This window comes from Vicugna pacos, unplaced genomic scaffold, assembly GCF_048564905.1.
Source record: "Vicugna pacos unplaced genomic scaffold, VicPac4 scaffold_138, whole genome shotgun sequence".
NCBI classification, from domain to species: Eukaryota; Metazoa; Chordata; class Mammalia; order Artiodactyla; family Camelidae; genus Vicugna; species Vicugna pacos.
Window position 1 is genome coordinate 1 of NW_027328818.1, and position 72,089 is coordinate 72,089.

The 72,089-nt window shown below is 45.4% G+C and overlaps 1 long non-coding RNA gene across 1 annotated transcript; it reads right to left on the reverse strand.

Moving 5' to 3' along the window:
• Nucleotides 1-6,387: 6,387 nt before the first annotated feature.
• Nucleotides 6,388-41,636, reverse strand: LOC140695100 (uncharacterized). Its single transcript, XR_012070789.1, has 10 exons — nucleotides 41,364-41,636; nucleotides 17,926-17,984; nucleotides 17,576-17,728; nucleotides 16,916-17,039; nucleotides 15,374-15,486; nucleotides 13,265-13,476; nucleotides 12,283-12,342; nucleotides 12,027-12,184; nucleotides 11,628-11,748; nucleotides 6,388-6,528 (listed from the first exon to the last, which is right to left on the reverse strand). It is a non-coding gene; the product is annotated as an uncharacterized lncRNA (long non-coding RNA).
• Between the last annotated feature and the right edge of the window lie 30,453 nt (nucleotides 41,637-72,089).

The following is a 72,089-nucleotide window of genomic DNA, read 5'->3' on the forward strand; positions in this document are numbered from 1 at the left end:
ATTATATTTTAGTGGATATTAAATTCTAGTTTTGTTAATTGAGGTCCATATTTACTAAGACACTTCCCAGATCATTCCTTGCTGTTATGTCACATTACTGTACGGTTTAATTGAATTATGAAAAGGATACTCTAGGTTTGTTTCTGAAGCTCAGAAATCTATCCTTGGGTAAAGTTCCAATGCCCCATGACCAGCAGCCAGAGGATTATACATACTGCAACAGGCATGACTTAAAGAACTGTCTCCAACCTGAATGGAAGGACCCTTTTTCAGGTACTCTTTACCAGACCATACACACCAAAGCTGAAGGAAACGGAGTCTCGGATTCATTTCCTATCTGAAACATCCCCTGCAGTGCACTGGCCTATTGAGTGCTGCTCACCTTAAAACAATGCCCAAATGGAGAAAAAGCTACCAGACCAGGATGAGAAGAAGACGACATCTGAGCTAGACAGCTGACCCAAGACACCGGACCAGGACTGTATACCAATTACTTTGATAATTTCTCCAACCTTTGATTATGATCTACCCCACTTGTTAAGTTTATGATAAATTACCTATGTCTAGTACTTCTGTGTTACCTTGGTGGGTTTCCCTACTCCAAGGCTCTAATTAGATAGCCCTCAGAAACGTTATTCTAAAAAGAATTTATAGTTCTGTTTAGGCCACTGTTGATCTTACAAGGTGGGAGATTTCAACTGGCCAATTAATACCTGCTCTGACCCTGACCATAAATATGAACTTTCTCATAGGATCAAACTCAGAAACACAAGCAAAATTTTAACCCAAAAATACAACTTCTCGACTATTAAATTCTTACTCGTGACTTTATTAACGTTACTAGCTGTATTACTTATATCATGTCTATTTTATAAAATTGTTGTCTGTTACATTTCCCAATGTGTAACTAGGCCCACAAGATTGATGATGGCTAAACATCTTGAAGAAACAGATAAAATTTATAACCCTGAATAAAATAAATATAATAGTGTGATTCTAGTTATGGGAATGAGCAAAGATGGGTAAACACTTTCTGTATCATAATAGACTAGTAAGACAGGTGATCCAGAGAACTTTTAGTATCAACAGGGCTTGACAAAAAAAAACTTACACCTTGAATGGCAACTTAGAAGATTCTTCACCTGAACTAGGAATGAGCCATCCTAGCACCGTGGGACAAAATTGGTCATGAAATTTCTCTCAAAATATTGGTCAAATTTAGGACCAAGTGGGAGCACTGTGAATGAAAATACTACAATGTGCATGAAAATACTGCAACCATGACAGTAAACAAAGAATGCTGAATCCGAGTCATCAGCGGCTGCTGCCAACCCCCAGCGAGTACATGCCTACAGCCCGGCCTCTCAGCCACTCACAGTGGTGCCCTCTGAGCAGACTCAGAGTAAGAAAGGACAGGATACTTGCCCTAGATAGCCAGGGGCTTGCCAAAGGAATGAATTCAATGACTCAAATGTTTGCTTCTCACCATACATAGAAAAGCAGTAAATACTTGAACTTGAGATATCTGGTTTTCTTTAGATAACAAGCAATATTTTATTGTTCCAATTACCTGGTCTTTGTTGTAAGCTTCTATATATCCTAGCTCCTCCCCTACCTCTTGGGAGCAGTCCCTCAGAGTGATCTGAGAGGCTGTCATCCCGGCTCGAGTCCTCCAGCCAAATAAAACAAAGCCCTTAACATATAGGCTGAACGTTTATTTCAATGACGTTCCAGAATAGACACAACTCATCAATTCTGTAATGGAACACACTGAATCAGGAACCAAAGCGTGTTTTAGTCCGGAAAATCTCCGGGTTCCTATTTCTTCCTGTCATTATACAATCCCTCTAGAACTCATTAATTTGCTGTCTGCTCCTCTGGCAACAAAACTCGTAGAAGACTCAACTCAGCAGAGCGCCCTGCTGGGGAGAACACCCCGCAGAAGCACTGCAGGCTGCCTGCCCTCCTGCACGCTCTGCTGACCCTTGGTGTCCTCCGTGGAGACCAGGCCAACAGAGCTGTTCCTAACAGCTACAAATTCGCACACGTTAAATGAATCATTTTATTTTATATGATATTTTACGTATATACACATCTCTGAAAACAGCTTTGCAGAAGCTCAAATCTTCAACATCAATCCCCAAAGGCAAATCCGGTCCCCAAGGGGAAACAAGACTTAAGACGACGCTAAGGCCTCCAAAGTCCTCTCAAGGACCGTCAACCAAACTGCCTGCAGGTCTGCAGCTGCAGGCTGTTACATGTCTGCTTTTAAAGCAACCCCTTCCTGCCCTCGGGTATTACAGTGTCCCTCTATGCCCTCCCGTCTCAGGGTAAAAGCAGCCGTTGCAGAACCTTGCAGGGAAGCACTGACAGGAGTCGACAAAGAGGATCAGAGCTAAGCTAATACTTCTGATGACACGACCTTGTCACTGTGTCACTTTACAGATGAAGATATATATAGAGAGAGGTGGGCTGATATTGCTCAAAGTCACACAGCTAATAAGTGGCAAAGTCTATAACTCTGCTCTTCCCTTCGGCGTGACGCCCCAGCTGGGATGCCCACAGGGTTGTCTCATGCCTGCCTGAACAATCCTCTCCTGTCACTCATAACCCACCACAGGGTCTGACCCTAGCCTGCCTTTTCAGCATCTATTTCCTCCAGTCTCTCAGGAACAAGGCCGTTTGGGCCACTGTATGACTTCCGGCTCCCGGAAACATCAGTGCTCATGCTGGTCTTGCCTGTGCATCCGGCCCGCTGCTCAGAGGCTCTTCCTCCCCTGCAGGAGTACGTTTCCACTCTCCGCAGGGACACCTCCTCAGGGGAGCCCTCTTCTCGCTCTCAGCACGGCAGGGCCACATCCCGAGCTGCCCCATTAGGACAGTGTGCGCCCAGGTCTGTTAATCAGACCAGCAGCATCAGAGCCAGGGATTATGCCCGGGCTACCCTGCAAAACTACTGCCCGCCACACAGCCCCCAGCCAGCAGGTCACCTGGAAGTCACAGCAAGTGCCCCACCCAATCCAGAAGCCTCTTCATTTGCCAGCATCGCTGATGACTGGTTTCCAAACTTTGGTCAGTTTCGCACAAAAAGCACCTTCAACTGTGAAGCAGAGGGTTTCGCTTCTGCTCCCCATCCTTACTGGTAATGTCAAGGAAAACAAAGAGGCCTTTTCTCAACACTTTTATAATGACACCCTCCCACCCACAATACTCATATGCTCAAGAGCTTTGGATCCACGTGATTTTCTTTCCCTTATGATAAGCGGCTCAAAACTCTGCGGGATTCCTTCTATTTAGAGGGTATTTGTACTCAGTTTATCGGCTTTAATCTGTTTTTGTCTCTCTTCAATATCCCTAGCAGTTGCCACCTCTTACTCCCTTCAGCAGCCTCCCTCCCAACATCTACTCTAGGAAATCAGCTGTGATGAGGGGCCCTGGGGCAGTCACAGACGATGCAACTAAGGCAAAGAGAGGGTCCATAATTTGCCCGAGAAGATCAGCTTCAACCCCCAACAATGTGTGTCACATCCCTGTGTTTAACTCTTATGCTAAGCAAGATAACTTTTTGTAGATTATGGTTATAAACAGATGAGGTATAAAAATACATACAAGGACACACATCTACTCTAAGATGCTCACTAACTCCACTATTTTGTTTCTACTTATTTCTATTAAAAAATATTAAGAACCTCTGCAGTCAGTATAGCAAAATGTTACTGGGCTTTAAATCCAGAATATAGAGGTGTTAAATGTGTCATTACTCATACTTATTTGTATGTTCACAATACAAAATTATTTGAAAGTCCCTCTCACCTCCCCCTACTCACTACTGGCTCTCACCTGAGCTCCCAGACCACACATCTAACAACCTTTCACTGTACCCACAGCTGAACTCATCAGATTTCCGCAGAACTCCCTCTGCAGCTTTCCCTCCTCAGAGCACAGAAGGACCATCATTTACCTCATTAATCCACCCAGAAACCTGGGCCTTACTCCATCCTGCATTCACAGCCAGCCTTCATCCTTTCCTTTTTACCATCTAAACATGCCTTCAATATGTTCGCTTTTAAACACTGACCGTCCCACCGCTCAAGTGGAAGCCACCAACACTGCCCACCTGGACTCACGAGTCTCCTAAGTGGCCCCACAGCCGCTCTCCCCTACTTGAGACAAATGGGACTGTGCCACTCCCGCGCTTTTTGGACTCTTTTAAGACCCACTCTTCTTAGAAGAAACTCCAAGTTCTTCACCAGGTGAAAGTCTTTGCCATGAAATTGTCACCTCAGGGAGGGCAGGACCCGCCCTCTCCCCTCGGCCCCGCCCTCTGGCAGAGCATCAGCTTGGGAGGACCTGCTGAGCTACACCAGCCTGTATTCTAAACCTGGTCTGAGTTCTTAGCAAACTGCTTCACTTATCCATACAATTCCAAGGTAAATTAGAAAGATTTTAGATGTTGAGCTAGACTATTGATTTTGGGATTTTGCACTAGCAACCTGCAAGGACATGTTCTAAAGATTCTGTCTTCTTAAAACCACACCCAGGTTAAAGGAGTATTTGTGGAATGTCTTCGGAGGAAAAGGGACTGTACTTTTACAGGCTTTATGATTTATAACATGAACAACCCGGACAGGGTCACAAATGGAACCGCCTCACAAGTGACAGAAGACAGGTGAGAGGCACAAAGCAACAGGTTGCAAAGATGGTAAGAGCAAACATGATTCTCCACCCCCCCAAAAATTTTTGAAACAACCAAAAATTCTGAATTTTAAAAGTAAAAGAGTATCATATAGAGAAATGAAATAAATAATGCTCTTCATCAGGGTTTCAAGATCTCACTCCAGAGTTTTTAGCAGGCCATACTGAATCCTAGCACAGAAAAATCAAATGGACTTGTAGTGAGAAAGTTCCAGGAAAACTGCAGTAATTCCTCCACTTGTGTAAGGACATACACTCACCTGCTGAAGGTGAATGTAAACCGCATTCTGGATAAATTCGAAAGCTTCCAGGCTCCGCTTCTGGATGCCAAGGACATGGACAGCTTGGAAGCATGCTTCTAACTCAGTCACCGGCTTTTTTACACTGCAGGGGAAACGGAGGCACCCAGTCAAGAGCAGAGATGTTCCTGTCGTGTCTCACAGGCCGTGCCTCGGGGATTCAGTGCCCTGCAGCAGCCCGGCCCCAGGCAAGGACCAGCAGCGTTTTCCACCCAAGCAGGAGGGGCACTGTGCTTGAGAAAGCCCATCTCCGATGGGGGCAAGAGGGGCTGGTGGGGTTCAGTGAACCTATAAATGCCCACAGAAATATGCCTGCATTCATTCAAGTGATGCAAACAACTGTAGCAGGCTATTTAACAAAATTTCAATTGTCAGTGGAAATTTTGCCATTCCTTTCCGCTTGTCCCCTGCACTCTGAGACAGGCTTAGGCTCTCTTACACCTGCAGCTCTGTGCAATAGTTGTGAAGTCATTTTACTTTACAGATACCACGGTTCTGCCCAGGGTGATATCCAGCCCAGAGAGGTGGCCCAGGCCAATTTAAAGCTATGTGGCTTGCGTGCGGGGGCAATTACAGGAGCTGGTTCTGGAGCCAGGCCCCTCCCCACCTCTGCTCCCCTCTCTCCCGAGGCCCCGCTGCCAAGCACTCAGGCTCCGTGATCTTAAGTCCTACTCTTCTACTCTACTCCAAACCCTTTTCCTTTTGTTTTTTTCCCTAATTATTCCCAGCTGGAGTGATTTTTCAATCTCAATATCTGAAAAAAATTCCTGCAGCCGAAAAAGAGGTCTCCAGAGGTCAATGCCCATATGCTGGTTCCTGAAGAGAGCCCCTGGCTACGGGGACCCTCACCAACACTCACGGGGCATCAGAGATGTTGCAGGGTCGGCCACCCCCTACAAGAGTTTGCTGTCACCCCAATGCCTGCACAGCATCCCTGCTCACAAAATATAGTTGGTACACTTATCGGTTATTAAGAAGCAAAAATACAAAATTGCTCGTATTTCTTACTAATATTATCTATGAAGCTGGAAACGGAATTGTAATAAAATGTACAGTTTTTACCCTATGTTAAATCTGTTCCTTTGAGTTTAAACCTGTGCCCTGTTTCCTAGGCTCAGACTTGGTAGCTCTGCACCATTTGAAAAAGAAAGTTGCCTTTAGCCTGAAATCTGCAGGAAAGCCTATTCTCCTGGCCCTGATCTTTAAAAATGTTAGCTCATCTGCACTTCTGTAGAGATGGCAAGTTGCATAATAGAGAATAGCCTTTGTTTTTTTGGAGGTTTTACAGGGGTACCATGATTTGATCCACATGGACAGCTGCAAGAACAGCGGATTCAAAGGACAAACAATTCATAAAGCAAGAAGTATGCAACAACCAACCACAACCCCCCCCTTTTTAGTATAAAAGGAGACTGAATTCTTACTTGGGGAAGATAGTTCTCCAGGACATCAGTCTGCCGTCTTCTGGGTCTGCCAGCATTGCAAGTGAAGTCACTATTCCTTGCTCCAACACCTCATCTCCCGGTTTATTGGCCTGTCATGTGGCGAGCAGAACGAGTTTGGACTCAGTAACAAAATGACTGCATTGGAGGTAGTATGTCTCCAATGTTTCCTCATTTCCAATATGTAACATGCACATCATTTATGATCTAGTGCAAATAATTCATCAAAGACAACCACAAAAAGAAACTATACTCACCTAGCTATCAACACTGAAGTCACAACCTGTCAATTTTATATGATGTTGAACAACACAATGGAAAAACCTAACATAGGGAGTTGATTCCACGGAAATAAAATTATTTCTACTCCTTCAATACTTTTTCTTTTCTTTTCTATTTTATTTTGTTTTGCTTATTGAAAGGAAAATAAAAGTCAAGTCATTTTATTTCACGTATTTTTGTTATAGCTACATTCTTTAAATACTACAAAGAGATTTAAACTGCAAAAAATTGTTCATATATTAGTATAAAGATATATACACAATCAATGGGGATTAGGAAAGGAATGGACATTTACTAAAAATCCACTGCTATCTTGTCTTTTACAAGCATATCCTGGAATATAAGCTGTATGATCCAGGGGGCTCCACCCCCATTCTCACTGTTGAGTCCCTTAGCAATCAACTACTAAGGCACCAGCATAGAACCATGTGATCAGTATTTTAGGAATAAATTAGGGAATTAGCACATTCAATTCTAAAACAAAAACCCTAAAATAAATACTGAACTTATTTACAGATAAAGAAAATTGGAACCAAAAAAGTAGTTATTTCCCCAAGGTCACAAAGCTAATAACTGGTAAAGACAAGATTTGAACTCATCTGCCTGATTCTAAAAACTAAGGTGGAAATCCCATTCGACTGGGGAGGGTCCAGCAGCAGAGCCTATCACCCTATCTTTGTTCAGATCTAGCCTTAGACAGCCTGAGACAGCACCCCATTCCTATGGAACTCGAGGGCAAATGATAACAATAAGGATTTTATATCCAGTAGTTTGTTAGGTCTCATTTATATAAAGTGTCAGCAGGTCAGCAGAAAAACTCTGGAAAATATGAGTGGGTCCAGAGCTTTCTGCTGATTAGTAACTCAGTCTCTCAGGACATAGTGACCTTCCCATGAGAGGCCTCATGGACATAAACTAAAGGCAGCTGAGCAATGAAAACTAACAAGAACCTGGAACTCAAGCAAGAAGGTTCCCTGCCATCCCCCACCCAGTTGCCTCTTCACCCGCGTGGACACGATGGCAGGAGACCCAGATTCTTGTCTAAGTTACATCATCATGGATTCTCATCCATAATAATGTATGACTCTATGCCGCCTTATGTCCATTAAAACTCAAATATGATAACACCAATATCTCAGCAGAATATCTATGTCTCCACTTCCTGTCTTCTAATAGGAGAATATTTTTATGGACAAAAAGCAGAAATCCAATTTAAAAAACCATGCACGAAGCCAGGTGAAATTCTGCTTAAGAGACTGCTCTCACGCTGAGTAAATGAAAACTCAGAAAAAGTGGCCCTTCTCCCTCAGCAAATGGGAGGTAGCCTGATGTGTGTGTGTGTGTGTGTGTGCACGTGTGTGTGTGTGTAAATCAAATACAATGAATTCTGGGATGTGTACAGTTTTTTTAAGTCACTGTCATTTCATGGGAATGAGCCACCATTTAAATAATTTGAATCTAGTGTTCTGAGAGAGTCTCAGGCTCTTGGTGGAGGAGGTGAAAGGGGAGAGTGAAGGAGGAAAGAGGTACATGAAGCAAAGAACTAAGAATACTGCCAGGGAAAGGAAAGACGTTAGTTTTGTTCTTCCTTGCACCACATACAAATTAGGGACTCGCTTTCTGCTGATGACTTATCGAGCACTGATTTGCAGGAGAAGAGGGGACAGCTCATTGCTCACTGAGCTTGTGACTGTACGTGGCATCTTATAGACACAAATCATTTACCCTGATCAAACACTCTAGCAGCAGGCTGTAATTCTTCTCTTTTGAGAGACAACAAAGCAGGAGTTCAAACAGGATGCATAACTTCACAAAAGTCAGAGGTCCAGTAAACTAAAGAGGATTAATTCAAACTCAGATCTGAATGCAGAGTCTGATCTTCCCACTCCCAGGACTGGAAAATCCTTAACACAGGCTCCCCAGCTCCCCTGCATTGTTCCTGGCACCAAGCATTTGCCATGGCAATGGTCACCATTTCTCACAGACACAGCACTCTGTGCAGCAAATGACCTTGATCAGACCTTGATCATCTACCTGCCACGCCCACCAGGCTTCACCATACAGGCAGGAAAGCTGGCTTTCAAGTGCATACAAAGCCATTCCTTGTCTAACCTGGGCTCTTCTGTGGTTTCTCCAGCCTAAAGGCAGCCATGAAACTGCTCACAGTTTGTACATGAGCCACACTACCTCTCTCCATCTGTCTCCCCACCTATACTACTTAGCTATGAACATTTTGAGAATCTTCGACACAAATTTTTAAAAACAAAAAAGAAAGGATTCTGGAACAACTACTTAATACTTACAATTTTAAATGACAAATTACAAAGTGAGTATTTACAAACCGAATCTTCCTTTCTAAATTTCAGTTTTAAGCGTTTAAAAATATAATAGCAAAAAATTTTCACTTACAAAATTGACAAAAACATAAACAATAATCTGGAATAAGTTAAAAAATAATGCCCATGTTCTAAATGGAGAAACTTCAGGGCTGTACTGAGGGGTAAAGTAAGAGGTGAGAATGTAGAGACATCAACAAATTGCATGGAGGAAAGCAGTTTTGTAAAGATGTAAGTTCTCATCAGAATAATTCAAAACTTACTGAAAACTCCCATGACAACTCCAATCTGATTTTTTTTAACTTGAACAAAATATTTTGGAATTCTTCAGGAATAATAAAATCATAATACTAGACAAGAAAATTTGGGATGGAAGAAAAGAATGAAAAAAATTCAGACTGCCAATTATTAAATAAATTTTTACAATATGTAAGTTATGGTGCTGGAGTAAGAAAGGCAGATTGACAGAAGGGAACCATGAGCTCAAAAAGAGACTCTAGTGTACACAAGTATTTTGTAAAGGTGGGATTTCAAATCAAAGAGAAAAGTATGACTTCAGTAATTGTCCTGAGACAATCAGACAATCACCTAGAAAGAATAAATACTATTCCTCTCATAAGGACCACAAGATAATTTACAGACAGTGATGTAAATATAAAAAAGTACTAATAACAGCAAATACAACACTTTGCTCTTATTAACTCAACTTACCCTTACATTAACAAGTACTATTATCATCTCCATCTTAGAGATTAAAAAAAACCTACAGAGGAGATTTATTCCAGTATAAGAAATTATTTTTAAGAATAATTTCAAAGATAAAACACATAAGGAATACATTTATTATCATAAGAATATTTTGAGACACTACCAAAATAAAAATCCTCCTAAACAAAATGAAAGGAAAGAAATGACAAGAAAAAGCTCTGTGATACATGTTGTTGAAGACAAGAAGTTAATGTTCATAACATACAAAGAGCTGTCACAAACCAACAAGAAGCTCCCCCACTTAAATGTGTGCAAAGGATAAAAGGAATCATTCATTTTAAAAAAGTCAAATGGCTAATGAGTGAAAAATGCTCAATACCTCACTGGTCATCAAATGCAAACTAAAACAATGAAAAAGCACTTTTGCTCATCATATTGGCAAATATTTTTAAAAGATATTCTATCTAGTGTCCATCTGTGGGAGAAGAAACCATGAGCGACATTTTCAGAGGACGACATGTCAATGGATATGTAAACTCTGAAAAACGTACATACACAATGACTCAACACCACTTCTAGGAATCGTTTCCTTTAGGAAAAAACAAATTAGGTCCAAAAAGATGTACCCATCAGGTCATTTACACAGCACTGTTTACAATGGTGGGAAGAAAAACTGAAGTGAAATCATATCCAGCAATAGAGAATTGGTTACATAAGTAATTGTGCATCTTTTCATTCCCCTATGGAAGGAATTTCTAGAGTTACTTGAATGGAGTCTGTGATGAATGTAAATGTCACATCCAGGGACTAAATTTCCAGAAGCCTTAACTAAGGGAATACTCATAAAAGATCACAGGAATGTCTGTACAAGAAGGATGCCAGTCAAATATCCTTTCTGACAGTGGAAAATGGAGAAAATTTAACTGTCCACCATCAAGACAATGATGCGGTAAATCACGACGAGCTGCGAGCAATGAGGGAGCCAGCGTTTCGCCGTGGTCCAGGGCCTTGTCCACAGCATTCTCTCACCAAAGGTGTGCGTGGGAAAGAGACCACACCCGCAAATCAGGAGACCCCTCCACTCTATCTGAAAGGACCGTGTGAGTCTGGAGTGGGAGGACGTCTATGATATACACCTGAGTGATTAAAGCGAGCTGCAGAAAAACATATAGTATGGTCTCATTTTTAAATAAAGCATATATACACACACGTATACATGGAATTCTCATATGTGTGTATATATGTATGTCATAGGCATAAAGGTCATGAAACATATATATCAAATTTTCAACAGTTTTTCCTCTTCGGAAATAAGGGGAAGGGAGGTAGGGCCTTCCTCTACCACCACAGTTCTCTTTTCAGTATTTCAGTTAAGTATACTTGGAATTTAAAAGTTTATTTAAGTCCGAAGTAAAATGGACAATGCCTCCACAAGACAGAATGCTATACTGGTCATCAAAAATCATGCCAGAGGAGATAGAATATTGTAGAAAAACATATAAAAAGCCGAATGGAAAATGGAGGTGTCCACACAGTAAACAGTCACAGAGTGCTCTCTGGTTTTTTATGACAGAGGTGATCCACACTGATGAAAATATACGTTAACGTGTTAATTATTATCTTTGAATAGCGGGACAAGGATAGCCTTTTTTGCCCCCTTTTTCAGAGTTATTATTTTAAATGCACATTCTTTTTCATCTGAAAAAAAGCATTTTTAGGTGTGTAGTACTATGCATTGGAGAATAATACAAGAATACTTAGAGAAACAAGTAACTAGGAGACAAAGCAGCAGCATCACACAATGTAGGACGGGCGATCCTGATTAACACCACGCAGTTACATAAGGACCCACAAAGTGAGAGCACCTGCTGTAACAGGGCGTGGCCCCCTTCTATTTGTCAGCAGTGTCTTCAGGGCTGAGGCAGTTCTGAGCACGGCCAGTGTCAGTGCTGGTGTCTGGATGGATGCCACTGGAGGTGAAGGCACCTGCAAGCCGAGAGGAAGAACAGAAATCATCCTCTGCCTTTTCTGTCTTGTTTCTTTGTTACTTTAAAAGAGAGCCATATATAAGATAAACCGTGTATCTCCCCAAATGAAATTTCAGTAATGAAACCGTTTTTAAAGACTTCACAGCTTATATTCTGCCTATAACTGTCTTTTCAACAAAGATCATATTTATTAAATGTTAATTAACTCAGTTAATTAACTCCCTGTTGAAACATTCTAGTAAAGAGCATGAACTGCAGTATGTAAAAGAACCACACCTGCAGTGACTAGCTCAGCTGTCTTGACGGCAGTGCAGTCAGCCCCCACCATCCCGTGGCCCTGAGCTCCTGATGCTGGTAAGAGATTACGCTGCCGCCTCAGATGGAGAGAAACGGTGAAAGCATTTCTTGAACCCTACAGCACTGACAAAACATAACTGACAAATCCCAGGCCCCTTTGAGGCTCTCATTTTCTGTTTCTGGCCAACCCCCATCAATGAGCAGAACCACCCAATCCCCGAGCCATGGGACTCACGTGGGAAGCAGTTTTGGAGAAATTTCCAGGTATAGAATGTAACCAACTATACATAGAACTCTGAAAAAAGAAAAGATGCCCTACTCTGATTTTGGAAGACACTCAAAATATTCTCCTAAGCCTTAGTAGCTGGAAAGGCTGGGCTTCTCCTAAGTCACTTATTTATTTCACAGCCAGTAAGCATCTCCCTCAAATCCTGCTTCCCTGTGTCTGCTGGGAGCTTGAAACACACTGCTGCTGTCGATCTTATAAGTCACATGGCAGAGGCATGTGTCTCACGCCTGCAACCCTCACACAGGCTCGCCTCCTAGCCTCACTGTCTGAACTGGGCCCCATTTTCTCACCTGTTTATTTGGTATCTGTTCTTCTGTAAGCTACCTGAAATGCGTTTTGGAACATGTCAGAAGAAGCAGTGGGTTGAGAAATGGACAGATTGAGAGGTGAGTGATGGGCAGACAGAGAGAGAGACTCCAAGAAAAGGGGAACAAATAAAATTTCCTATGCAAAACCCTCTTCTAATCAGGGAAGGAAACCACCACGGAAAAGTGTGAAGAGGCAGGTTGCTTAGGACTGTTTCCTGGATTCCATGAAAAGTAACACCAAGAGATGAGAGGGTAGAACTTTAAATAGTAAAAGAAAAAAAGCACGCATGCTTGAAAAATATATCTACAATATGTACTTTCTAAAGAATAGACTGAAATCAGCAGGACCCAATAACACTATACTTGGGTATTTACAGAAGTGAGAATCCCATCTCCAAACCACAAGGCATCCCTTCAGAGCACTGACAGTCTACATGGGGCGGTCATAAAGCCATCACCGCAAAAGCTATGCTACCCTGCACTTACGAGGAATGAGCAGCTGTGCTCAGGCTGCCCATGCGCATCATTTACACCCCACAGCACCTCTACGGGGGGGACGCCTAGCGAGCCCCGTCTCTGCAGGACAGAAAACCAGTTCTGGAGAGGCTAAGCCGACTTACCAGTTCTCCATCTCACAGGACTGGTCTCTCCAGAGCAGGACACGAACTCGGACCCACGATTGTAACCATGGTACTACAGTGCTTTGTGTGCTGTTTGTGTGTATAATACATTTGTTTCTATCATGAAAGGTTATTTAATAAATGATCGGTTGTCTTGTCTATCTCATTAGCTCACAATCAATCTTTATACTGTTGAATTGTACTCTTTTCCCCTGAAGAAAGGAACGGAAACAGCGGGGGTCAGAAAGAGGTGGGGCTCCATTCTTTATCTGGGATCTCATCTCATTGAAGTCCCCAAACAGGGAAAAGGAGCAAATGTTCTCTTTATCTTTTAAAGAGAGGGCTCCAGTGATGGTGACTTATTCAATTACAAAATCAAGGCTGGGGAAAGGGCACATGCAGCAACTAGAGCAGTATCAGCTGTAGGAAGGTCAAAAGTGCTCATGGGAGGGCTCAGGGGGCAGCCTCATTTAATTTCAATCAATAAAACAATAACAAACTCTAAAAATACTGGCCTACAATGGATTAGCTCTTTCTTGACATCTAGCAAGTTTCCACAGCCCACATGTAACATTATCGGGAACCAGTGAAAGGAAGAGTCCACAGACAAGGAAAATCAATGCCACAGGCAGGCTGAAACCCAGGCTGGAGTTTAGGAAGAGAAAGGGCATAGTTAAGAACTGGGGAAAGGCTGGGGAAAAAAATCATCACAAGGACTCTCAAGCATCATCCAACAATCATATAATCATTCATTCAAGAGAGAGTTACTGAGGTCGTATTCTGTGCAAGATTGTACAGCGGGTGAAGCAAGAGCGCAGCGTCCATGGTGGCAGCAAGTTGCGGGGCTCAAATACACTTCTGATCCCGGTACCTTGCACACTTGTCCTCAATATAAAGGCAAAGATAATTAAAGTAAAATAATACTCTGTAAACTCAAAGCATTGTTGAAAAAAAAAAGTTAAAGAAGACCTAAATACCAGGACAGACACTCCACACACATTCCCCTATCAAAAGAAAGTGCTCTTGGAATGGCAGTGCTCCCCAGAGCGATCCGTATATTCAACGTGGTCTCGATCACAATCCCAGCGGGCTCCTCTGCAGAAACTGACTATCTGCTGCTACAATTCATATGGGAATTCGAGGATCTCAGTAACCTATACGTACTTGAAAAAGAAAAATTTGAGAGGACTTATAATTCTCAATTTCAAACCTTACAACTGTATCTCCAGGTGAGATTAGAGGCCATTGTGAAGTTATTACTGTGTTAATCCTTATTTACTAAATTCTCTACAATGAATATTACTGTTACAATAAGAAAAATAAAAAGTAAGTTATCCTTTAAAACATGCACACCAATTCATTCATTGGGAAAAATTATTCTATCAATTAAGAGATAAATATCTATTGAAAAAGGACAACTTAAAAACAAGAGTGCATTTGCATTTTTCATAAATTGAAAACTGAAAAGCACAAAGACGTCAAGTTTCTAGGGAGACCAATGCAACATATTAATAGTTATTTTCAGAAATTCTAATTTAACAATGAAAACTCTGGAAAGGGAAAATCGTGACTGAGAGCCAACTGCAAACACATGGAGAGCAAAGGCCTAGAAATCACAGTTCCTTTAACTCTGCTCCTAACACAATAGGAGAGGAAATTCCTCACTGAGGGGACAGTGGAATCCCATGCATAAGACAGGATACACAGTACAAACTGCACTAGAATTGGGGGTGAATTTTTTAGAAGAATTCTAAAGTTACAAAATTGCTGAAAAACTTTTAAAACACTGACAGAAAGATTAAAACACACAGTCATATATATTATATAGAAACATATGTAGTCTGCTCCCATGTTGCATTTAAATACAAATATATTTGTTCATTTATGGGCACTTATGACTTTATCCCTGGTAGAATACTTCAACTAAAACAAATAATCAATATAACACTCCTTTGTCAAATCTACTTGATAAGTTACTCTGCTATGTAAACATAATGTGTCTAAGATAGATCTAAAATTAGTGAAAAAGAGCTTTGTATGGCTTCTTGAACTATTCTCAAAATTCAAAGCTTAATTTTAAAACAGATCTGAACAGTAATTCTATATTACCTTTTCCGTCGTGAAATGAACAACACAGTCTGTTGTCAAAATTCTGTCCTTACAATGATTCACGAGCACCGTATCCTCACAAAACTGCTGGACAGCAAGGCACTATCCAGACACTGTGACCCAACAAATGAAACACAATGAAGACAGTGACCCTATTTTGGAGGGCTTATAGTCTGTGTCAACACCAGGGTTTTATTTGATTGGTTTGATTGGTTGGCAAAATAAAATCAATCAAGTACTTTCTTCTTTGAGCATTCTATAAGTCATGACTCTGCTGTTAGTGTCATGAGCAGGAAAGAGTTAAGCATGACTTGATTAGATCAACTAGCAACAATCATCACTGGAGAGTGAGTAATAAAGAAGTTAACTGATAGCAATGCTTCTCCCTACATGAGACCTAAAATAAATCGACACTGATATCCGAAAAGAAAATGAGAATTTGAGGTCCCCAATAAGAAAAAAATCTAACAAGAAATCAAAAAAGTAAAGATTGTTTCATTAACGTTTCCTGGAAAGATTGGAGCATGGTGGTGTTGAGCTCAGATGCTAGGGAAAAACATGAGGGTCTGAATTCCCACAGCACTGGGTAGCTTTGACACTAATATGTCAGTCAAATTCTCTGCATCTCAGTCTCCGATGCATAGACTGGGGACAACAACCGCACCCATCTCCTAGAACGGTCCTAAGAATTAAGTTATTTTATATATACAAGTTTTAATAAAATACATCAGATATTAAATATTACCCCAAAAGCACAAGGAAAAATGAAAACAGAGATAAATTGGAGTTCATTAAACTTTAAAACTTTGCTTCAAAAAACACCATCCAGAAAGTGAAAAAACAACACTCAGGAGAAAATTTTTTCAAATCATTTATCTGATAAGGAATTTGTGTATCAAAAAAAAAAAATTCCACAGCTCAACAATAAAAAGGCAACTCAATTAAAAAATGAAAAAAGAATCTGAAAAGATATTTTTCAAGGAAAATATACAAATGGCCAATAAGCACAATGAAACGGTGTTCAATAACATTAGCTCTAAAGGAAATCAAGTCAAAACAACTAGGAGAAACCGCTTCACATTCACTACAATAGGTTAAAATCAAAAAAAGATTAACAAGCACTAATGAGGACACAGAGGAAGCGGAGCCCGCAGCCATTGCTGGTGAGGATGTAACACAGCGTGACCACTTTGGAAAACATCCTGGCACGTCCTCAGAGAGTTGAACATTTGGCTTCTGAATGATCCAGCAATTCTGCTTCCTGGGCACACAAGTAAGAGAACTGAAAACAAATGTTAACATAAAAACTCCTACAGGAATATTCACCATTACTTTTCGCCATTAATTTTCAGAGCCAAAAAACAGAAACAACCCAAATGTCTATCACGTGATGAATGGGTAAACAAAGGGGCCCAGCCATACAGTGAAATATTATTCAGCAATAGCAAAGCATAGAGTACTGACCCAGGCCACAACGTGGACAAACATTGAAAACGTTACTCAGTGTGAAAGAAGTCAGTCAAAATAGACGGTTCCACTTACATGAAGTGACTCGATTTGCATGAAATGTTCAGCACAGGCAAATCCACAGAGACAGAAGAGTGGCTCCCTGGGGCTTGGGGAGGATGGGGAAGTTGATAATGTCTGCTTATGCGTACTGGGTTTCCTGTTGGGGGGAAGAAAATATTCTAAGATTGACTGGGATGCACATTTCTGGGCATAGAGTAAAATCCGCTGTACATTTTAATGGGTGATTTGTATTAAAACTGTTAAGAACAAAAGCACCTCGGATTAGTACCTTCCATAGTAAATGCAAATTGCTAACATTTATTACAGGAAGAAGAAACTGCCCTCAGCATGAAAGCAGGAGATCAGCAAATATTAGTTAACCGAAATTGGACAAGAGCATTTCACTTGAAACTGTTGCTGAGTGTACAAGAAATATTCAGACATGACAAGGAAAATCAGTTTGACATCACGAAGAAGCATTCTGCTTCAAATGCAAATCAAGGATTCGGCAAGCCCAGCTGCTACAAATGACCAGAGAAGAAACCTGGTTCTTAAAACAAGCACCAGAGCCAACAAGGAAATGGTGGTGAGGAAAGCAGGCGGCCTAAAATCTGGAACAGTGTGCTACAAATAATTTCTCCACTGAAAATTCAAAAATAAAATGAAAGTGATGTAATGCTGTGTTGAACTCACGTGAATGGGCTTCCTGCAGTGCTTGACAGTTCTGTAACCCCGAATGACTCAGGAGAATCAGCATGGCTCCTGGGAGTCCCCAAGTAACTGCCCATCAGCACGCTGACCACCATCACATCTGCCAGGGTTGAATTGCAGAGAAGAGAGCAACCTCTGAAAGGCACAGGGAATGTTGACAAGGGAATAAAAGGCTGCGGTCAATCCTGGGACAGAGGCCCTGTGAGCAGAGGCCAGAAGGCTGCAGGTGAACTGGAGTGGCCCTGGGGCAGGAAGGGACCACAGGGGAGCATATCTCAATTATCTCCTCTCTCTCCCTCGGGTAGGAGGGATAAAGCCTGCATCCTTCTCACCTGGAACTGTGGGTTCTGGCTGGCGGAAGTCTTACCGACACGGAATGAATTTCTCAAGACTGCGGAAAAAGGAAAGAAAGCGAGAGGGATTAGGGAGCCAAATCCACGAGTCTCTCAAATGCTCCCATATTTATTGTGTATAATCAAAGTAAAAAGTCAATAACAGTTGTGAGATAGTAGGCAGGAACTTGGGGAAAGAAGGGATGAGACAGAGATTGTAGACTCCACCATGAGTACTAAGGCTTAGTTTACCTTTAGGGAAGTCATGGGCTGAGGGGAACAAGATACATTTTTTAGACATGTTCATTACAAAGCAGACCACCAGACCAGCCTGGTCCCTGTTTTGGGGATAATAGACTATCTAACACCACGCAGGCCTGGCGTTTATAGCTGAGGGCCTGGGTCATTGCTCTGCAATAAGCAGTGTGCTATCTATAACCTCAAATATGCAAGCAAGGCATTGTCTCTGCTTTTTATGGCAAGGAGACAGGAGTGAGGATGCACAGGTGTTTGCTTTAAAGCAGTTAATAAGCACATTTTTTTTCTTAAAGTTGACAGGCGGCTGCGATGTGTTACAACTTGTTAACTCAATCATGGGCTCCCACATGGAACCATTATGGAGGACATCCTAGGATGAAAAATCCTGGCTCTGGATCTTTTCCTGCCAGCTTCGGCCACTCCAGCAGGGTCTAGACACATCCCTGAATAACGATCCCACAGAACCACCTAAACTCTTAACTCCTGGTGCTTGAAACTTAATTTTAGCTCTACACAACTTAATGTAGAAAAGTTTCAGAAATAAAAGATATTATATTCTTTTTATATCTCATCATAAGACTGCTTTTTCTGATTGCTCTAAGCTGCTTCTACATGGTAAAGCACCTAATTCTGCAGGTGAATTCAGTACTTTCCTTTGGGCATAACTAGACAGTCTGGGCTGTCTGACTTCTATTAGTCAAATACCAATACACTTAATTGATTTCTTTGTTCATCAATTTCAGCCTGGAGGTGAGGGTCTATCACTATTTTCCTCAGCCCACCCTCTACTCTTTTCTCATCAGCATCTCAGGCCTCCTGAAAACAAAACAAAGCATTTGTTTCCCTTCATCTACACTTTCCACAAAGGCAACAGGAATCATCATGCCTAGAGAATGAATTCAACACAAATGTTAAAACAAAAATCTATAAACCTGAAGCAACTCCATCTCCGACTCATGATACACAATGACATGAGAGTAAGTGTGTCAGGTACAAAGCATGCGTGAGCCTGACCACCTCATTTCTATTCTTCAAAGGAAGGAAGGTTTTCGTATTTTTTATTATCATTCTTTGTCATTGTTTCTGATTAAGCCAAAAAATTTTTTATGAAATAATTAAGCACTGCAATAACAGATTTTCGCTGTATCAATTACAGAAGGAATTCAGAGGGGATAGGAAAACCCACCTCTGTAAAAAATGCAAAATTCCTTCCCCTGTTAAGAACACGAATACAAAATGCAACAGAGAATTCAAATTCTTGTGGAGAGGACAAAAGCTACAGAATCAAAGCAAAGTCATTATTATGACTCAATCCAAAATTCACTGGACAAACATGCTCAATGCATTCAAATAATTTTTAAGGCACACTGCAAACCATTCACTTAATTATCTACAGGCTAGAGGAAGAATTTCCCTCTATAACAGACAACATAAATCAATAGGTTGCCCCACCAAACAAGGAACAAACATCAGGTTTTTTGCAGTTCTGATAAATCAGCAAGTTTTAAAGATCAAAATCCAGAAATTTTAAACATTCATTCACACCAGAATGAATCAAGCACTTAAAAAAAATAAATAACCCAAAGAAACTAAACACATTGATCACGTACCTGGATCAATGAGAAATTCTTGTACAGCTGGAAAAAAAGAACAGTCTATAGACTTATACTTGAAAAATAAAACTACTTTTAAAGATAACTGCTAAAACACATTTCATCATTCATGTTGCCTTGAAAAATCTGAGGCACTTGTCTCTGATCAGAAAAGCAATTCTGAGTATTAGTATGTTACAATTCAGTGCCAGTTTGCTTTAGAAGAAAAAAGAAAAGCTGCTGTTTCTCATCTTGCACAAAGTTTAAAGAACCTCCCTGCCTCTATCTCCTCCCATTTTCTAAGCTCATGCTCCCCAACCCTTCTGAAACAATTATGAGAACCTCTTATTCCCACCAATATGCCAAATCACAAAAGAGTATCAATTTATTTGTGTAAATATATACCTACACCTTGAACTGGAGGAGAAAGATTTCAGAAGGCTATATGGAACTTATTGCTACATTCCTGAAATCACACACATACACGTTCACAGAGACACAGACATATACAAACTGAATTACTGGGCACTTCACAAGCTAAGGACTTACAACTTCTAGAAGATAACTTTGTAGTTAGTTTAAAATACAAAACGGTCAGCTTTTGAAAGCCTTGAACATTGCAAAATCATCCAAATATCAATGAGATCCAATTAGCCTTCTCTGTAGAATGTAATTCCCCATGATGGCAAAGCAGACCCTAAGAAGTAGTGGATCCAAGACTCGTGTTTTTCACTAGCTATGATCGTTTTAAAACACGTAAACAGATTTAGAAAGGTATGTCCCTATGACATTTATTCTTATTGAGATGGCATATGTATTCAATTGTCTATGCAGAAAATAGGACCCATGATGGTGTTTAAGAAATATTTTGTGTATTGAAATATTTATTTTTAAGTGCAGACAAGGAGGGTGGGTATTACTCCATTGTAGAGCACCTGTTGTGCACGCACATGTTCCTGGCTTCAATCCCCTGTACCTTCATGAAAATAAATAAATACAAGTGCTTACTTAAAAATAAGAATAAATTTATATAAAAAAATAAATGCAGACTAAAAACCACTGCAATCTAGGAGCCACAATTATAATAAAAAACAAGTGTTTCTATCAAATATTGACTATACGCCAATCACAGAGACTACCAAAAGTCACACCTGACAACCATCACGTGTGATTCTCAGCAATCCTACTAAGTAGACACGGATGAGAAACCCGGCTCTGCGGATGAGGAGACGGAGCTCGGAGGAGCCGGGGACAATGACCGTCCTGCTCCCCGTGACACCGCGTCAGCCCAGGGCAAGCGCTGACAGAGCTGCACTGAGGGGACACCCAGCTGCATGGAACCATGGGGGATTGGGGAGTCCTAGAAAATACTCAAAAGTGTTCAATGAAAAACCAGCTCAAATATGTTACTCTGTGCCCCATCCTCTAAACACAGAACATGTCTGGGACCTTTTTGATGCCTCCGTGTCCTTTCTGCCATCATCAGTTACGTGCCCTCTCAGCGCGACCAGTCATGAACTGGACCCCATACGAAGTGCACTCAGATGGAAGAGCTTTAAAAGCTGTTTTATGAAGTTTGTAAGACTCTGTCTATTCCTCACACAGGCGGTCATCCAGCACTACTCACCGGTGCGGATGTACCACCTGAAATCACACCTTTCTGCTTTTTAAAATCCCTTCATGTAATACAGACTTTTAAACAGCAAAGAAGCAGCTCAACCACAGACAGTGGACATCTTTTCACCAAACGGACTCAAACAGCCCATCGGACTACCTGGAAGCCCTTTTCTTCTATTAAACCCACTTCCAGGTACTTCATCTGATTGGTGGACTCGGCCTCTGAATGGCCTACTCAGAGACATCCCATCCTCACATCCGGGGGTGGGAGAGGACCCTGCTGCTGGGAGAAATCAGTGAGGAAGGTGGACATCCTCCAGCCATTTCTGCACGGGTAGAAATGCCACATGCTCAGAAATTATACCGTCAGCACCCCTCGGCTCCCATGGACTGGTTTCACATTTAGCAAACTTATGACACACTGATGCAAGAAAACCAGAAATTTAATTTATTAATGTAACAGGAGATGTGAAACTACAAACCAGATTGAAATATCAGAGTTCAACCATGAGTACAGATACTCCTCCACGGCCCAATCTCGGGCAGGCAGTCACATGGCAAGCGTGGACAGAAGCAGAGCAGGAAGGGTTTCTAGATTAACTCAATGGACTAAATTTCTGTTATAAGAACAGATCTACTGCCTGGAAAACAATTAATGCCAATCACGGGGCACACTCCATGGACAGTGGCTGAAACACGACTGTGAGTACCTGTATAACTCCACTTTCCCTGTCCTTTCTGGTCTAACTGATGCAGAGGTACAGAGATCCAGGGATGCAGATACCTGTAAACACCCAAAGCCCATCCCTGGGAGCCTGGAAACCAGATAGCCAGGATTTAAATCCCAGCTCTGCCACTTACTAGCTCTGTTACCTTGGCCAAATTACTTACCCTCTGTGTGCCTCAATTTCCACACTGTAAACTTGGGATAACAATCAAATCTTTCTTACTCACTTGTTGTGAAAATTGGAGGATTCATTTCTGTAAAACTCTCAGAAAAGAATGTAGCACATTTTTGGTGCCCAACAAATTTCAATTTAATAAGAAAGTGATTTACAAGTCTCCCATCTAATCATCTTCTGTGTTTCATTACTATTCTGAGTCCCAAAGGAAATCCTTATTTCCCCTCTTATAAACTCTTGAGGAGCACCCTTCTGTTTCAAGCCACCACCTGTTTAATCTGAGGTGGGATTCCCTCCTCCCCACTCCTCTGGTCCATGGGAGACTGCTTCTCCCTTCACACCCCTGACCACTGGCCCACGGCTAGCCCTCCTCACACTAACAGATTGAGGTGTGAGTCCGGGGAGACAAGCAGGGCATATGAAAGCTTTCCTTCCCCTCCAGTGTTGGCCACCCTTAGGAAGCAGCCGGGATGCTCAGTTCCATGGCAAGACAGTCCTGTGCATTATGGGTCAGAATCTCTCAAGGGAATGCTCGCTGTGGACCAGAGTTACCTGGGACTGCGTAAGTCTCTAATTCTGGGACACAGTGTCATGACACTCACTCTCCCACAGCCCTGAATTTCATGGAGAACGTGGCTTCATCAGTAATAAAGGAGACATTTATCGCCTGCCTGTTCTTCTTTGTCATCTCTCAGTTGGCTGCTGGACACAACATGTGTATAAGTATTGGGTCCCCTTAAGCCCCAACATATATGAAGTAACAAAAATTCTGTGGCTTAACATTGGTTCAGGGCGACTGTGTAACTGTCCTGACTCTGCTGATGCTAAATTATGTGTATAGGAACTATGGAACCTCCTCAAATATCTTTCATCATAAAACCAGCTTTTCTTATTTTCCTGTTTCTCAGTAATTGCCAAAGACTATCAAATGATGGCTTCACACCAAACAGCAGTTAAGATTATGAGCCCTCTTGTCATACATACTGTGCTAAACACTTTACATAATTTCTAATTCTCACAATTCTACAAAGCAGAAATGAGTGTCCCCATCTCACAGACGAGGGAAAAACTCAGAAAGAACTGACTCAGGATCATGTAGCTCAGTGGCAGCGCGTGCACGCAAACCCAAGTCAAAACACCACACCCCTTTGTATATGTACCAAATCTCCTACCACCCATTGACACACAGCGGTGGGGATAATACTTAGGGAACTCAGTACACTTTTCAGCTTTAAGGTGCTCCAGAGGCCGCTTCTAGCTCTTTTATAAAATCCCGGCTCACTGGTTTCTAACACTGCAAGAAAAGTCCGATGTTGCAACTGTTTGCACAGGAAGTCTGAAATGTTCACAGCGAGATGATAGAATAAAACTAAGACATAAGCAGAATAATATTTCCAGGTAGTCAGACATAATGGACATTGTGCTGCCCTGAAGCACTAAGCAAAGGAATCAAAAAAAAAAAAAAACTTTGTTTAACACTTCCTTTACAAACAGGAAAGTTAAGAATGTAAGAAGGTGTAACAGCGCCACCTATGGCTTAAAAGGCCTTCCTGGTTGCCTGGAAAGGTGCAACACAAAAATTGCCTGTGGATCAGAAACAAGAATCAGATAACTAAAAGCTTATGTAGCACATACTGCTCTCCTAGTCCTCATGTCTTGCACTGTAGCAAAAACCAACAGACCTGTACTAGGCCTATATTCAAAAAAGTCATGTCTGTATTTTTCCAACAGGAGGTAATCTAAGTATCTTGCAAAATACTTCTCAAAGAGCCAGGAAATCATAGAAGTGTATTGAAATACAAAAACATTTATTTACATATTAAAACAGCATGAGCTTTTTTCTATTAAAAAAGCTGACATGTCAAATCAATGTTTTGATATTTTAAAACCTATTAAGAGTGCAGAAAAATAAATCAAAATTTTCTTTAATCACAAAAGAGAGAAGCTTATTCCCTGAAAATGATCAATGTGGATTTTTCTAAACTTAATGCTTCTGGTCAGAGTCCTACGAATTTAAATGTCTGAGTGTATAGTTACACGGCAGCATGAACACTGAGTTGTAACAATACACATTCTGTGTAAATAATCTTCAAGGTCGTCTGCTTAAGTCAATTTAACTAGTCCCTGTCTCAATAGAATGATACAGATTTCATTAAAACTTCATACTGCACGCACACACACACACAAAACCCTGAATCCTTGTTACTTTAAGCCATATTCATATATATCCATATTGAATATGCATCAGAAACAAGCCACCCTCTTTAGTATTCACAGTTGATCCTTCTAAACTATCTGTCATTGTGACAGCACATTTTTACTAAGCAGCTCTTGGATGCTTTGTATACAAGGCGTCTACCTCTCACAGTCAGACATGGTAAACGGCATCACTCAAATTTCACAAATGAGGAAATATACTTAAGCCATGGAAACAACGTACATATTTATCATCAGGAAAGAAAAGAGTAAAGATTTTACTTTCAATATGCACTGACAAACTTTTCCTCCATACTAAGACTACATACATAAAACAAATTCAGTCATTGTAAATTATTCTGTCAATAAGCACCACTAGAGAAAAACAAGCAACATCATTAGCAATGATTGGACTTTCAAAGCCCACTCCTATTTTGCACTATAATCATTTTTAATGTTTTGTTTTTAGTGCTTACATAGCACTAATATAAAGAAAACATAAACTATTTAAGTCATTACCTGAGAATGCAACATTTGTGAAAATGTACAATTTTAATTTATGCCGCTCTGTCTCACATTCTCACTGGTGTCTCTCCTTTGAAGGCCTCATCAGGCTGAGATCGCCAAAATCGGTCATTTATGGACTCACAGGAGTTCGGGAAACCACTCAACGGGAGGCTGATCAGAGGAGAAATTGAGAATGCATCCTGTGCAGCCTGGGTTCCAGCACCGAGCTAGGCACCGCCAGCTGCGTTTGATTTGGGACAAGCTGCCCACCTCTCAATCCCTCAGCTGCAAAAAGGAGACATTGATACCTACCGTCAAACACCTGCTTTGAAGTAAAACATGAGAAAAACAGTTTAGCCTTTGGTAGGTGTCCACTCACAGCAAGCTTGGTCATTATGATGATGAGGATTACTTTTAATAAGTTAAGCTAGACCAAAAATTAGAAATCACCATAAAGGAGAAACATTTTAACTCAATAAGCATTTCCTTTTGAATGGATTGATAAAAGTTCTAATGATTTTTTTAATAAACCAAATTTTGTCCATTAATTTTAGATTTACCGGTTTATGGACAAGTCTCCAAAAAAAGAATTAGAGGCCTCTAACCTCTGAATACTAAGAAAGTAAAGTTTAAAAAAATTATGGGGGAGAGTATACCTCAGTTGAGAGAGTATGTGCTCAGCACGCATGAGGCCCTCAGTTCAGTCCCCAGTAACTCCATTTAAAAACTTTTATTTAAAAAAAAGGAGAATTAAAGGAAAAAGATGGAGGACTACAGAATTTTTTTAGAGAATCCACTCAGATTTAAGATGGGGAAAAAATATCCATTTCTCACAGGAAATCTTGAGAACTATGTAAACCGGATCTGAGTTGTCTAGTCTTTAACATTATTCATGAATTCATATTACCAAGTCTTAAAACTACCTGATAACCCACAGTGGTGATAGTGATCATAAAACCTGCCAATGCGGATCGAACTCTGGCTAGGACTGCTCTGTTCTGACATCTCTGCCCCTGAGGCCTCACCAGGCTGAGAGCACTAAATTTTGTCATTCATGAGCATCTCGTGTAAGTCTTCCATTTATGCTTCTCAGTCTCCTCTCACCAGCCCCTCTGAGGGAAGCACTGTTATCATCTTCCCCACACGCAGATAAGGTCACTGAGGTACAGAAACTAAACCTGCTCCAGGTCACATCGGCATTAAAGGACGTCTGTATTTCTGCTGTTTTGCGATTGACAAAGGAATCTGAGATATCAATACAAGATAGACTGTTAAATAATCAAGTCTGTCAGCTCTTCACCTCAAAGAGCAGATACTATAAATTCCTGATGTAGGATGAGGCTGCCGCCACAAAATGACTCAGCTAGAAATTAATATCCAAGATGAAGCAGCGGATACACATAAATATTCATGACTGTCAACTCCTCTCACGGGTCTTGGCCCTTCACTGCCTGAATGGGGGTGAAATCCCCACCCGTGTCTGGGAGGGTAGCGCGGCTCTTCCAAGTCTCACCCAGGCTTCACAGGCTGTTTCCCCCTACAGACTGTCCTAAATGATTAAAAAGCTCACAAGATTTTTACACCAGCCAAAACTGAAAGACATTTCTGCATATGGAGCACTTTCTCAGGCTTAAACCATTTTTGCCTACACTCAGCAAGGGGGAAAAAAGAAACATGACTCTGCAAAGTCTCTTAGCCTTACCACTCACAGGAGTTGAATGGTCTCAGCACAAGATGACCCTTCACATTACAGGATGAGAACAAAATAAAGCCGCCCCAACAACAAGCACTCCCAGAGACAGCGCTCAGCAGTCTTCTGCACACTCACGGTTGTGCAGCCCTCACCACCATCTATTTCCAGAACACTTCATCACCCCAATAGAACACCCCTGTCACTAGCAGTCACTCCACAACCCCCCTCCACCCAGCCCCTTGCAACCATCATCTGCTCTCTGCCACTGCATGAGCCAATTCTGGGCATTTCTAAGATCACTGAAATCAACAATATGTGGCTGTTTGTGTCTGGTTCCTTTCAGTTAACGTGCTGTTATCAAGGCTTTCCCATGTTGAAGTGGTATCAGCATGTCTCTTTTTTTTTGAAAATGTTAAACTTTATTAGAAGGTGGTAAATACTATCAAAAATAGTAGAGTGGGGTATAAGGGATGGGGTTTCAAAGGGAAAAGGCCGGGTTGAGCAGTCAGGGTGGACTACCCAGAGCAGATGGCTTTTTTCATATTCCCCTTTATTTATTTTTTCTTTTTTATTCACTCTTATGTCTGAATAATATTCCACTAAATGGAGATACTACATTTTGTTCTTTCATTCAGCAGCTATATATGGATGAGGTCCAGAAGAATGAGTGTAAGTGGTGGCTAGCAGGGATGGCATTTAAGCAAAGGGCAAGATGTGCTTTCAAAAAAAAAAGTGAACAATCAGAGGCACAAGGAAATTCAGCGCGTTTCTGAGAAAGTGCATGGTTGCTTCAGTAGGACTGCCATGCAGGGCTGTGGGGGATAGTGACAGGAGACACAGTGAGGGAGTCACCTAAGAATATCCCCACTGCAAGCAGCTCAGCCAATTCTCCTCCCTCATCCTGTATTTTAGAGACATTTTTGCTAGCTTTTCTCTTATTTCAAGTAACAGTACTTTAGTTACACATCTGATCATCTGCATCAGACCACATTAGCTCCAAGCCACAGAAAATCATTCACTGACCGGAGCAGCTCCAAGACATAACATTGATGGACCAGGGAGTCCTGCAGCATCCCATCCTGCAGGCACAAACCACACATGTTGCCTGGTGATGTCCGGAAAGTAAAATGCATGGAAATATCTCACTGCTGCTGCACGACATCTGCCCACAAATTGCCCCCAAATCATGCTGGCACAGCACTACTCAACCCTCGCACTACCCCCCCAAAAAAAAAAGAGAGAGAGAGAGAGAAAAGAAAAGAAAAGAGAAGAAAAGAAAAGAAAAGAAAATATAAGAAAAGAAAAGAATAAAGCTAAGAAAGCAAATTTAGGCTCTTCCATTGAAAACCAGCAACCATCACTGCCAGTATCTGAGCTGGAATGATCCTGACTTCAAAAACCACTGTGCAGTTACTATTCAAATGTGACAGACATATATGTATTTCACTTAGATGATATTACAATAGGATTTTTCTTTTCAAAATTTCCAGTTGCAACAATAGCACAAGAAAGTTTATGTTTCATTTTTTAAAAAAAATCAATTATTTTCCACTTTGTTAATTTTGAATCTATTATTATTTTATAAAGGGAGCTATGCTGCAGATTATAAACCAAATATCTGGCTTCTGCAAACAAGACCTATATGACTTCACTATTTCAGAGCAAGCTTTAATGATGCTTTCAAATTGGGGGCGCTCACTAACAGCTCTTTAAATACTGTCAAAGATGTGCTATTATGTAATGCAAAGGGTCTACCTACACATCAACTCAGAAACCAAAGAAACTACACGAAAGCCTTAGTTTATCATTTTAAAATATTCCTATTATTTTGAATATTAAATTTCTTAAAAGATAAGATATTTTTTGAGAAAGACATCAGTTGTATTAAATTTCCTCTCACCAAGAAAGTAATCTTTATCAAGAATTACTACCCCTATGAAAATCCAAAAGACAGGACGTTTCTAGCTAAGTTAACTTACAGATCTCAACACAAGCCTAAATCCTATCTGCTCTCACTTGAACGAGCCCAGCAAAGTCCTGGGCTACTCTGGAACTTAGCTCTTCTGTTCCATATGTTGGCAGAGCTAAGATCATCACACAAGGCAGGGAAGGAGAGAAGAGGTAAGTCCACCTGGCGGCCTCCATCTGTTTACTTCCAGCCACAAGGTGTCGCTAGAGCGACCCCGCTAACAAGCCCTCCACACAAGGAAACCCGGCATCCACTCTGCCCCTGCGGTCCCCAAGCAGTCCCGACGCCCCTCTCCCACTGGTGGCCTCCGAGCCTGTGAATGGTCTTCTAATGACCCTCCCAGTTGGTGACACCCTCCCCCTCTTCCCCGCTACACACACACACACACACACACACACACACAGCCAAGGCAGCCTTCCCAAAGCACAAATTTGATTACATCTCCCCCACTTCAAACCCATCAGAGGCTCCCTGGTGGAGTTCTAGCCCCACCCCCGACACTGCTTGTCCATCCTCACCTCAGTACCAGGTCCCCAGTGACCTCAGGGGCCCCGTGACCTGCTGCTACTTCCCACTAGCCTCCAGGCTCATTTTAACTGTTTGTCAAGGAAGTCTTCCTTCCCTCCAACCTCCGCACTTTGGATTAGGTGCCCTGCTGTGTTAATAAAACATTTTAATCTAAGTCAACTTCTGACACTGCTAAGCTCTCAAGAAGCAAGTACATTTTGCTTACTACTGTGGGTCCACCCCCTCTCCCCTAGACACTCAGAATTGCGTGTTTTGTGAATAAAAGAATGAAGGGGTGGGACTCAAAAGGACAGGCAGAGCTGCTCTCCTAAGGGTCACTTCCTGCTGACACCCTTCACTGCCTCTTCTGTGTCAGTTCTAGTAAAAACCAAGCTCCTCTAAAGCCCTCCACCCCTAGGCCCTCTCCAGTGTCCTTCAAAGCAGGGTCACCCACCACCCTGGACCACACAGGGCAGTCTCCCCGAGTCCCCACCCCACAAGCCTCCAGGCCTCTACCCGGGCTGCTCCTGCCACCTGAGTCACCCTCTTGATTCCTTCCCCTGGCTGACTCTTACTCTGTCCCCAGAACTGAATGTAGAGCCAATTTCTTCCAGGAAGTCCTCCCTGATGATGTCCTTTAGCTCTTGGCTGGGCTCCATCTACAGCAGCACTGCTTGGCGACCAACTGGTATTTGTCCACCTGCTCTTATGAGACCATGACCTCTTGGAGGCCACGTGGGAAAAAGGAGTGAGGTGACAAGAGGGGTGGGAAGAGCAAACAGGAAAGTCGCAGCTCAAGTCCCAAATTCAAGGATTCTGTCTCAGATAAAAAGAATAAACTGTTTCATACGTGTGTCATTTGGCTATGATTTTTGTGGCTCATGGAAAACAAGAGCTTGGTGTTCAAGCCTGAAATCCAAGTTACATGCAAAGAAATGTATATATTCATATCCAAAGGAAACCAGAGCTGCTCAACAACACTTTGCAGTTAAAATCCAAAGGAACTTTGGTAAAGGCAATCTCCCTCTCTCTCTTTATTTTTATTTATTTTTTTTTTTGGTATCATATAGTTTTAGAAGTATTTGTATAACTAAGTGATGGCTACAGCCTATGATTCTGCACTGGAGTGTTTGGGGCTAAGGAAGCCCAGATTACATGCACTGTGTAAATGCAATCACACCAACACAATGACAGGCGCCCTAGTGGCTGAGCTGAAGTTCCAAAGCAGAGAACCTTATGTTGGAAGACAGCTCTCAGTAGAAAGTAAGAAATGCAATGTTCTGTACTCAATTTCATTAGCTTTATGAGCCATTAACAGATAGTATGTCTTGTCTAATGAAACCCCAAAATATATTGTCATCTTCGATTTTCTCCATCTGACTGTTTTATGCTAAATTTGGATATCAAACCCTCACTCCATATGGAAAGCTCAGGCCTTAGCTGCAGCACAGTTACATCCCGTGGAAGAAAGCCGATCAAGGGAGAACAGGAGAGTTTCCCTTCAGAAGCTGCTAAGTGTGGTTTTGCACCTGTATCTCATTTACAACCACGCCATCGTCAAAGGAGTAAGACCTTACATCTGTGGGGCAAAAAGCACTGCGGTGGTTCCGAACCATGAAAGAACACTGAGCTTTGTGCAACAGTCCTGAGGCACTTAAAGCGTACTTTCTCTGAAAGGCTCCGAAACTGACTCACTTCACCATTTCAGGTACAACCGGAATTAGTAGAGAGAACATGCCCTTGAAGTCTGACAAGGCCCTGCTGGAATCCTGCTACAGCATTTACTAGCTGCTAAATGAACCAATTCCTTAAACCTCTGAGGAGGCTTCCCAATCTTCAAAACGGGGCTGCCACCGCCCACTTGGGAGGCATGGATGTGAATGCAACACGCAAGTAGGGCGGCCGACTGGTACGTGACACGGGACCTGGCTAGTTTCCCTCCGCTGCCCTTCTCCCCCTTTAAACTTGCACTGTTCCCCCTGGTAAGGGTGAAGCCCCAGGAACAGACTGCCCGATTCTTCTGTATATCCCCGGATACATACCTTACCCTTAGGAGGTCAGAAGAACAACTGCCTCCTCCCCAGTCACTATCAATATTCTTAAGAGTCTGGGTTTTTTTAACTCTATGTTTCAGGGAGACTATTCAAGAATTGTTCAACCACCGTTCTCCAGGTTGGCTCCTCTCCCAACGCCCATCCCTTCTTACCTCAAATCTTCTGTCTGATTGCCTTTTGTTCGTGGGAAAGAGAGTCCGCTAGGGTGCGGACTCCCTAGGCCTCCCTCCCTTCATCACAGGAGAGTGTGACTACATTCTCCCAACTCCCCACTCCGACTCCAGCTTCTGAGGAGTTTCCCCTTCTGGACCCTGCAGCTTCTGGATCGTCCCAAGACGCGCACACGTGGCCAAAACCCTCTCTTCATTTCTTCCTGTGTGGCCCTGCCCACCCCCCAGAACCTTAAGGATAAATGCCATTGCTCTGAAAATCACAAACGCCGCTGACTGACACACCAAAGCTGCATGGTCCGGGCTTTCCTACAAACCAGGCACAGCCCTGCCCCCCCTCAGACACAGTCTGCACCTCTTGAGATGAGCTGATCCACTTGCACGGCTGTGAACACCAGCTAAGAATGACGAATCCCAATGTGTATCTCTAGTCCGGCTCCTTCACCTGAGCCCCAGGCTCATAGACACGAGTGCCTCTTGGAAGTCCTAACTTGGATGACAAATGGCATCTTAAAAATGCCATATGTCAAAAAAAAAGGCCTTATGTCCACCATTTACTCTAGACTTCGATTCCTGGCAGGTACCTCCCAGGCTCCGCATTTTAGTAACAGCCCCAGCACCCACCTAGGTGTTTGAGGTCACATTCAATTTCCACTGTTCCCTCCACCTGGCCCTGCCCTGGAATCAGTCTTGTTATTTCTGTCACTAAGCCAGTCTCAAGTCTGGTTCTGCAGGGAGCACGATGGAAATCCACAAGATCACAGCAAGGTGCACTGAGTCACAGTCCTCCGAAGGGAGTTCCCTGGAGGGGGAGGCATCTCCTGCTGCCAGTCACCTCAGAAGGCACTGGATTCTCACAAAGAAGGACCAGAAAAAGGACTCAAGGATCTCCCGTGATCTGAGGTTTGAAGGGCCCGAGGTCTGGGGGAGCTCCTAGTTAGCTGACACTCCTGTCAGTGAGCAGATGAGGATGGTAGGAACCCAGGCAAGTCTGTTCTCGCTCCGACCCCTTTTCTCTCGGGAGCCACGGGAAAGGCCAGTTTCCAGGGCACAGACCGGCCATCACAGATCCCAGCCTGCATTGGCCAACCCAGACAGCCTAGACTCCTACTTGCGACTCTTACTTCTGTTCTGTTCCCCCCCAGAATGTGATGGACTCTTTCAGAAAGTCTGGACTGTCTCAAGCGAGACCAAGTCAGTGAAGGATGAAGTGTCCACATTTGGACCAGAGCATGAAAGGAGAAACAAGGCCTCATGTCCAGCATGACAGTGGTGGCCAAGCCCTTTCCCTGGGTGAGATGAACCAGGGTCGGGGTGAGAATGCAAGGTCCCTTCACGGCTGACAGGGGTGTTGAAGACTCACTACCGCAAAATAACCACACGGCCGTCAGTGGTGGACATCAGCTGCAACAGACACAGAGTCAGCTATTTACTGCCAAAAAGGGGTAAAAGTAAAGGCCGGTGCAGGGAGGCCTGCACGGCTGCTGAGGCAAACCACAGACCTGGCTCTGAATGCCCACTGGCTGAAGCAGAGAGGAAGCTACGGTCCCCTTTAGCGGTCCCTGTGTCCACCAGATCCAAGTGAACCAGTTACTTAGGACAAGGCAATGTTTTCCTGATACTTAGAAAAACCAGCCTCATAAAGGGAACAAAGGAGTGGCAAGGTTTTAGGCCCGCTCCTGCCCCTCTATGAATGCAAAGTAAAGTAAATGGCACTGGGAAGGTGAATGCAAAAAAGAAACCAAAAAACAAAAAACCGGTGACTGCTTCCTCCAACAGCGTCCCCTGCAGCTGCTCACCCCCGAGCCGGCCACTTCCTCACCAGTGACCGCCGGCCAGGAAGCGCCGTCACGCACGTCACACAGCGACAGCCAGGAACCTCGTGCCGAGCACGTTTGTGTAAAAGCCAGAATCAAGCAAGGTGCTGCAGAATTTGACTTTCCAAGTTTAAATACTCCATGAAAAAAATCCCTCAGCAGCCGCCTAAATCAATTCGCATCTCACTTCTTCAAAACAAATAAACAAAATTAGTAAGAGAGCATTTGTTACCAAATATAAGGACGAACTAACAGGTTCCTCAAAGCAAGGACTTTAACAGATATCAAACTCCAGTGGGTGATGTGCTAACATAGCAAAAATTCCAAAAAAGTAGAAAATAAGATGACTAGGATAATATACGAATCATGGCAACTGTTAAGTTTTTGCTTTTTATAGCGATGGAGACGGCACAGAGGGCGATCTGGCTATTCCAATGCAGGGTGTGCACAGCCCACATTTTCAGACCCAACAACATGCTCACGGGGTGGTATAAGGGAAAAAGGAAAATAGAAAAAGGAATAGAGGAACAGCCAAAATTAGAAACACACGAGAACAAAAATGACTTTGACAGCATTTACAAGAAATTACGTCAGTGTGATGAGGACAGGGACGCAGGGACGGTGAGACCCACCCTCACCTCCTGATCCAGGGAGGGCAGGGGCCTGAGGGGAGCGATGCTGCCGGGGGACCCCAACGTGGTCAGCGCCCCAAACCAAAACTTCACCTAGATGCGTGTAGACAGCTTTTGAGCTACAAAATGTGGTCGCATTTCAAGCTGGACAACTTTACTCACTCCCACCAAGAGGAACAGGGGAGAATTAGGTTCTGCTCCTGAACCAAAGCAGTGTTTAAAAAATTAATGACTGTGTAATAGTAAAAGCAACAATGGAGTAAAAGTCACTGGAGGAGAACGTGCTTGACCCGAGCTCATTGGCCACGTTATCTCACTGACGTTCAGATGCTGGCTGAGCCCTTATGGTACCAGAACAGACAGACCCACCAGGAGGGAGGTTTAATGCGCTGCTGTATTTTGATGCCGGCAGCCATGCCTGGTACACGAGGTTCTGGGTAAACAATGGTGACAGTGTCAACCACTATGGGCTAAGCACACATCCAGCTACTCCGCCAAATCCCAAGGGCAGACTTCAAAAGGCAAAAACAAGCTGGCATTCTCTGTTGGCTCTGCAGAATCAGAGCCAAGCAGTTGCTGAGCAAAAATGTCACCAGTGCCTCCTATGACAAAATAGGAGGCACTGGCGTGGGGCTGGGGCAGGGCTCCAGGCTTCCACTGATCACCCACCAGTCTGTCCAGGGGGTGAAGGAGGTCCCTGCTTTCATTGCACCGATGCACCTACCTTGAATGACGCCTTAGGACTCAACAGGAGGTGACAGGTGAGGTGAACGGAGCCAGCCTTGGTGTAGCACGGTTCTGGCAGCTATGCCCTCAGCAGTGCCCAGTTTCCTAAACCTGACACCTCATCTCCAAGGAGCAGAAGTGTAGTGTGGGCATGTAGATCACAGGGCCCTGTGAGGACAAGTACAGATCATGGCCACGACATGCCTCTCCCCTTCCTTAAGCCATAGAGGAATGTCCGGGGAGGAAGTGAAAATTATTCCAGAGCCTGCTAGGCACCACACGCAGGTGGGACACGGATCCCCTGTGTCTGTCATTCACAGGACTGGTGTGGATTTTCTTTTTATCAATTCTCTGGCATCTTCTCCTCCATCTTACCAACAACAAGAAAGTAGAATCTGACCTTAGAATCACAGAGAATCACAGAGCCCCTCCTGCACAGCGGGCCCGGCAGCACGTGCCATGTCCTCCGACCGTCACCTGTGGGACCGCCATGAGCGCTCTCCAGACTCAAGGCCCGAGGCCGTAGGCCGGGGGGACACAGCTCACCTCACTCTCCCCAGTAAAGGGGGACCACCTCTCGGCAAAGACGTCTCACCCTCTTCTGCCCGAGGGACAGCTTGAAAGATACACAGGGAAACATAGTAGAGGGTGAGGGGTTAGGCAGCCCAGAAGTGATCGTCTGCACTTCCAAGGCAGAGTGGGGCCTTTGACCTAATCACAGGGACAAAGTGAGGACGAATTTTTCCCTGCTGTGTCCCATACACCGTGACATGCCTTTCCCTGCGTAAGGAGCTAATTCGGAAGACCCTGGCAGTGTTTCTGATGTCCTAACTTGGCATGGTGGCTGTCAGGCAGGGGAGAGGGCCTGAGCCGTGCTGGTGCTGGGCCTGGGAGGCAGGAGACATCGGCTCCACCCTGAGCTCAACCAGCACCTCATTCTGCGTCTCGGGATTCAGAGTCTCATTTATAAGCAAAGGGATGAAACTGTCCCAGGACAGGCTGTCCAACAGGAATGAAATGAGAGTCATGTAAATAACGTTTCCCAGTTGCCACGTATAAAATGTAACAAAAAAAAAACCAAGTAACTGATTTTAAGAACAGACCTTACTTATTCTACTGTATGTAAAATACTATCATTTTGACGTGTAATCAATATAGAAAGTAACAAGATAGTTTATATTCTTTTTACTAGACAAGTTTCAGCGTCTGATGTGCATTTGACCTACAGCACATCTCAGCTCAGACCGGCCTCCTCCCCAGCACTACTAACATCAGTAGCTGTGGCTACTCTATTGGACAGCAACTCCAGGGGTCCCCCCAAGTGTCCTGGCTGAAAAGGGGGAGTAAGTGTCCACACTAACCCTAAAAGGATCTCTCTGAAACAAAGGCGGATTTAGTTTTAAACGTCTGAAAACCGGCGGGCTACACCTCCTTCCCGCCTTGGCTACAAGAAAGCCCTCCTCCTTGATGATCCCATTCTGGATGTAGGGAAGCAATCTGTCACACAGCCAGGGTGGCCCGGCCTTCAGGTTGACTTGCCTGCTGTCTGTGTCCAGTCCCACGAAGTCCTCCTTCTCAAATAGGATGTAGAGGAGGGGGGTCTTCTCCCCAGAATTTTCGGGGTCCCCATCCAGCCACTTGGACTTGGGCAAGATGAAGAGTGACTCAGTGAAGTCTTCGATCCTCTTCTCCACCACCCGCAGTCCTCGTAGATTGAAGGCCACGTCGGTGTGCGGCTGCTCGGCCACCTCCCCATACAGCACAAAGACAAAGAGCTGAGAGTCGTAGAGCGTGGTGCCATACAGCTCCTCTGTGCGTGGAGCTTCTAGAAGGTCTTGGCCAAGAGGCAGTCAGTAATGGTGACAAGGCCCATGACATTGCGGTGGGTCTGGAAGTCACTCCATCCATTCTCGGGCGCATAGAGATACCTATAGTAGATACAGAGTGCCCACTGGGAGCCGCACGGTCTGATCTGGCTCACCAAGGAGATTCCATTATAGATGCAAAAGAAATTCTCTAAGATGATCCCCACGGGTTGGACCACAATCGGGAGAGTCTGGTGGTCCTCAGCGCACTGCACGTAGTCAGGGGCGTTCATGCTGCAGGCGCTGCCGAGAAGGGAGGGTAAATCGATGTACATACTGTGCTGTGGGCTGCGGGCCTCACTGGGATGCGGCGACCTGGTGTGCACCAGCCAGAAGGCAAGGGAAGTCCAAGCAAATCGGGGATAATTTTGTCCTCAGCATCTGCACATGGCTACTGAAGCTCAGATCACATTACCCAGCTTTTGGTCTAGGCTTCCATCCCCTGCAGAAAAGGATCATTTCTTGTTTTCTGTTTCCAAGCACCTAGGCAGGACCTGATGCAAAGTCGGTGCTCAAAACTGCTGAATAAATGAATGAATAAAGGAACTGCTTCCCCACCCCTCAGCAGGATATAATGCAAAGAACCATAGTAGGATCAAAATATCTGGATTTCAACGCCAATTTATTTGAACTCCTAAGGTGCAGAATAATGGGTAAGAAAACTTGCTTTGGGGAGGAGGGTACAGTTCAGTGGTAGAGCACGTGCTTAGCATGTTCAAGGACCTAGGCTCAATCCTCAGTACCTCATTTTAGAAAAATGAAACAAATAAATAAACTTAATTAACCCCCTCAAAAAATATTTTCTCCATTCAAAATTCAAAAGAAACCACCTTGCAATTGACACAACATTGTAAACTTGACTATACTTCAATTAAAAAAAAAACTTCTTGCCTTACAAGAATATATCTGGATTATGGAAGTTTGCAAATGTAAAATGCCTAGGGTACCACCTGCATAAGAAGAAGGAACTGTACAAATGTACTATCCCTCATTTATGAGCTATTTTTCCTTTGGGGAGATTATAACCTCTCAGAGATATTTTTCTCATATTAAAAAAAAAAAGAAAAAGAAAACATTACCTGATTCTCCATACTGCTGAAGAATCAGATAACCTTATGAAAGCATCTGACCCACAGAGTTTATTCAATAAATGTTTGTTGAATGAATGAATAAACAAGCAAAGTGAATGCTGCTCCCTGCCACAGACCATCATAATGGTACTGCTTGGAAATGCCAAGCCCACGTTCCACCCAAATCTTCACTAACCACGTGGGTGACCTGGGCAGACCTGTGTGCTTCTCTCAACACCAGTTTATTCATAAATAGAAATGAGGGCAATAACACAAACCTAAAAGGGTTAGTGAGTCACGAATGAATAGTACCCCAACTTTGCAAGATGGAACTATTAAAGAAAATTGGGCAAAGAGTCCATAGGCCCTCTCCATATTATCTCTTACAACTACATGGGAATCTACATTACATCTAAAAATAAAAAGTCTATTATTTTAAAGAGGCTATTGAGTTTAAATCAGCTCACCGTCTCAAATAAGGAACACACAGTACAAATAAGAGAATGCGCAGCCCATGAGATGCACTCAGTAAATATTCCCACTGAACCCACTGGTCCCTCCAAATTCAGAGCATGAGGATGTGTCCTCGTGGCCAGAGGCCACTGCACCTGAAGCTAAAAAAGCTAATGGTCCCCACTTTCAAAAGCCCCTGCCACCAACCTAGGTCTAATTTTGTATTTGTAATTTTTTTTTCTTTTTATAAAATAGAAATCCCCAATTGCATAGCCTTCAGGTCACCAAAACCTGACCACAGAGATCATGATGGCAACCCTCCTTGGTGAAACAATAAAATGAAAAGCCATTTCCACAAGACCTGGGTGTAAATCTACTAGGGAACTTCATCCTGGACTGAGAGGAAGAGGACTGGGGAGGAGGGGGCAATCTGAGGCACACAGACCCATGGGCCACCTGTCCCACGATGGACATTACACTCAACCCTCACCCTCCAGGAACTTCAAAATACACACAGACAGAGTGATGTGGACAATATATATGTATTTTTAAAGAAATTCCGACTCTCTAGCAGGTCTTGTATCTACCGAGACACAAATGGCTTATGTGTATAATGTTTCACAAAAGCCTTAAAACATTACCACCCCAACTTGACACATTAAGAAACTAGGGATAGAGGTTTATCACATTGTGCAAGATTAGAGAGATGCCACATCAGACACTGTATTTAAACCCAAGCCTTTGCTCCAGTGCTCACACAAGAAAGTGTGACATACTGCCCCTTTCCTGCCCTCTCCCTGCAATAAATCTCTGAAGAGTCTTTTCTGTGCCACGTGGAATCACAATCACGTCAATTTACCACAAAGAGCTATGTGACTCCTTGGAGGACGTGTCAAAATCTAAAGGGTTGTGATGGGAGGAGAGATTTGAATTTTCTGTTTCTCAAAGGAAACATGGCTTTAAAAGAAACTGAAAAGCACTTATCTAGTCTAAGCCCTCATTGTGCAGAGAAGGAAATGGAGGCTCAGAAGAGATGAGGAAAGGGACTTATTAACAAATATTGCCTCAGTGCAACACCAAGCCAGCCCTGGGCCCTTCTGGGGGAGTACCTGGAAGGCCCAGGAAAATGATTGTTAGAAAAAGGAAAGAGAAGAAGCATACAAGGCCCTGTCTCTACACCACCATACCATGAAGTTCCACCAAATTATCCAGTATTGGGTGCAGCCAAAATTTAGGTGGGCTAAAGAGGTTATAGAAACCTGGAAGTCTCAACCATAGTGGAAATTCCAACATTTACTGTTTTTTTCCAAGTTCAAGCATCAGTTCAGTGGGCGCTCCATACGAGGGACTACACGAGGCCTGGAGTTCTCCCAAATACAGATCTCTATTATCACGTGTGCAAACCACACACAGGCCCACCAGAAGAAAAACGCCCACACATAAGATGGAACTACTGAAACAGAAAAGAGCCAACCAGCATATATTGCTAGCAAAAACGGTGCTGCTAGAAATAGACTCATGGACATAGAAAGCAAACTGTTGTTAGCAGGCAGGAAAGGGAGGATTAACAGATACACATTAATAAATATAAAATAAATGACAAGGACCTACTATATAGCACAGGGTACTATTTTCAATTTCTTGTAATGAGTTGTACTAGAAACAATCTGAAAAACATTTATATACATATGCATAAGCTTATAACTGAATCTCTGCTGTACATCTGAAGCTAACATGGTAAATTTACAACACTTCAATAAAAAATAATTTTATATAATAAGTAAAAATAAAAGCAACGCCATAAAAAAAAAAAGTAAAAGAACACGGTAATCCCCTTAGCTGTAGGTGGTGGAGAACTCTGCAAGCACCAAGTCCACTCGAATACTCCAGCACTGGCGGTCACTCATTCTAACCATCAGAGAATCACTTGGCTTCTACGAGGTTACTTTTCTCTTCAGTGAAAGGCTACAGTTGCATCTAATGATGTATTGAATCTCATCATTCACAAACCCAAGATTTCCCATAGGCCTGGCTGTGGACAGATGAAAAGATAGGGTCCCAGATATATTCATGTGTAGAAGAAGTTTATGCCATAAAGACATTAATTCTTCCTGCTTTGATAGACAGATTCATTGCAATTCTGATTAGAATTCCTCCCAGATATTTCATGGAATGTAACAAGTTAATTTATGGTCAGGAACAGCCAAGAAACTTCTTTAGAACCACCACTGGGAAGGGGTGGATAGGTCATGCATTTCAACTGGTCTTTCTGATGTGATGAAAACGTTCTGGAATAATAATGGTTGCACAAATGTGAATATGCTAAAAGCTGCTGAATTGTAACATTCAAGTGGGTGGACTTCATGGTGTGTGAACAATATCACAATAAAGCTGTTATATGAAAAAATCCTTCTTGCCAATTATTTTTCCCTCTATACTACTAGTCTGTCCCACAATTTAATTAAAACAAACAAACAAAAAAAAACCAAAACAAACCAGATTTTGCCAGGAGCTCTTTAGGAGTGCAATGTCCCTGGGTCTCCAACGCCTCAGGTTGTGCTGTTCCTGTTAACACACAATAGCTGGGCTGGACTAGTTAGGGACTATAAGTATCTTTTTAAGATCGACGGTCTCACGTTTCACCCTGGGAGAGTGAATGATGGAGGATGAGACAGCCTCATGCCTTCAGCTCATTTTTAACTGAACCAAGCCCTGCTTTCACCACTGTAATCCCTCTCAGTATAAAAACATGTGACATCAACAAGCACCGCCATCATAACACCTGAAAGTGTTCAAGGTACTTATCTGGGGCAGAAATCCTGATCAAGGAGACAGAAGCTCCCTCAGCACTGCCGCTCCCTTTTCCCGACTCCACCAGGAGAAGCTGGGAGTTACAGCCGCGGGCTCTCAGCCTGGGGAGCAGCGCCCACGCCGCTAATCTGGACCTCAGGGATCGGGAAAGGGAGAGGAAGGCAGCCCCGGGGTCGCGGGGCAGGGAGAGCGGGGTGGGGGACGCGGGCTGCAGCCCCGCTCGGAGGCCAGCCCCAGCCCCAGCCCAAGCCGCCCGCCCCGTCCGGGTGTGCAGACCCCGCCCGCCCGGGACACAGCCCGCCCAGTGGTGGGGACGGGTCGGCGGCCAAGGAGAGGAAGACCGGGAGGGGAGGACTCGCCGGCGGGAGAGGGGAAGCGGATGCCAGCCGCGGACTGAGGGGAGCCCGGCTGGGTCAAGAGGCGGCAGGGGCACACCTGGCCCTGGGCAGCTGTGGCCGGTGCGCCGGGGCAGGTGGCGCGGGCAGAGGGGTCTGGCCCGAGCAATCCAGCTGAACACACGCTGACTGGCGCCCTGGGGGGCTGTGACACGCCGACCGCCCTCCCGCAGCCGCCTCACCCCTTTCCCGATATCCCCTCACCTTGCACTTCCACAGCCAGAGGCCCCGGCCCCAGGCAGTAGCCAAAGGCCTACAGGGCGACAGAGCTGAGAAGCCATTGGGGCCGATCCCCGGCTCGGAGCTGGAGCTTCCAACCCGCGGTCCAGCTGGCAGCAACTGCGCATGCGCAGGAGGGCCAGCGATCCGCTCTGGGTCCTGAGAGAGAAGGGGAACCGAGGGAGGGAGAATAGGGGAGGAGGAGGGGAGGCGGGGAAAAGTGGAGGGAGACACATGGACAGGAGGAGCAGAGGGAAGGCAGTTATCTGGAATTGGGAGGGGAGTAACAGAGATGGGGAGAAAGCGTTTTACCTCTTGTGGCACCCCGAAGGAGGCAGCAGTCCTGCCTATACACCCTTCTCTTACCCGTCATTGCCCACAGCTCATATTTTACGTCCCTGGCCCAGCCCTCCAGCTAAGGTCTCTGCAGAAACCCTACGGGTATCATACCCGTTGCCCCCACAAGGAGCTAGGTTTACTGTTGCTCAGGGAACCAAGCACCCGCAGGTGTTGTTTCTCAGAACTACCTTGGGAAGAGTACATATTCCCCTTTTACACGCTGGGAAACAGGCAGGCACGATCTCTGCCTTAGCTCCACTGTCCCAAATGTTGGGCTGGCAGGGAGCGGGAGGTAAAATGTCAGAGCCCCAGAAGGAGCAGACTGCCTGAGTGTTGGTGTAGAGTCCCCATCCCTCCTGGGTAAACCACACCCCAACCTCGGGGAATAATCAAGGGCTCACCGTAGGCCCCTGTGTGTGGGAGAGCTGCCCTCAGTCCCAGTGTCCAACTTGCTAGGTAGGTAGAAGTGTTATTGAGTCCAAATTCATTCTCCTCAGTGCAGGACAGGCCAGTAAGTTGGGAGACCAAGTGTTGGGGCATGGAATAGCAAGTTTCTGTAGACCTAGATGGCAAACTAATGTCCTGGAAAACCATCTCCCCAAGTCAGAATTCAGGCTGCTTTCCTATGTGCTTGGTTTTTGCAAACTTCTTGGTGTAGGAATTCCTTCTTGTTAGAATCCTTTGTTCTTGCAGCTATCTCCCTGGGTCAGATCCCTGTAAACCTCCAACAAAACAAACGTTATTTTCTATTCTGCAACGTGTTATCTTTATATGATTGGAAAAGTGTTAAATACCCTTAAAGGTCAGAGCCTTCAGAATAGGCTCTCCTGTATATTTTAGGCTCTAGGCAACATTGTTTTACAAGCAAGAAGAAGCCTAGGAGACAGAGCACAGGGTTAAAGTCAAAGGAACAGATCTAATATGGAGTCAGATTTCTTCTTTTCTATTACTGTGGCAGAAGCCACTTGAGGATTTAAATCCCTTAAAGTTAAAAATAAGTAAAACTTTAAAGGAATTTACATACATTGGTGGGAACTTGCATAGCATATCTGGAAAAGCACACAAAGGATTGTAAACATTGGCATCTCCAGGGAGGCATGTAAGAACAGAGGATGAGGGAAAACTTCTTTCACTTGAGTATTTTTTGCTCTGTTTGAATTTTTTTAACCATATGCATATATTTCTTTTTCAGTTAAAATAAATGTGTAATGGAGTAAAGGAGTAACTAGCTCAGCAAATACAGCAGCCATAGACTCACTGAGTCATCATTTTCGATTTAAGCCAGGAAGCATTGATTGTCTCTCTCCTATGTGCCCAGTGCTGTTTTAAAACTCTTTTATATATTTTTTTAATAAAATAATAACATGCTATCCCTCACCCCTGCTCAGGGCTGGTGGGAAACCAACTGAGTTTTTATTGAGTTGTTTTCCAAGGAGTAGAGATGAGTTATAAACAGAACACAACTTCAGGGCAAAACAGGCGGACTGGTTTTCCAGCAGGCCAGATAGCGATGACGGGTTTTCAATAGAGGCGCACAGAGGCTGAGAGAGAAAGCCTCCAGGACCCTACAGAAAGCTGCCCACAGTGCCTTCTCCATGGCACTACTGAAATAGGAAAGAACAAATCTGACTCCATATTAGATCTGTTCCTTTGACTTTAAACCTGTGCCCTGTTTCCTAGGCTTAGTCTTGCTGTTTCTGCACCTTTTGTGAAACAATGTTGCCTAGATCCTGAAATATACAGGAGACCCTATTCTCAAGGCTCTGACTTTGAAGGATATTATCACTTTTCCATTCGTATAAAGATAACAAGATACAGAATAGAAAATAACATTTGCTTGTTGGAGGTTTACACGGATCTGACCCAGGTGAAGAGCTGCAAGAACAAAGGATTCTAACAACAAAGAATTCATACACCAAGTTTGCAACAACCAAGCATTCCCGCTTCCCCTTTTTAATATAAGAAGAGCCTGAATTCTGACTTGGGATGATGGTTCTCCAGGACATTGGTCTACCATCTTCTCCGCTGGCTTTACAAATTAAAGCCGCTATTTCTTGCCCCAAATCCTTGTCTCCTGATGTGTTGGCCTATAATGCACGAGTAGAACAAGCGTGGACTCGGAAACACAAACATACATTGAAAGTACGCATTTGGTATATTAAATGACCTGCTTCCACTCGTATTCCTGAGGTTTTCTTCTCTTGACCACTCCTACTATATTTATGAAAAACCTGTCATGTGGACACATTTCCTTCTCTAGCCACTACCCTTCCATGTAAAAACTGATGCCAAGAAGGCAATGGAAGTTGCTAGAAGGTATTACCTGGCCAAAAAAGAGCAGAAGTGGGTTCTGGCTGATGTTCAGGAGCAGGCCGGGGCACCTGACAAGATGTCATAAGTACGGATAGACAGCTGGGCACCAAAGGAGAAGCTTCTAAACTTCCATGAGGGAATTGTTGGATAGGAAGGAACAGTCCCAGACTATAGCTCTGATCCCACCACGAGCTTCCTGGGCAAGGCTGGGCAAGTCATTTAAATTCTCTAGACCCGTGCTGTCCAACACGGGAGCCACCAGCCACATGCAGGATTATGATGTTATTCTGTAGCCAGACAGAATTATAAATAAACACTTTATTGCAAAGGGTCAGCAGGTATAATATTTAAAAACATTATTGGTTATCTTGCCCTAACAAGTTATTTTTGTATGTCTAGCTTTCTGTGGGTTGTAATGCCTGCAACTAATGTTTCCCTTACAGTGAGGTATTTTGAAATTATAAGTTACTGGACACAGTACACTCATATCACAGTTGAAAAAAAACTGATCTAAATAAGCAAGGTGATCTGACTTAGTAGTTATGAGCAGGGGCTCTGGGGCCAGCCTGCATAAGTATTAATTCTCACTCTCCCTCCAGGGAGTTCTGTGTGAATCTTGGACAAATTATTGTTGCTGTTGTTGTTGTTGTTGTCATTGTCATTGTTATTATTTGTGCCTCTTTTTCCTTACCTTTTAAATAGCGAGGAAAATGTAGACTCTATCCCCTACAGTGTTGGCAGGATTAAATGAGTAAACGTCTGTGCTGCCCACTTCCCTGGGTTTCAGCATTCTCCAGGCAATCAGTGCCAAACGCAGTGGCATTCTCCACTGTCTTCGTCAGTCTGGGATTCTGTAACAAATTACCGTGTGTCGGGTGGCTTAAACAACCAGCATATTCCTTATGGTTTGGAGGCTGAGGCTTTCAAGGTCAATGTATCTGGGAGAGGATTGCCAGCTCGAAGATGGCTGTCTTCCCACTATCTTCATGGCCCAGAGAGGAGAGAGAAGCAAGCACTTTGGGGCCCTGTATAAGAACACTAATACCATTCATGAGGGCAATACTCTCATGACCTCATTTTATCCTACTAATCACCTCCCAAAGGCCCCGCATCCTTATATCGTCAACCTGGGAGATGAGGTTTCGACATATGGATTTTGAGGGGATGCATTCAGTCCACACATCGGCTAACTCTCCCAAACATGCAGTCATCAAACCTGTAGCTAATTTCAAAATAATGTTTATATCTCTCTGCCCATTTCCATTCCTACATCTACTAACACTGAAGCCCTGCTACATTTTATTTCTTATTTTCCTTGTAGAGGTTTAACTGATTCCTCTAACTCCAAGGATTCGCTCACTCCAGTCTGCTTGACAGCCCTGCCAGGTAGGACTTCCTTAAAACACCTTCCCACTTCACCTGGTTGTTTTTTAGGTGTAAATGTCAGAATTCTCTCCACACCCCATCCTAGACCTTTAATCCCTTACACTACCGCTCACTATGTTATTTTCCTATTACCACTGTAACAAATTCCATTAAGCTTAATAGCTTAAACCAGCACAGACTTATCAGCTTATGGCTGTGGATATCAGAGATCCAACACAGTTCTCATTGGGATAAATTCAAGATACCAGCAGGGTTCCTTCCTTCTAGAGGGTCTAGAAGAGAATGTTTCCTTTTTTTTTTTCCAGTTTACAGAGGTCACCCACCTTCCTTAGCTTGTGCCCCTCAACTTCCTCCATTTTCATGGTCAGCAGCCTTTCTGAACATTGCTCCATCGCTACACCTCCCTCTGATTTTAAACTCAGCTGGGAAATATCCTCCATTTTAAGGACCCCTGTGATTACATTCAGCCCACCTGGACAATCCAGACTACTCACCCTATTGTCTCATCTCAGGATCCCCTTGTCCCATCCCACTCAGGCAGTATGTATGTGGCTGTGACATTCACCTTGTGTAACATTTCCTCATGAGCAATTTATGGTTCAAGGCACTTATAAGTGACTTTTTGTTTTTCTTCCTTATCCTTTCTACATTCAGTTTGTCTGGTGAAATTATATGAATCCTTTTTATTTGTGCCCCTGCACTAATCTATAATAATGTATCATGGGTTTAAAGGCTAACTAATAGACAATTTAGGAGACAGAAATCCTCTAAGATTTTTAATCCTAAAATATCTGTCATCCCTTTTGCCATGTACAGTAACATGTCACAGGTGGCTACCCTGTGGCCGGGGAGGGACATGATTCTGCCATCACACTCCCCTCATTCTTACCAATGTGCTGATCAACTAACCAAGGATCTATGTTCTCCAACTCACTCACTTCCTCCTCCTTTGCATTGACTATCCTGTTCCCACCGCTTCCTTCATTCACCACATCAGGATTTCATGACCACATTCTCCCCTAAATGAAATGGGTATCTTGCATCTAATGCCTGACAGCTGTTCTTATTGTACATGCACACACTGACCTACACATAATCCCGTCCATCTCTATATTTTCCTAGAATCTTCCAGAAGAATCAGTTCCATGATGATGATGATGATACTGACAATGATGACAGGGGCCTCTCAAGGATTCTGATAAAGAGGGAATCGATAAAGGGAGGGAATCATTGCAAAATTGCCCCAGAAACAGGCTTAAAGGTAAATAACTCTTATAGTGTTTAATGAAATTGACTAATATTTAACTATTTTTAAGACTTTATATCACTGAATTTAAAATTTTAACGGGAATTTTCATTCACCACTAACCAAGATTCAACTCTGGGACCAAAATCTAAGGATTTCTGTCTTCTAAAAAATTGTCCACTAGCCTTTTAAACACGTGATCCTTTTAAAAAGTTTAGTGCTGGGCTGAAAATAAGCAGGATTCATATAATCTCACGAGACACAGTGAATGTGGAAAGACTAAGAAATAAAAATAAAAAGCCATTCATAACGTCTTGAACTTTACGTTGCTCACAGGGGAAAATGTTTGCCAATGTTTGTGTCACATCAACATGACGACTGAGTGGGATGGGGAAGCTGATCTTCCTCATCAGTCATTTATGCTGATTTGTTAGATGCCAAAACAGTTTCCTCATTGAAATTGCTTCTAACAAGTATGGAAGAATTTAGGTTCTACCAAAAGCAGGCTGAACATTTTCCCCTGCTTTCAGGTCTCTGGACTGAATGTCCCCACAAGAAGGACATGATTATGTTTCATAGGGAAGTCTTCCTGAGAAGCAACAGGCTTTTCTAGGGCAGAACTGCAGGGCCCCCCATGGAGGGCTGGAGGAGGTCTAGAGGGGACACTGGAAAAATAGCAGGAGTGAATTCAGATACTGCTGCTCAGGTCGCCAAAGACAGCATTGCTATCTCTAAGGATATGACATTCTCCCAAATTTTCCATGAGTGAAGGAGCCTGTGAACACTAAGCAGGTTGTTAAGACACAGCAGCACATAATTTGCGTGACAACACAATTAGAGTATGATTTGATATTTGCAAAATAACTAGCCCATTGTTCTTTGAAACTGCAGCAGTAGCAATAGAAATAAAAAAGACTGAGCCGTCTTGGAGACAACAATCAATAAACAATTCTAAATCTGCAGAATTCCTTGACAATATTCAAGCAATGAGCTAGATGTGTGCTGCAGATACCTCTTACTGCAGGGCTCACTCCTGCAAAGCATAGAACTAGTTTCTCAGCACACAGAGGGAACCAAGTCAAGATTCCTAATCTTTTGAGATTTACTAAATGGCTGGAAAGATCAGACAAGTACATACAGGCAAATATGATTAAATGGAATCAAATAATATCAAATGTGATTTGAGCACAGACGAAAGAGAAATTCCTTTCACCTGGGATCTAGAGAGACTTCTTCAGAAAATGTGGCTCTGGAGACGGCCAAAGACATGGGTGGAATTTTGGCAGAACAGGATGTAAGGAATTTAAAAACTTATTCTATAATTCATATAAAAATTCAAAGGATCCCAAAAATCCAAAACAACTTTGAACAAGAAAAACAATGTTGGAAGACTTGCACTATCTGATTTTCACACTTTTTTTTTATAAAGCTACAGTAATCAGAAATTATGGTGTTGGTGTAAAACAGGAAAATAGAATAATGGAACACAATAGAATGTTCAGAACTAAACCAAGACTTATACAGACAATTGATTCTCAAAAAGGATGCTGTGGAGAAAGGATCTTTTCAGCATGTAGTGCTGGAACAATTAGATAGTGATACGCAAAAAAAAAAAATGAACTTTGATTCACACCTCACAAAATATACAAAATTTACCTCAAAATGGATCATAGATCTTAATAGGAAATCTAAAACTATAAAACAGCTAGGAGAACAAGCATAGGCTTAAGCTTTATGGCCTTGGGTTTGGCAAATTTTTCTTTGCTATGACACCAAAAGTATCATCTATTTTAAAAAGAAACTGATAGAGTGAACTTTATGAACATGAAGACTCTTCAATGCTCTTCTAAACACTGCTAAGCAAATGAAAAGACAAGCCATAGACAGAAGCTATTTGCAGATCATATATCTGATAATGGTCTCTCTTTGTATCTGATCCAGAATAAAGAGGTCTCAAAATTCAATAATAATTCAAACACCTGAATGAATGAGGCCAGAAAACACACTTCAGTAAAGATATCCAGATGGATAATAAGCATATGAAAAGATGCTGATTAAAGGTGTCATTAATGATTAGAGAAATACTTTTAAAAACCACAGTGAGATACTAGTTCACATACATACTAGAATGAATACAGTTAGAAAGACTGACCTTACAAGGTGCTGGCAAGGAAGTAGAGCAACCAGAACTGATACACACCACGAGGAATTTACAATAGTACAACCATTTTGGAAAAGTCTTTAACAGATTCTTTTAAAAAGGTAAACACCTATGTACCATATAATCCAGACATTCCTCATCTGGTGCTTTAGAAAGGAAAAGCATATGTCCATACAAAGACTTATAACCAAATATTCACTGCTATTTTATTTATAATAGCACAAGTTGTAAATAACCCATGCATCCATCAAGAAGTAAATGCAGAAAGAAATGATGGTCTATACAAACACTGCTCACAATAAACTCTTCAGTAAAAACTCAGCACTAAACAATACTCTACTATAAGACAAATAAGCTATTAATACAGCAACACAGATGATTCTCAAAATAATTACACTGAATGAAAGAAGTCAGACAACATAGAGTAGATACTGCATGAATCCATTCATATAAGGATCTTGAAAATGCAAACCAATATGTTGTGATAGAAAGCAGATCAATGGTTCCCAGGGGAAGAGACGGGGAGGGAGGGAGGGACAAAAAAAGTCAGGAGAGAAGCTTTGTGGGTGATGGGTATGTTCACTGTCTTGAGTGTGGTCATGGTTCCTTGGGGATATTCTTACGTCAAAACATATTAAGCTGTACAATTTAAACGTGTGAAAATTATTTTGCCAAGTATACCTCAAAGCTGTTTTAAGAAAAAAGGCACTTTAGTCCTGATCCACCTCAGCGCCTGATTGGAGTGACATGATCAGTCCCTCACACTGTCTGCCTAACGGGAAGGTAGAAAAGCTCTCACAGAAGATAACATGGATTTTTCATTTGCAATGTCTGCCATGTAATAAAGAATTTCTAGACATGCAACATGTCCAGACTATATGACAGATAACATGAGAATAAGGAGCATTAGACAAAGGATGCAAACCCCAGGTGATGTAGGCATCAGAGTTACCAATAAAGGCTATAAAATACTTTTAATATATTCAAGAAAATAAGGAAATGATGGGACAATAGATAACAGGGTAGAGACTTTCACCAGAGAAATATACTGGAATGTATTTTTAGGAAAAATCAAACTGATACTCTAGAACTGAAGCTTTCAGCTCTGGAAACAGGTAAACAGAGCTAATTAGGATCCCTTTTAAGTAAAACTTTCAGTAATTCTGGGTAAAATATAACAACAAAGTAACACAGAGCTAACTATGGAAAGAGAAGTTCCCTGATGACAATACAAAGAGGACACTTAAAGCCCAGAGTGGTCATCTTGTGAGCTGATGCCACCGCACCCTGGAGGGAAGGGGTTTTCATCTGCACATAAATAAGGATACAATGTCCATGTAGGAAAAAGGGTCCATACCAGATGTAGAAGACTCTTCCTCTATATCTATATAGTCAGAGACAGAGATGTAAAGTGGCAGCAGAGGTCACAGTGACACAGGGCCCTGGGCCAAGGAGTGTGAGCACCTCTGCAAGCTGGGAAAGGTAGGATGATGAATCCCTCCCAAGAGCCTAGGTGTTGATCTTAGCCTTGGCCACTCCTTGGTTTTAGCCCACTGACATTGACTTTGCACTACTGCACCCTAGAACAGTGAGAAGATGAATGTGTATTGCTTTAAGCCACTGAGTCTGTGGTCCTTTGTTACAACAGCAATAGGAAAGGAACTCAGGAACCAATATGAACTTGAACCACAGGCTGCCTTCTGTGCTGGCAGGGAGTCCTTTGTCTCTGATCCTGGGGGAGTGTCCTGTCCTCTGGCAGCATCCACAAACTACCTCATGCTAACTTGGCAGTTTGCAGAGGGTTAAATCTTATCCCTGCACAGTTCTTGATATTTAGTTAATAAAAATGATGGTGTCATCATGGGTATTTTTCCATCTTTTAAATACCCTTCAGTCTTCTAATAAAGCTACTTCTAATTAAGAGACCATGTAAATAGTTTTCAATCTTCATAATAAATAACTGTGGTTTTATCTGGTTACTTAAATTATGAATAATAATGTTCACATTTGTAAAAGTTATTAAAATCAACATTGTTTAATGAAAATATCATTTCTTTTCGCATGAACATGTATTAACTACAAGAAATGTTCCATGCTTTCTTCTACGATTTACTGTTAGAGCCTTAAAGAATAATATTTTCCTCAAAAGATATTACGGCAAAGGGATTTCTTTTGGTGGAACTGTTCCAGCATCAAATCTGGTGCATGTCTCAGGCCACTGGCAACATAGATATGATAGAAATTAGGAGGCATTATAAACACAGAATCATTTTTAAAGGAATTAAAAAAACTGGATGTGTGTAAACAAAGAATCAGAGAATATTCTGGTGAAATAAATGTATTTTTCAGCTTAAGCAAGACATGGGGTGAATAAATCTGAAATGAAAAAACCACCCAGAGATTAGCAGCGAGTCATGCATGCAGTGTGAATGATCAAAACCAAGTTGTTTCCAAACCAGTGTGCAGGCTTGATGCCTTCATGAATCAAATCTGTGTGGCACCAGGCCACCTCGAATACATGTTGATGAGGTATTTATAAGCCCTTCACCATCCCAAATCAAAGCCCACGCACGAGCCACAAGACCATCACCTACACATTTGGAAAACACACAACATGGTGAATAGCACTTTTCTTGTTCAGTAGCCGGTGGCAGCGAACTGTCAGCAGACAGAGATACAGGGACACAGAGGCACCTCCCCTCACTCAGCTGATAAACTTCCGTGCATCCCTGGGGACAGGATTGTCATAAAATGCACCATGGATTGATCCTCCTCCTAGGAAAGGAACCGTAGTGCTGTCATTAGGTTTGAGCAGGGGTGGGTGGAGGATCTCAGAAGAGTTGTTTCAGCACACCAATAGAATTCTTGGCCACCGTGACCACGAAAGACAAGTCCCCTGCCATCCCGGTAGGCACTTGGGCTCCTGACAAAAGCTGGGCTCAGTAAAGGGTTGAGTAGAAGGCACAGACCTGAGGGATGCCCCAGCAATAGGCAGGAGGTAGGGCCTGGTTTATACTGCTCTGGGTGTATCCCAGACTCATCCGAATACGAAATCAGAAATTTGCAAAACAGCAGAGCTGGGGTGGATCATCTACTCCAGACTCCTCACCTTACAGTTAAAAGGGTGGCAACCCTGACAGGCAAAGCAACGTGCTAAAGGCAGAGCGTGGAAGTGGCAGTGCCAGATGAAACGCAGCGTGCAACCCCCGTTCAAGGCCGCTGACTCTGACGACGGGGCCAAGGTTTCCAATGAGGAGAATAAGACAGTGTAAATACTTTGTTCCCCCTAAAACCCCAAATGTTTTTTAAAGGCACAAAAACTCACCTTAACTAGATCTCTTCTGAGGGGGCTCTCTTCTGCTTCTTCGTCTTTCTGTCTCCATTTCCCTCTCTCAGACACAAACACATTCAGTTTTGTGAAAGGGGACTTCCTGCCATACAAAGACAGACTTCACATCTTCAGAAAGATACCTGAGAAAGCACGTTTCTCAATTCAAGTCTTTGTGTGAGTTCTGGGCAACTGGCTTATTTTCTAGAACAATCGGTAGTTACAAAATCAGGAAATCATCTTCCACAAAGGCAGAGTTCTGGTCCGTGTTGATAAAGTTGGGGATGTCACATTTCATGAGTCTGTTCGGCTCCTCCTCTGGCCACCTGCTGCATCTGATGGCTTCCTGGAGCCGAATAACACTGTAAAGGGCTATGGTAGGGATACCAGCTTTGGCCTTGTCCAAGTGGTCCACTTCATTGATGTAGCAGTGAAAGAGGGACCTAGATTCATCATTGCACTGCCAGAGAACACCTTGGGCAGCAGCGGTCTTCCAAAGTCTGACACAAAGCTGTTGAGTCTAAATCTCTTCTCGGGAGACTCTGCATTGCTACAAAGAAAACCAAAATAAAATATCGTTCACAGTGTAGCTCGGTGACCTGAAGAATCATAGTTTTTGCCATCTACTGAGAGTAAATCCCTGCACAGAGCATGCTGACATGCACTGGAATTGAAAGACATCACTTCTGAACACATAAAATTAAACTCAAGGCAAAAGTCTAAAGTGAGGGCCCATGGACCATCCTAAAAAGACATCGTTCCCTGAGAATCCTCAATATTGGTGCCTCGCACACCAGTGTTTCTCCGTGGGACACTCAGATCTCTTCATCAGGATTCGTTAAAGTGCTTCTTAAAATGCAGAATCCTGGGGTGCACACCCTCAGAGTCTCCAGAGGTAGCGACTGGTAGTCTGTATTTTCATAGCCACCAGGATAACTAAACATGCTCAGGTTTAGCACCGCAGTCTACATCGGGTCACCTGAGCATCGACAATTCTGTCTCACGGGATGGGGGGTGCCATGTGTGTCAGGGTGCTGTCCTACCCATGTGTCTCCCCTGATTCTCAGAACTGACAGTGCTGCCCCATTGGGCACGAAATACCACCGTTTCACAATGCATACGCAGGGCGCCCGACTGAAAAACAATCAGTGATAGGAGAGGGGACAAAACTCAGCTTCCTGTTACCTTGTTTCACTTACTGTGGGACGAGTGATCAATTCAAGGGTAATAAATCAGTGAATGAGTGAATAACATGACTCGCGTTAGTCCCACGAGTGCCTGGAAGAGCAAGCCTGGGCACATTGAGAACCATAACAGCCCATCTACTTAAATGTCATCCTCCACAGATCTATGTAAAGGTTACTTCCACCCAGGCAGTGACTCCAGAAGGGCAAGAATCATGTATGAACACACTCTCAAATCCAGAACAGAACCTGACAACAATTAGGCTCTGGAGTCTGTGTTTAGCGAGTGTGGAATCTCAGTGATTCCAGCTCTTACACCTTGCCTTCCCATCCCACCACACACGATATGGCCCTTATGTCCAGTTCTCCCGGGGCTGGGGCCACGGAACCCATTTATAGGACTGGAAGAATCTGATCATTTAAACCATCCCCCAGATTATCATCAAGAGTCACCTGCATTTCAGGGATCAGTAATCCCAGAAGCTTTGCAGTTCAGGCAGCTGAGGGATTTTTATATCAGCTCTGTCTTCTACTGTGACTGCCTGGGTGACATCAGACAAGGAATTCTGAAAAGCCTGAACTTTTCCTTTCAGGAATAATCTAATTAACAAATCTCGTTGACCACTCAACAAATGTGATGTGAAGATCAATGATTTTACACAGGAGTACAACATTCACTAGGTCGTGGATTTAGAATCAGAGGAAAATCATTTTAGAAAGATTGACAGAATGTAGCTTTAATGCGAATTTAAGTATTCTTACCTTTCAGTAAATCATCTTCCCCTACTTATCACTTCACCCAAGTTTAAAAGATGTCTGAGAACAGGGATGAGTGTGCCAGCAATCTGAGACCCAATAACCTAAAATGTCACCTAGGAAAAAGAGGGGAGTAACACATTTTTAAAAAGCATGGCGAGGATGGCGGGGCCATCCCCAACCCCAGACTAAGAAGCTCTGAGTAATAGCTTTCCTGCCTGCCTGGGGCATCAGCTGATGTGAAAATCCACCCAGAAACCTCACTGTCCAGCAGCTCTTCCATAACACAGGCTACACTTTCTCAGAATTAAGAATTGCGTCCAGTAACCACTTCGCTGAAGAATAAAGACAAAGGAGAACAAGAGAGTTCTGCCCCTCCCAAGGGAGAGCCCAGACCTCGGGCTGCATGCACTGCGCCCACCTCCCTGGAGAAGAATAAACTGGAGAAGGGCGTTCTGCGAAACTGGGGCAGCAAAGGTTGAGATGGGAACAAATTGACCAGCTGGCCAGGGACAGCCCCCTCCGTCGCTGCCTTGGCGGCTGCCTCAGCCCTCTCAGCCCATCCTGCCCACCTCTGGTGGCTAAGCTGTCAGGGAAATTGCTTTGCGATCTGGAGCAACAGAGGCTGCCCACAGGCCAATCTGCGGAAAAGATGGGCGCTAAACCCCCAGCTCCCGAGTGACAGGCTCCATACCCCCGCCAACACCCCGACGCCCCCGCACCCTACCGCAACCCCGGGGAAATATGACCCGAAGAAGTGTGACCTGGGAACGAGGGGCAGCAGAGGCCGCCCCCACGTCAGGCCTGCAGAGAGATTGGAGCTTATCCTCCAGCTCTCCAGGGGCAGCCCCTGTCCTCTCCACCTCCTGATCTCACCGCGCCCACCTTCCAGGAGCAATCAGACCAGGTGTGGGGTGTCAGGCGAATCTTGCGCCAGAGAGGACGTCCCCAGGCCAGGTCAGGGGAGAGGAGAAGAAGTGGCCCCATTAGGCGGGGCAGCCGGCCGTCGCAACTGCCTCTGCCCCTTGACCGCATCGGGCCCGTCTCCCAGGAGCAAGCTGACCTGGAGACGGGCATCCGGCTTCTTGCGCAGCAGAGGACGCCCCCAGGATTGTTCGCGGGGAAAAGGAGAGCAAATTGACAGGCTCCGTGCTGCAGGTCTTCTACCCCCGCCATCGCCACCCCCGCACCTTAAAGGCACCGCCCAGGGCGCCCCTCCCCCAGCAGGCTGAGTAGGACACGTGAGTCTGGTGACCTGGGGCAGGAGAGGCCACTCCCACACCAGGCCATCGGGGAGACGGGAGCCAATCCACCAGCTCCCCAAGGCAGCCCCTACCCCCGCAGCAGCCACCACTCTTGCCCATGACCTCACAGTGGCCTTCTCTAGGGAGCAGGCTGACCTGGAGATGGACGTCCGACGAACTTGGGACAACAGGGACCGCCCCCAGGGCAAACCATGGGGGGAAGTGGGAGCAAATGGACAAGTTCCATGGGAAAACCTGCCGCTGCTGCCACCACCCCCAAAGTACCAAGTCCAACTCCCGGGGTCAGGCCGACTAGGATACACGCGTCTCGTAACACAGGGCAACAGCGACCGCCCCCAGGACAAGACGCGGGGAAGATGGGAGCAAATGGGCCGCTCCCCCGCTGCAGGCCCCCGACCACCGCCACCCCTGCACCCTGACTACCCTGCCTCCCGCCCCCAGCAGGCAAAGTGGGACAGGGGTGTCCCGGGACCTGGAGCAGCAGAGGCCGCCTTCAGGCCACGCGGTGCACACATGGAGCTAATCCACAATCTCCTCCGGGGCAGCCTCCCTATGCCTGCAGCCACCACCTTACCAGCCCCCTGACCGCACCGCACCCATCTCCCAGGAGCAAGCTCACCTGGAGTCGGACCTCAGGCAAATCTCCGGCGGCAGACGTCGCCCCCAAGCCAGGCCGTGGGGGAGAGAAGAAATGGAGCAACTCCCTGGAACACATCCCCTGCCCCTGCCGCCTCCGCCGCCGCCTCCCAGGAGCAAGCTCATCTGGAGACCCGCGTCCCGCCTCTAGGGCAGCAGAAGCCGCCCCTGGCTCCGCCTCTGGGGAGAGCGGAGCGAATTGATCGGCTCCCCCGCGGCAGCCTCCCTCCCCCCGTGGGTCCCGCACCTTAACGGCCCCGCCCCTACTCCGCACTCAGCAAGCTGAGTGGGACAGGAGTGTCCGGCGACCTGGGGAAGAAGAGGCCGCTCCCAGGCCCAGCAGCCGGGACAAGGCAGCTATTCCACCCGTTCGCCAGGGGTAGGCCCGCTCCGCCCCTCTGCCGCTGCCACCGCCCTCTGACCTAACCGCCCCACCTCCCAGGAGCAAGCTTACCTGGAGTGCAACATCTGGCGAATCTCCGGCGGCCAAGCCCCACCCCAGGCCAGGCTGCAGGGAAGAGAAGAAATCGATCGGTTTGCCCGGGCAGCCTCCCAACCGCCACCGCCGCCGCCGCCGCCCAAAAGCATTGCAATAGCCCACCGGGGTCAGGCTGACTGCAAGGATGTGCACTTGCCTTCTTATCCTGGCCAGGTCCCTGAGCACCTCCCTGCATCCCTACACTCCCTGCACCTCTGCACCCCTGCTACTCTCTGCAATTCTGCATCCCTCCACCCCCACATCCCCTGAAATGCCTGCGCCCTCCACAGCCCCTGCACCCCTGTCACCAGTTACACTTTTGCACTGCTTACACTCCTGCACCCCTGCATGTCCCACACACCACCTCTTGGGCCTTTGGCAGAGTCTCTGCTGTTAGACCAATGCACAGTGACTCACTCTTTGCCAGTATATGATGCATCAGTGGACGTCAGGGGTTGCCTGCAGGAAGGTACATGTTCCTGGTCACTAGCCTGGGCCACTAGGGTGATCTCTGTGAGGTCACCCAGGACGGGTTCAGAGATGCTGTTCTCTGGGAAGAGAGGAGTTGAAACCGGTCTTGAGGGCAGAGCTGTGCTCACCAGGCCGTCCACGCTTCATGTTTTACACAGGGCTTCGGAGAAGTGAAATGGATCCGGCCAAGTAATACCGGCCTGCTGTGAGCCCACCTCAGTCCTGGGCTCTGAGTCAGACCGACTGGCTCCCTCAATCAGGGCCCAGTTTGGGCACCTGAATGGTCCCTTTGAGGCATCCCAACAGTTCTCAGGATGAAGTCTGGCTGCTTCCACCCCATGGCCCTCCCTCCTACTGTGCTGGCCTCAGGAAGGTTCCTTATATGGGGAAGAAGGCAGCCCACACCCTACCCCACCCCTCACCTTTCTCTAACCCAGGCTGGTGCTCTCTCTGCCCCTCAGAGTCTGGGAAGCCATCCCTCTTCAGTTATGTCCCTTCTGAGATGGACTTGCTTCCACTCAATTCTAGGCGAGGATGCACCATGGAATGCACTGGGTAAGAGAACCAAAATAAATAATTTCTTCTGTGAGGTTGTCTGTTTATCTACTGGGGCTGGGCTGTGTGTAGTTTGCTACAGCTATTGGTGTGAGAGGCTAAAACAGCCTGTGTGTCCTTGTTTTCATCTCCCCGCTGTCTTTGGGTTTTCCCTAGACACTCCTGAGACATTTACTTCTGTTAGTATTATTCCTGTTATTACACACGGGCCCTACTGACATGGAGGTAAGGTGTTGGGGGAGCGGGACAGAGCAGGGCATCTGCAGTCCTGTGATTAGTTCTCATTGAGCCTGTGCCCTGAGCTGTGACCTCCACAAGTGTGTCTCTTTCCCCCCACCCCAATTTGGGTGACACAGAAGGGATTTCCCTTCTCCCAGGTTGGTTAGGCTCTGGTAAAATAATTTCTCATTAAAAAAACAAACAAAAAACAACTTCCCCCAATGAAACAGAATGTTCTGGGTGTATTTCAATACAGTTATTTTCTCCTCTCCAGGCAGGAAGCATGAGGAGTTATCCTCTGACCTTCATTCTGAGAACAGGACACGGTCCTGGATGTAAAATACATGAAAAAGAGCATGGGGCCCCTCTGACTGGCCCCCTGGACTTGTCACACTCTGATTTCCCCACACTGAGCCTCCTGCTGGCCTCAGGGACCTGTTAAATCTGCCTGCCCCCGGGGTTCTTACAAAAGCAGGTTCTGCCTTGGGAGCTGTGACTCTCCAAACCTGCCCGCTGTTCCCTTTGCAACCTCTCTGGGTTGGAAGCAGCTTTCCCCCTCAGTCTTCTGGGATCTAAGAAGAGCAGTGGGTTTGCAGCTCCCTCAGATTTGGTGTTATTTTCAGGACAGGAGGAAGAACTTCTGAGCTCCACACGAGCTGGACCAGAGGCTGGAATCCTCCCTTCCTCTGCCACCGTGCAATCAGTGGCTGTGGTTCTAGCCGAGTTTCTGAAGATGTGGACTTAAACACACATATCCCAGCCCTCACAGGAGCACACAGTCACATAAATCCCCCTAGTTTCCACTGGTAACTATGGAGCCGATGGGGACATGGGTTTCGGGACCTCAGAGGCCTGACTGCACGACTTGCTCCGTGGCCTATTTACGTGGTTGCTCCGGGCCTTGTCTGAAGTGGCTTGTTTACCACACCTGGTACGTGGGAAACACAAAATAAGTACTAGAACCTTCACTTTTTCTCCCTCCAGGGCCTTCAAACGTAGAAAGTAATAAGTGAACTCAGACAGCCTAGTCACCACAATGAGGTCCGTCCAGCCTGGCTCTCCTGAGTGATGGGCACTGACTTGCACCTTAACTCGGAACAGTAGGGGAACTGCCTTCCTCTAACTGGGCCTCTCCCCACACCAGGCACGCCCGCAGCTCAGACGGGGCCAGCTCCCCAACTGAGGTGTGTGCTGGTGGCTTCAGTGTGACCTGACCCTGCCGGGACATGAACCTGCAGTGAGTGAGGTGGAGGGTCGGGTGGAGGGGGGTCCCTTCTGGGGTGGCAGGGGGCCCGGTAGCACCCCTCCCAGCCTGGTGCCTGGGGCTCCCTAACACCTCCTACAGCTCCTGGGTTGGCTCCGGTCCTGGCCACTCCACACACCCTCCCAGTATCTTTTCATTATGTCCCTTTTCTGCTTTTATCAGCGAGAAGTGGCTTCTGTTGCTTGTTCAGTGAAACAGTACATCGGGAAACCAGACTACTTCTAACATCAGTAAAATACCAACCTCGGTCAGCTCGCCGGGCAGACCGTGCAGCACAAAGGCCTGAACAGGGCTGTGCGAACGGCTTACGTGAAGGGTCCTCAGCATCTGTCTTCAGAGATACAGAAGCTGATGGTTCAGGTAAAACCTCAGGGTGGGATTGAGGAATCCAAAGCTGGTTGGTTTCAAAGGCTAACTGGTCAGACCAGACCCCTGAGCTGTGGTCAGAAGCCTGGCTCAACGTCACGCAGACTCAGCGCCCTAAGTGCCGGGTGGGGCTGGTGCTGTTCCCTTTGCAGGCTCTCGTTGGGGATTCACTGTAGCCCCTTAAATACAGCAGAAATTCCAGCCCCATTAGCCCCACCCTGAGTGTTCCATGACACAAATCCCGGGAGTGTTTAATTTTCATCTTTGTTTAGGAGGATGAAGGTGGTTCAAGAGAAGACATAAATTCACACTTAGTGACACAAGGTCACAGCCAATACTTCCTCCACGGAGAGCTATGTGCTCCCACAGTGGTGGCTGGGGGCTGGGCAGAGACCCTCTGCTGGTCCCAGAGGGACTCGCTCATCTGGCCACAACTCATGGGTTGGACAGCAGATCCAGAGGGTGACAGAGCATCTTTCCTGGGAATTTGGAACTGACACATAGAAATCAAGTTCACTCATCTGGAGTTTGGCGGAGGGGAGGGGCGGTGGTTGGAAATCAAATGAAACCAGAGCATGAGAGAAACTTAGAAGTGAAAGAGCGAGAGACAGAGAGACTGAGCTTGTGAGAGCAAATAGTCAGAAAGAAGGCAAACAATCAGGGGACAGAAGAATTCCAGCTCCTGACTGTGTAGTCTGTCCCAGCCCATCAATGACCCCGCGAGATGTTTAATAACATTCCAGTTTTGCAGATTAGGAAACAGGCTGAAAGAGGTGGGGGCTGGGTTTGGGTGCACAGTTAATTCAATTGCCACTGGACCCCACACTTCCCATTGCCTGAAGGCACCCTAATCCTCACTGGGACCCCTGTGGTCCCCTGACATCCCAGCACCCTGATCAAAGGGACCCTGCGGGAGTGGGAACCCCTCTTGAGTGTGGAGAGTTCCCTGCCCCGAGATGCCATGCATCAGCAAGCTCCCGCTCACCCCAGGTTAACATCAGCCCAGCTGTACAGTCTCCCAACCCGCTTCCCTCCCTGCCAGGCACCCCCAACCTTACCACCGAGTGTACTGCAGGAATTCAGGCACAGGGATGCCCAAATCAACACGAGCCCACCGGCTATAGAAAAAGCAGACTCCCAGGCCCACCTGGGTTGCGAGGGTACAGAAGGTGTCCTCAACTTTCATGTGTCTAAGACAATCTTCTTCAGCTGGAGGTTCTAGAGAAAAATAAAAGGTCCAAAACATAGTTCGGTGAGGAATTCCTCCAAGGACCTGACTCCAGTGTCTACAACCATGTGTACCTACCCCCGGAATTGGGGTGAAGGTGGATTATTGATCAGCACAACCCCTGGTGGCCCAGCTCCTTGGCTTGGCTGCCCAGAGGGGGCTGGGGGAATGGGTAAGGCCAGGGCACTCAGGAAAAGCACAGAGGACCTGACCTCTCCCTTCTGCACTCGTAAACCCTTCCCCAAATCTCAAGGCATTGGACAGAGATCCGCCACAATAATGAGATGCTCCCATCTCTTCACTCACTCCTGTCGGTTCACTTACATGCTGAGCATCCACTGGGTCCCAGGACAAGACACATAGGATGGCTGATGGGACAGGCTTGGTCCTTCCCCCTGGAACCTGTTCAATCTGATCAAAGAATGATCACTTATAAAGAGTTTCTCAAAATTATACAGAGACCAAAGACCAACTGCAGAGTGAACCAAATTTAAAAATATATATGAAGATCCCCCAGTCTCCCCGCCTAAGGTTAACAGCATAAAGCAAAAAGTTCTTGCCTTTAATCACCAGGGAAGTTGTCACCCCTCTCAGGTGGAAAGGAGAGTTATTCTTTGAGCACGTCACAGAAGTGCTCCATCGGATTGGACCAGGGCATCTACATTCATTCAGCAAATGTGTATAAGCTCCTACTACATACGGGAATCTCCTAACTAGACCGTTCCCAAGGCTCTCGGGCTTTATCAGTCAACAAAATAGACATGACTCCCCATCACTGGGGGCTCAGAATTTTAGCAGAGGAAACAGGCAGCATGTTGGGGTAGCAAGAGTTTGGAAAAATTTTTTAAAAAGAGTGATATGAGCAAACTCGGGTGATGGCGGTGGGGTGGGAGGCAGGCAGGAGAGAATAAGGCAATCCTGGCAGATCTCACGGAGTAATGAACTTGAAGCAGAATAGATCCGGAGGAAGAAGGAAGAGCCGGAGCCAGAGGCCCCCAGAGTGAGGGGGAGAGTGTGGGCAGAGAGGCAGAGCACGCCGGGTCCTGAGGCCTTTGTGACGACTTTGGCTCCTAATGACATGGTGACCCGTTTAGTGAGTTTTGAGGGGAGGGGTGATGTAGTCCAACTTATGCTTTTGTGTTTGTGTTTTTTGGGGGGAAGTAATTTATTTATTTTAATGAATGTGCTGGTGATTGAACCCAGGATCTTAAGCATGCTAAGCATGCGCCCTACCACTGAGCAACACCCACCACCCCCAATGTATGTTTTTACAGGCTCCCTCTGACTCTGTGTGGATGAGAGATTGTAGGAAAGCAAAGATGGAAACAGAAGGCTATTGGTATCCAGGAAAGGCTGAAGGTGGCTCTTAGGAGGGCGGGGAGCAGAGAGCAGGTATTTAATTAAGACAGAATATCCAGAATTTTCTAACAAGCTGGATTTGCTGTCTGTGAGTGTAAAAGAAAGAGAGAGAAAGGACATGGTTCCAACATCTGGGCCTGGACAATGGGAGGGATGTCCTCTCCGGATGGGAAAGGGGATGGGAAAAGGTGGGGCTGAGCAGGTGGAAAGGGGCTGGTATCAGCTCAGTTCTTCAATGTCATGGTTAAGGGGTGTGTTACATATTGCCACAGAAGTGCCTAATAGGTAGAGGAATCTGTTTTCTTTTTCTTTTTAACATTTAAAAATATAATTAAACATATTAATTGTATTATGTGAATGATTTGGGAATTTTGTTTCATGCCAAGTTATATGTTATATATAGCCAAATGGAGCATATATCAAAAAGGGGAGAAATGAGGGCTTTCACATAAACTGACTGTCCGTAACGTAGGTAAAATTTCAATAAAACCAGTCTTCAGGGCAAAAACCTCATCTCGGTGTTACATAAAAATAAATGAAAAACGACTATGTTGATGTACCATTATTTCATGTTACATAATAGCCCCAAACTAACAGTGTTTAACTATGAGGCTTGTAGAAATACTATTCGCTTTATTCACATAAATACAGAAGTGCAGAAATGTTCTAAGGTAGAATTAGCATCTTAGTGGAAATAATACATATTTGAGCATTTTACATGATATATATGTACTGATTCAAAATTTGGAAAAGTAATTTCATAGTAGAACATATGTATGAATGTGAAAGCAAGATGAATGAAAGGAAAAGAATGTGATGTGAGTCTCAGGGATAAAGGCTCAGATGGAAAGGGGAAATCAGGGAATTTTGGAGAAATCGAGAAATTGATGGCATGCCAATTTCCAAGGCTGGGTTGCTTCCACCAAAGGAATAGCAGAGAGAGAGAGGAGAGGCCCAGGAACCCACCCTGGGGAACACCCACAGTATATGTTTGGAAAAAACAGGAGACATTGGCAAAGGACCAGCCAGCAGGCCAAAAGCAGAAACAGACAGAGAGATGGGCTGGGGGTTGAGTGAAGCAGGAACACGGGGTAGGAGGGATGGAAGAGCTGGGTCAAATGCTGCCGAGGGGCCAAGCATGATGAGGAGTCAAAATTGACCACTATATTTAGCAACATGGGGTCACTGATGGCCTTGACAGGGCAGTTTCCATAGAGCGAGGGATCAGGCGAAAAGCCAGAATGGGTGTAAAAGGGGATGGCTCAAGAGAAGATGCAGACAGTGAGTTTAAACAACTCCTTAAAGATTTGCTGCAAAGACACAGGGTGGCAATTGGTGGGGGTGAATTAGGGTCAAGGAGTGCTGTTGGTTTAAGAGGATGGACGTTTATATACTGATGGTGCCAACTAGCAGGAGAACAAAATAGATGAGGCAGTGAAAGAGAGGATGGTTTTGGGAGTGACAACCCAGAGAAGATGGGAGGGATGGGGCCTCGAGGACTTTTGGAGGAACTGGCTTTCGATGCCACTTTTAATAAGCGGTGGGGCACCAAGAGTGAGGTCACAGACATCAGAAGGCGAGCGGATGTGCTGGGAGTTGCTTGTGAAATTTCTCTTCTGTTGGCTTGTTTGCTTGTTCAAAGTAGAAAACTAACCTTACCAGCTGAGGAACAAGGAGGAAGAAAGAGTTACTGGAGCCATGAGCAGAAGATAAGAAAGAGCCTTCCAGGGAGAATGGGACAGTAAAAAGGGCAGGGGGAGGCGGGGGAGTGCGCTCCCAGAAAGTTACATTTTCTCTTTGACGTCCCCAAATGTGTGACGTGTTATTACCCTTCCTGCTGCCTACAAAATAAAAATTAATTATGGTTCAGAGGAAATGCTATTTCATTCTAAGAGGCTGCCTGTTTCTCAGGAATGGTCATCTTAAACTGCAAATATTACAAACAATGTTGAAAAGATGAACCTGTGTACCTAAAATCCCCTATTTTCTATTAATCTGTTTACTACTTAGTTCCCCTATCAATAACACATAACAAATACTGCCATGATGGAGGTACATCGATGCTTAAAAGGAAATGAGATCTGTATCCTTTTGCTAAATTCCATGGCGTCCTTAATATGCAGTTCCACTTGGAATTTAGGAATGTCTGGTATAAGAAGTGAGAAACAGTTTGAGAAAATCCCGGCTCAGAATTATACATCACAACCACATCTCACAAGTATATACAGCCGTAAAAAAGTTTAAAAGCAAAACTCCGTAACTACTCTTAAAGACCTTTGCAAACCTGGGCCTGCCAAGATGTTTCCAAACTGGAAAGGAACTCCAATCTCTTGCCTGGTACCGGACCAGAGGCTGGCCAGCCTTTTCTGTAAAAGCAAGAGAGTAAATATTTTCAGTTTTGCAGATCATTTTGTTGTAACCATGCAGGTAGGCAATAAGAAAGCTAAGAGCACTGGGAGATAGGAAACAAACGGGCATGCCCACACTCTCCCTTCCACTCAGGGCAGCTTCTCTGTGGTGGGGAGCTTTGCCACAATCACTTGCTTCTTTTTTCCATTGGTTTCTTTGTTTCCACCTTACAGCTCGAGCTCAGAACTTCAGGTGGGCCTGGTCCTTCAGCATCCATGCAGAGAAGGCTGAGCGGGGTTGGGAACCCCACCTGATGGAGAAGAGAGATTACTGGGAGGGACATTGTGGAGGCCACCATGACACGAGACAATCACACCTTCCGGGGTGAAAGGGAACGAAGACAAGGGAAGGACACAGTAGTGGGACCCCTAGGTCACCTGCCAGGCTTGTTCTCCCTCCACGGCAACCATGGGGGCCTGGGGGGTGTTGGGCTTCAGCTACGGTGATTAGGATGAAGGGACTCAATATAAAGGACCCTCCAACTCCTCACTAAGTTCCAAACGCAGCCCCTCTAACTCCACCCTCTGAGTTTCTGGAACTCTGCTGGAAGAATACATGAGCAGGCCAGAACCAGAGCCCAAGCCAAACATGACAGGGGCTCGTGGGGCTGTAACCCCATGCTCAGTGGTCGGGGACTCCTTGCAAATCTGCAGAAATCCCTGTTCCACCTCATTCCTGGGAGAAACCCCAGATCTCCTCCTGCTCTGTCTGTTCTTCTCTTGAGGCTATTGTCCTGGAGGGATGCTGAGTCCTTGAACCTGGTTCTCCAAACGTACATAAGCAGCCTGTTCAATAAAACAAATTATGCACTTTTTCACATTTGCCAGTTTTTTGATTCCAGAAAGGCTGTGGGACTCATTCTCACAGTCTCCTGTGCCCCCACCACATGGTGGCCCTCTGCTCATGTAAACACGATTTCCCACAACTGCACCCTGCCTCCCAGCTTGTCAGAGGGGAGTGTCCCACAAAGACACAGGTGTTTGTGAGGATCCTGTCCCCCAGCAGAAAACCTGCTCCTGGAGCCACGGACAGGGATCTGGCCTCCTAAGCCGCTCAGCTCTAATTCAAAGCCTAAAGTGGGGGCCCCGAACATTGCTGAATGACTTTCTGAATCACCTGGACTGGAGGGGACTGATTTTCTTTCCAGGAATGGAGGTAGCGCAGCCTCCATTTTCAGGGCTGACCTTGACGATGGATCTAGTTCCCCCGACTGCAACACAAGAAGGAGTGGCCCTTCCATCCCACAGGTTGGAGACCCAACCCAAGGGAGTACTGAAGCAGTGCATTGCTGCCAGGTCCAGCATCTCTGCAGAGTGGCCTCTGCCCTTGAATGACCCCCTTCCCAGGGCCTTTCTTGCCCGGACACCACCACACCCCAGGCTGTGCCAGAGCTCTTGGGCTCTGCGTGTCCAGGGCACACAGGTGGCACCTGAGCCAGGTGTCCCCTGGGCCTCAAGGGAGAGAGGTCTACTTCTGCATCAGGGGAAGGTGACCCCACAAGGCTGGCAGGACACTCTCAATATGGACCTCCAGGAGCCCTGGGAGCAGTTTCCCTGCAGGTGTTAAGAGCCATCATCAGGAGGGCAGGCCCCTCTTTGTGCAGACCATCCAGCAGTGCTGGGCCCACGTGCTGACCTCAGAAATCTACATGCCCCCAGGATACCCCAGGCAACCTCACAACTTCATCACTTGGTGACCTGGGTACCACGAGCTCCTTGGCCATCCCATGAGGGTGGTCCTTGCAGGCATGGTCTCCAGGTTCTCCCGTTGAGAAATCCCCCTGGGTTTCTGTGGTCACAGAGCAGACACCAGAAGATTCTAGTCCTGCAGTGACCCCCACAGCAGTCAGCTCCCCTGTGCATGTCCAGGGACAAATGACAGCAATTTATTGCCAGGTACCGTGATGAACAAGGGGGTGGGATTCCATACTAAGTTCAGGATCCTGGTAACTCACTCTGCACCCCAAAAAGCTTCCATGAGAAATGTGTGTATTGGGATGTCTGTGCCCCTAGAAGAGCTGTTCCTGAGGGTTCCTGGGACCCTCCAGCCCCTCTCTAGGTTCTCAAATCCTGGGTCTAAATTTCTATCTGCCTCTTTTGGTGTACGGCCACCTGTGTCTCGTGGTCATGGGTCACTTTATTGCATGACTTGGCATGTTCTTAGTGCTCGTCGTCCACCCCTGCACTAGACTCCCAAGATGTTCCCACTGACCCTTGGCTCCCTGGGTGGCTCAGGGGGCCCTAAGTCTGCACCCTTCACTCTCCTCCTCTACCCCCACCTCTGGGGCCACCCCTAGGTGGACTTGGAGGTGTTTGTAAATGAGTCTTACACAAGGACATGTCTGGACAAAGCAGGACCCCACCCCCGGAAAACTCACCTGCTCCCTTCTCAGAAGAGGACCCCACAGCCCCACATTGCCTCCCAGGGGTCTACTCAGGACACAGTCCCCCAGTTCTGGGCAAGGTGTCTCCCTGGAATCCTTGCTTCCAGGAAGAGTCTCTCTGTCCTTCTTCAGAGTTTAGAGGTGTTCCCATGTCCCTGACCACCAAGATGCCCAGCACAGTCCCTTCAGTGACCTGGAGAGACAAGTAACTTATGTGGCCACAGGTCTCACAGGACACACCTGCTGGGACCCCAGGCTAAAGGGCTGTCCTTCTGCCTTCTCAGGTGTGGCTCCCGTGGTATCTTTTTGCAGGGGGCCCAAACGGGGAGTGTGGCCCAAAGCAGTTCATGGGGCTCTCTGGGCAGGGAAGACTTGGGCCAGGTGGCCTTGCCTGGTTTCCCTGCTGGGCCACTCTGAAAACCCCCGCTCCTCTGGCTGTGGCTGGAGGCCCCTCAAACCTCAGGGCGGGGCTCTTTCTCTCAGCCTCCACTGACTCCAAAGCCACGCTGGTGCTGGCGAGGGGAAAGAGCTTTCTTGCCTTCTTTTGGCCAAGTTGCCACAGGTGGATGCTGCGGGGAGCTGGAGAGAGAGGTAGCACTTGCTCAGATGTGAGTGGTTAAGCAATTTGACACCCTGTCAACTAGCCTTAAACATTGGAATGAGGTCTTTCCCGGTAAAGCTGGAAGTTACTTTCAGTAACTTGTCTAAAGATTTCTTTTTTTTTTCCACTTAAAGACTCATAAAACCTCTCCCAGGTCATTCCTGGTATGGACCATTATCCAGGGATCAATCAGGAAATGCAGGAGGAGAGGGGTGGGGGTGGGGGAGAGGGGAGGTTAGATCAGAGCCCACGGAGAGGAGATGCCCCTCCCAGGAGCCTCACACTGGGCAGTGGCTTCTGGCATCCAGCTCTCCTGTTCTCAGGCCCATTCCATCTGCGGGGTTTTCCAAAAACATAATGGTGGAAGGGCCATGGAGGACACCTAGAACTTCCAGAATAGACAGGGGGAGCAGAGTTACCATGCTGGCCCTGGGTTTGGAGACAGACCTGCAGTGGAGACCACAGGCTTCTGAGAAGCCAGTTTCGAAATAAAGGCAGTATGCACTGGAATACCCGGCTCGAGAGAGTGCTTCATCATAGACATGTAATTTACATAGTTCTCACCACTAAATTCTGTGTTCCCAACACGCTACATGAATGACGGCTTCAACACACATTCATTTCTGAGATGTGAAAAAGTGCAGAGCCGCTCTTTCATCCTGCATAATGGGCATGGCTACACTTAAGAACACTTACCAAGATTTCTCAGCAAGAGCCAATTTCGAAATAAAGGCAGTTTGTGCAGGAAAACCCTGTTGGAGTGAGGGCTTCCCCATACACATGTAAGTTATAGAGTTCCCCTCACCATGAAACGCTGTTCCCAACATGCTACATGCATGAAGGCTTCGACACACATTCAGTTCTAAGCTGTTAGCATGTGGAGAGCCGCTCTTTCATTCAGCACAAAAGGCATGGTTACACCCAGGAAGATTTACCCAGATTTCTCAGCTGCTTCCTTCAGCCAGATTCAAAATAAAGGCAGTTTGTGCTGGGAAAGCCTGTTGGAGCGTGTTCAGAGCTGTTTCGGGCTCTGTCCCAGCTGGAGGGTGCAAAGCCCAACCTCCAGAAAGAGGGACCAGGACCCCACCCGCCAGGTGGTGTTGCCTTTGTAGGGGAACAGTGATCTTTGGGTAAGATATATTGCGGCTCTCTCTAAAAACTGCTTTGACTTAAGTTTGCATCCTAGTCACCAGTTCCAGGACAACAGAAAAGGCATACCCTACATCCCTTTGCACTCAACTCTTCCCAAAAGAGCAAATATTTGTCCATGAAAATACCAGCTGCTCTTCTAAGGCCCACTAAATACCCAGCAGTGTGGGCGGTGCACTCTTGATCAGGGACAGGAGGAGAGGGAACAGCGGTCCTCCTGCAGGCTTGGCCTGGTGTGGCAGCTGCGCTGTGGGTGCGTGGTGGGGAGGGAATGCAGGGAATCCTGTTTGAGGGGCCTCTGTGCACGCCTGCATTATAGTCTGAGGTTTCATACAAAGGCTCCAGGCATCCTAACTGGTTAGATACAGCCCCCACCCTTGGGCTGGAACCACCAGGAGATAAGTACCTGTAACAGGGACGGTGCCTGGTGTGGGGAGAGGTCATGGGACCCTCCGGGGGCAGGGGCGGTGGTGCTGGGGAAGGCAGGGGATGCAGTGAAGGGTGGAGGGAGCAGGGTCTTTTGCTTGGGGGTGCGAGTTCTTTGGGAGACCACAGGGAATGGCACACATCATCCCCACCCTATACCCCAAATTCCTAGCCCCGCCAACACAGGGGCTGCTCTGCACCCTCTCAACGTGGCTCTCCTGTAAGACCGCACCCAACCAGGCATCTGGCACCCTGCCCTACCTCCCCTCTTGGGACAGATCCCGTCTTCTTGGAAACTGCCTAGCAGCGCGTATTCAAGGCCGGCAGCCGGCCTGGCGGATCTGCACTTCAGGTGCCCTACCTGGCCAGACGTGCCTGCCTGGGCTCAGTCCTCTATCTTGCCCACAGGTAGCCTGGGTCCACTTCCGGTGCAAGCGGAGGCCGCGGAGCCCAGGCTGAGCCCCGCACACAGACAGGTGAGGTTGCCCCCGCCCCGCTGCCCCGCCGCCGCGCCCACTGTTGGCAGCATTGCCCCAGCCTCCGGCCGGTGCCACCTGCAGCTGAGGACCTCCGCGCAGCCCCGCCCGCCCCGGCCCCGCCCAGCTGCCCCATAAGCCTCCCCCCACCCCCGTCCTGGCCGCGCCCTTGCTCCCATTGGCTCCGAAAGTTCTGCCCTTGCACGTCTAGCATCGGGGGGACGCAGACGCAAGCGCTAGGGGAGGGCCCCGCGGCGTTGCCATGGATAAAGACGCCGCGCTCCTCGCGGGCTGGCGTGCGCTTCTGGGGCAGGCAGCGGGCTCCGGAAGTGTGCAGCTGCCCGGGGCCATGGCGGTGTTTGCTGCTGGGGATGGCGGCTTGCTTGGCCGGGCCACTAGTTCTGGCCGCGTCAGTCGGCGGCCGACATCCTTTCTGGGGCGGCGTCTCACAGACGGTAAACGTACGGCAGCGCCGTTGGCGGGGCCAGTGGACATGGACCGGGGTGGGATCCGGGTTGGTGTGGCGGCCGGGGAGGGCTGAGGTCATGATGGCAGCCCTTCTTGGTGAAACAATAAAATGAATAGCCATTTTCACAAGACCTCTGAGTAAATCTACTAGGGAACTTCATCCTGGACTGAGGAAGAGGACTGGGGAGTAGGGGGCATTCAGGGGCACAGAGAACCATGGGCCACCTGTCCCACGATGGACTTTAGACTCACCCTCACCCTTCAGGAACTACTAAATACACACAGACAGAGTGCTATGGACAAGATTTTTTTTTTTTAAACAAATCCCTGAATCCCTAGCTGGTCTTGTTTCTACCCATACACAAATGGCTTATGTGCATAATGTTTCACTAAAGCCTTAAAATATTATCACCCCAACTTGACACATCAAGAAACTGAGGTAGAGAAGTTTATCACATTCTCCAAGATTAGAGAGAGGCCACGTCAGACACCGTATTTAAATCCAAGCCCTGCTCCAGTGCTCACACTAGAAAGTGTGACATACTGCCCCTTTCCTGCCCTCTCCCTGCAATCAATCTCTGAAGAGTCTTTTCTGTGTCACCTGGAATCACAATCACATTCATTTTCCACAAAGAGCTGTGTCACTCCTTGGAGGACTTTTCAAAATCTAAAGGGTTGGTTTGAGAGGAGAGATTTGCATTTTCTGTTTCTCAAAGGAAACATGGCTTTAAAAGAAACTGAAAAGTAGTTATCTAGTCTAAGCCCTCATTGTGCAGAGAAAAAACCGGAGGCTCAGAAGAGATGAGGAAAGGGCCTTATTAACAAATATTGCCTCAGTGCAGCACCAAGCCAGACCTGGCACTTCTAGGGGAGGATCTGGAAGGCCCAGGAGAATGAGTGTTAGAAAACAGAAAGAGAAGAACTTGCATACAAGGCCCCGTCTCTTCACCACCATAACATGAATTTCCACCAAATTACCCAGAATGGGTGCAGCCAATATTAAGTTTGTCAAAAGAGGTTATAGAATTCTCAACCACAGTGGAAATTCCAACATTTACTGTGCTTTTATTCCAGTTCAAGCATCAATTCAGTGGGCACTCTGTACCAGGGACTACACGAGGCCTGGGGTTCTCCCAAATACAGATCTCTATTACCACGTGTGCAAACCACATTAAGGCCACCAGAAGAAAAGCGCCCACAGATAAGATGGAATTACTGAAACTGAAAGCAGCAAAAGAGCATATATTACTAGGAAAAACGGTGCTCCTAGTAATGGACACATGGACATAGAATGCAAACTGTGTTTAGCAGGCAGGAAAGGGGGGATTAACAGATACAAATTAGTAAATATAAAATAAATGACAAGGACCTGCTATATAACACAGGGAACTATATTCAATTTCTTGTAGTGATTTATACTAAAAACAATCTAAAACATATATATATACATATGCATATGTTTATAACTGAATCTCTGCTGCACACTTGAAAATAACACTGTAAATTGACTACACTTAAATAAAAAATAATTTTAAAAAATAAGTAAAATAAATGCAACGCCATTAAGAAAAAATAAAAGAACTCTCTAATCACCTTAACTGTAGGTGGTCGAGAAATCTAGCTGCAAACACCAAGTCCACTGGATCACTCCAGCACTGGCTGTCACTCTTTCTGACCATCAGAGAGTCACTTGCTTCACTGAGGTTACTATTCTCTTCTGTGAAAGGCTACAGCTGCAACTAACGATGTATAGAATCTCATCATTCACAAGCCCAAAAAGTAGTGAGAACTTCACATGGGCCAGGCTCTGGTCAGATGAAAAGATAGGGTCCCAGATATATTCATGGGTAGAAGAAGTTTATGCCATAAAGTTATAAATTCTTCCTGTTTTGATAGACAGATTCATTTCAATTCTGGTTAGAATTCCTACCAGATTTTTCTTGGAATATAACAAGTTAATTTATGGTCAGGAATAGCCAAGAAATTTCTTTAGAACCACCACTTGGGAGGGGTGGATAGGTCATTCATTTCCACTGCTCTTTCTGAAGTGATGAAAACGTTCTGGAATAATAATGGATGCACCACTGTGAATATGCAAAAAGCTGCTGAATTGTACCATTTAAATGGATGGAATTCATGGTTTGTGAACTATATCACAATAAAACTGTCCTATGAAAATTATTTCTTGACAATTATTTTTCAGTTTATACACTAGTCTGTCCCACAATTTAAGAAAAACAAAAAA